The sequence below is a fragment of the Aristolochia californica genome, unplaced genomic scaffold (genome assembly GCF_029961685.1).
Source record: "Aristolochia californica isolate CCGP_79_NKW_82.1479 unplaced genomic scaffold, dmAriCali1.0.hap1 SCAF_9, whole genome shotgun sequence".
In the NCBI taxonomy this organism is placed as follows: Eukaryota; Viridiplantae; Streptophyta; class Magnoliopsida; order Piperales; family Aristolochiaceae; genus Aristolochia; species Aristolochia californica.
The window spans coordinates 29,159,534-29,229,564 of record NW_027182290.1 but is presented as its reverse complement, the minus strand read 5'-3'; the positions used below and the strand labels follow the sequence as shown (position 1 = coordinate 29,229,564).

Here is a 70,031-nt window from a genome sequence, read left to right as displayed (position 1 = left end):
TGCTTTCATCTTCTCTGTTCGTGAACTCTCTCTCGATTATCAAACCGTCTGGCTCCCGACTGCTCCTTTCATGGCATCCTCTTCGTAATTGAATTCGGGTTAAGTGTTTATTCTTGATCCATTTGCTTTAACCTGTAAATTAACTGTCATATAGGAGTAACAGAGCTCTCTTCTCCACCTTTACTTAAATTAATTCTCTTCTGTTACTTCATTAAATATAGCAATAACATTGAAAAAACTGGAGATTCGTAGAAGATTCGAAGGAACAGCAAATACAACGAGCCAATCACTTTACGTCATTAATTTCCAAGAAAGCCAGAGTCGTGCCGTCATTAATTTCCAAGAAAGCCAGAGTCGTGCCGTCTTGTAAATTTTTTATATTCTGGGTAAGTAACTTCTTGTTTCTAGTTTAGTAACTCTTGGAAGTGGAAAGACCGGTTGAAAGAGTATCACATATGGACAAACAGGGAAAGGAAAAGGAAAGAGAAGGTTGACCCTTCTTGTTCTTGTTCTTGTCCCCGCAGAGACGCCATTGAATAATTCAATAATTGAACAGTAGGCTGCTTTGCGTGGCCGGCTTATCTCACAAAGGTGACTCGAACGGGACGAACGGTAAAGTCCATTAACCCGCCGACGCGTAAACTTTTCAACGTTGGCGGCGAGGGTCTTAGAGACATCGCGTTCTCTATTTACAGAAGGAGATCCCAGATTTAGATAATCAGCCCAAGGAAAAGGGTTTGAAGGTATTTCATGCCATTTACCAGACGATACTTATCTGATTTTGAGGTGGGTGATTGCCGGATCTTGGATTACAGGACATGCGGAAACCAGTTATTACATAGCGTAAGAGAAATTTAGTTTAATTTCGTGTATTTGTAGTTTGGTCGTATTTTGACGAGTTGGGTGACTTTAGACTCGACGTCGAGATTGGACCACCGAAAAGAAAACAGGAAACCCGCAATTTCGATGGTGCCTCGTGCTACAAGCAAAGAAGAAAGCAAACATGTGAGAGACAACTGGTATACGAAGAATTTGACAGGTTAGCTGAACGATGAAGCGTTCAGGGAAGAGAATAAAAGCTCTCTTTAAACCTTGCTTTCAAACTTGAGGTGTTAGAATCCTAAAGGATCTATCGTGTTTTTATATAGCCATTTAATAACCATACTCCCGATCTCCCTCGACTGCATTTATAATTCCTAGCTTTCCCTCTTCTACCTTCCTTCCCTCCCATGTCGTAAACACTTCTTCGCAGGAGCTCCCTTCTGTCTGTTTCAACCCACAGTACAAAGATGAAGAATCAGCAACAAACCGAAGAAAAATCCCCCTCCATTGCCCAGCTCTTGCATTCTCAGCTGCAACTCCAAAACCTTCTCTCCCATCTCCTTATTTTTGGCATCGGTTTGTTTTTCGGCGTTCTGGTAAGCTTCAATCTCAAAGATTTTTCGTCTAGTATTCTTCCAGCCCGCGGTTTTTCTCTCTTCTCATCCCTAGCGCCACCGTCAATAGCGTTACCACCGCCACCAGTAGGTTCATATCTCGGTGCTGATCGGAGCAGCATGGATTCTGGCAGAGCAAACGCGCATGGATTGTGGCGTGATCAAATGCACGACATGGACGATGAAGAGTTACTGTGGAAAGCATCGATGGTCCCGCATCGACGGTCACCCTTTCAGTGGAAACCCAAGGTTGCATTCATGTTCTTGACGCGCGGTCCATTGGCTTTTGCTCCTCTATGGGATAAGTTCTTCGCGGGGCACGAAGGCCTCTACTCAATCTACATCCATTTTCACCCTTCTTTCAATGAATCTATGCCTGAAGATTCCGTCTTCCATGGGCGAAGGATCCCTAGCAAGGTTAGCTTTTCTGTTTTCTTCTTTTTTTTTCCCCCAGAATTTTTTTGTCTGCTTGAATAGTTTTTGTCTTCCCTTTTCGTTGACATGTTTTCCGTTTCTGAAATTTATTTATTCATCACCTCCATGGTTACTGCTTTACAACGAACAATTTAAAATCCTTTTCTCACACAGTATTATAAAGAAGCTCGATTTCTTAAGTAATAAAAAACAAGTTGTTGAAAGTTTAAGCAATCTTTGAGTAATGTTCGATATTTGAGTCGTTCTTGCTTTCTCGTTTTCACGCCACATTATGGAATGCCTAGACTAAAGCGAGCTAATCAGGTCAAACTCCAATTCCAAGTCTCCAGTTCATGGGTTGCAAGTGTAGAGTTTTCGATAGAATAGCACAATCAAATGCAGATGATCAGGAGTTCGAGATTAGCTAAGTTTAGTCAAATTTGTGGGAGATTAGATAAGGATCGGTCCAGTGAAGACTACCACACGTCAATGGCCCCTCTGAATACCTAAAATGTAGCTTTCATTCCATTACCAATTGTACGAGTAAGTCAGAGCCACAAGACGATGCATGGCCCTACGCGTGAACGTGGGTTTCACTTCATCCATTTCATTCATTTCCTTCTTTAAAGCTTGATTTTGAGGTAAAATCTTGACTACCCATCTTTGTTTCAAACTCCTAGTCTTAAACCAGGAAACGGAAAAAAAGGAAAACAGGGAATTGAAGGCACTGGCCCTTTACTTAGATTCCACTCAGCCAAAAAGGTCCTCAATATCTTGCTTTCACCCCTCCAAAATTCCTTACTTTGACACCATTTTGGTGATCATTCTCTTTTACTTTTGTACAGAAGAAGAACACCCTTTGTAGTCTGTAAAGAGACCTTTATCTTTCTTAACGAATAATGCAAAATTTACTTGAATTTTCAACTAGTCACCGCAAGCATATGGAAAAGACATTTAGGGATTCTTTATTTTGGAGTTGATAAATATCTTTTCTGGCATCGATAGAATACCAACGTTGAGTTTTCTTATGTGACTGACGCAGGAGGTGCAATGGGGGAGTTTTACCATGATCGAGGCCGAGAGGCGTCTCTTAGCCAACGCATTGCTCGACTTCTCCAACCAACGGTTCGTTCTCCTCTCGGAGTCCTGCATTCCTCTGTTCAACTTCCCCACAATTTATTCCTACCTTATCAACTCCGATGAGACGTTCGTCGAAGCTTTTGACGAGCCGGGGCCGGTTGGCCGTGGCCGGTACAACTTCCACATGAAGCCGCAGATCATGCCCAACCAATGGAGAAAAGGGTCTCAGTGGTTTGAGGTTGATCGGCAGCTAGCAGTCGAGATTGTCTCAGACCGTAAGTACTTCCCCATCTATGGCAAGTATTGCAAGCGAGCATGCTATGCAGACGAGCACTACTTACCAACTCTGGTTCATATCAAATTTGGAAGAACGAACGCAAACAGAACTCTGACTTGGGTGGACTGGGCGAGGGGAGGGCCTCATCCGACTAGGTTTTGGAGGGGACAAGTGACAGTCGAGCTTTTGCAGAAGCTGAGGAACGGAAGTGAGTGCATGTACAATGGAAGGAGCACAAGGGTTTGTTACTTGTTTGCCAGGAAGTTCTTGCCCAATGCTTTAACAAGGTTAATGAGGTTTGCTTCCACTGTGATGAAGTTTTAAGTAATGGAAACTCAGGACTTTATTTTCCAGTAATGGAGATAGGTGCTATAATATTCGAGCGTCTGGGTGCGAATCAGAAGTTCAAAATGCTTCCTGTGGATCATTAAATCGGAGCTTTACTATTTCAAGATGACCCATAAGAAGGCCGTGCGCATCATTCAGATGGTTTCCTCCTTACAATCAAGAGCATTCTTAATTCTTTTTACTGTCCATTACACCTTGTAATCTGAGGGCATACAATTGGTGCTTTCTTGATCCATTCGTCTACTTATCTTCTTAATTTTCTTCAAATAACCTGTGTACAGCTGTTGTAATTACAAATTTCTGAGCCTCAATAATATTTCTGAGTTTAAGATTATGTGTTATGTTTTAATTATTGTTGATTTTCATGACTCTATAGATTTAGCTCATGGATAAAAAGAGATACGACATTTTGGGAGAAAACAGGAGGCAGAAAGAGGTTATGGACTTATGTCTGGGCCTCTGAACCTTACAATATTATAGATGAATTATCTCAATTTCTAGATGAATAATATTATAATATTATAATAATACCCCTCAAACTTAAACTAATTACATTAATGTCATCTTTATGAAATAACTTTTTTTTACCATCATGCCATCATTGTGTAGGCATATGGGCTTTCTCTTTGGTTTGTGGGCTTGAGCCCATCTTCCACCTCTCTTGGATATGTAGTACTTCCTTGGTCTTGTGGGCTTAAACTCATCTTCCACACACTTGGACGTGTGAGGCTTCTTTGGTCTTGTGGGCTTAAGCCTATCTTCCAACACTCCCCCTCAAGATGGAGGTGAGAGAATATCATGAACACCCAACTTGCTACAAATGGTATATAAAATCTTTCCATATAAAATGGTAGTCCATCATATCTTCCAATACTTTCCCTCAAGCTAGTGGCGTCTTTGTTCTTGACAAAAGACCTAGCTGGCATAATATAAGACAGAGTAAAATCATTCCTAGTTGTAAGACATCGCTCCATACTCTAGTCAAATGATCATAGTAAAAAACCCTTTTCGCTCAATTTCACAAGTGGAAAAGTAGTCCTACTGTGGGGCACAAAGTCTACCCACTTTCTTTGGGTAACTCAAAAAGACACCTTTTAGGTAAATAATAGAGTTTGACTCACGTTGGATATTGGCTACACTCATATCTTCTTTAGATATTGTGTGTATATGCATTGCTCAGAAGCGTAGTATTAAACTTCTCCATCACGGTGCCCGAACACAGGGCACCAACTCTGAAATGGTAGGAGTAAAAATGCCAAATAAGGGGGTAAAGCGTAATCATCAGAATACAATATTCTGGGGCCACCATGTGTTTTATTCTTCATAAGAATAAGCAATATTGACAACAATCAGCAACTAAGAAGTCCATCTTCAATAACAATGTTTAAAGCCGAGAGACACAATAGCAGCAACTGAAATGGGCGTGGGCCCAAATAACACATTCAAAATAATGAAAATCCTTAAAACGCTGACTGAGTAATAATAATCTGAGTCAATAAATAAGTCACACCTATTCAGGAGACTAGGATGAGATGGCCGAGTCAAACTGATCCAGACTAAGTTGACTTGGTCCGAGTTGAGGTGAAACCAGCTCGAGTTGACCCGACCCACTAGGCTAACTTGAGAGGAACAAAGTCAGTTTGGTAGCCAGCTCATTGGGTTAACTCGGGCGGAACAAAACAGACTCGTTGGTTTAGGTCGCTTAGTGGATTATATGCGCTAGCTCGCTGGATTAAAATCAACAACACCTAAGTTGGCGGGATTAAATCCAGAAAAATTCCTTTGTCTTCCTCCCTGTGACACTCACTTCCGAATAGTGCAGGACAATAGGTCCAACAGAGTGACTTCAGACGACAATCACGACAAGAGATCTCAGATGAATTTTAGTTAGCATATAATGGGCTGAATGACTACCAAACAACATCGACAATGTTGGAAAATAATCTAGAGTAGCCGAGCCTTTGGACTCCAGAAACAGAAACTAAGCTAACAATGAAGATGAATCAAAAGAGTTTCCAACAAAAACAACTTCTGTCAATGTTTGAGGTTGTCACCAACTGCGATATGGTGAAGCTATCATAATAATCAACAACTTTCTGGTTTAAGATAGCCAACCATCATTGAGCAATAAACTAGAATACGATTTGGAGATAATCAAGCCAGCCAAGTAGTATTTTGATATAGAGACCTTCCGAAGAAACTTCCGCTTAGGATATTCGACGGATCGGGATGAAAATGCAGCAACAATGAATGAAGACGAGATTGACTCCAAGCAACGACATCAAGCAAAGGGCGGCAAACTCTGATTAGAAGCAAATGACAGACGAATGTGATCCTGAAGTTGTGCTTATTGATGTAGTTCTCCTCCTTGTTGGTCACGGTTAAGACCTCACTCTCATCTATGTAGTCAATGCCGATGGCTTCCAAGCTCTAGGCCTCAACGAAGTGGCCGATGTGAGCCTTGGCCATTTTGTTCAGAATGTTTCTTCCAGAACTGCAACTGTATAGTCCTTTGCTCAAACATCTTTTCAAACTCCTCGATGGGTAATCCCTTTGTTTCAGGGATGAAGATACGAAGTTGAAGCCAATCAAGGCCACAATGTTGAAAATCATGAAAGTCCAAGCAGTACCAATTCCTTTAGTAAGAGAGAGGAAAGTTTGAGATACTATGAGGTTGGAGACCCAGCAAGCAGTAGCAGCAATTCTACAAAAGATTCCTTTAAACTTCAAGGGGTATATCTTTATGAGATGACTCTTTATTTACCATCATGCCATCACTGTGTGGGCCTATGAGCCTTCTACTTGGTATGTGGGCTTGGACCCATATTCCAACTCTCTTGTATGTGTGGGCCTTCCTTGGTCTTGTGGACTTAAGCCCATCTTCCACACACTTAGACGTGTGGGCCTTCCTTGGTTGTGTGGGCTTGAACCCATCTTTCAACAATTGTTAACTTGGATTGTGGTGTTAGATCTTAAGGTTTAATGCTTAAGAGTTTAAGGTTGAAGGGATGAAAAAGGAAAGAAAAAGAAGAAGAAGACAAAAAGTTGTTAAGCAGAAAGGTGAAACGTGTAGAAGAAAAAAGAGATCTAAGGTACTAGGAGAGGAGCTCGAATTGTGTATTGAGCTTGCACCAATTCTTCTTATTTATATAGATAAGTTTGGTATACAAGTGATTAAAATTCCCTTATACATGATAATGCATGAGGAGCTCTAAAACACTTATTAATTGCAAGTTATGCCACCTTATAAACTTTTTCTTAACACTCCCTCTCAAGCTAGGCAAATACATCAAATATTTCAAGCTTGAAGCAAGTGATAGCAAGAGGATGAACCACTAGCTTTTGTCAAAATATTTGCTAGCTAACATTGCAAAAAAAAATTGACTTTTGCTAGTGAATTTTTTTGTTGGCACAAATTTAAAATTTGCCGGCAAAACTTCTACCAATGAAAAATTCATTGGCAAGTTCATTGGCTAGCTTCCATTGGTAAAGACTTCTACCAGCGAAATTCATAATTTGATGGAAGAGATCTCTACCAACGAATTACTAATTTCTTTGATAGAGATTGTTGAAACTTACGATTTCATGATGTATAATCACAATAGAAGAGGATTAAGAGGGTGAGAACAAAAAACAAGAGTTGTGGAGAGAAGGTTTTAGGAGGAGAAGAGGAATGGTGACGAATTTGGAGAAAAGAGGAGGAAGATTAGGGTAATGGACTTATCCAAATCCTCTCCCTTAAGTTGTATTTATAGATATTAAAAGTACTAATATTACAAGAATACCCTTCACCCTAGTAAGAGTGATTAAGAGACATGAATCATAAACTAATTACATCAGTGCCATTTTTATGAGATGACTCTTTATTTACCATCATGCCACCACTGTGTGGGCATTCTCCTTGGTCTGGTGGTCTCTTTGATTTTTTCCAAGAAACCCAACTGGCATAATATAAGAGAGTAAAATCACTTATAATTGTAAGACATCGCTCCATACAAATGGTCATAGTCAAAAGTACTTTTAGCTCAATTTCACAGGCAGAAAAGTAGCTCTACTATCGGGCACGAAGTCTCCCCACTTTCTCAAGGTAGCTAAAAAACACTTCTTGGGTGAATAATAGACTTGACTCAAGCTGGATGTTGTATACACTCCTATCTTCTGTAGATAGTGGGTCCATAGGCATTGCTCAAAAGCGTAGTAATAAACTCCTCCATCACGGTGTCCCTCTATAGAGCACTGACTCTCAAATGGTAGAAGTAAATATGCCAAATAAGGGGGAAAGGGTAATCATCGAAAGATAATATTTTGGGGCCACCATGTGCTTTCTTCTTCATCAGAATAACCAATGCTGAAAAAAATCAATAACCGAGAAGTCCTCTTTTAATAGTAATGTCTAAATCAAAGAGACACAATAGTAGCAGTTGAAATGTGCCTGGGCCCATAAAACATGTACCAAATAGGTAATTATATTGTTGCGGATAATTATTAGGTTGTAAAACTCCTTAAAAGCAATAAGGACACATAAGATAATCTGCAACAAGTCCATCCTTGAATAAGGAAGCTATGCACCAAGTAATAATCTGATGATAATCCAAGGTAATAATCCAGGGTAATAATCAATCCTGAGTCAAGCAAATAGTAGATAGCAGATAGCATATAGAAGATAGTAGATAGTAGCTTTGGCAGTGAGTCAAGCCGAATAATAAACTGCTAATAATAAGTTGAGCCAAAAGTTGTTTGATAATCAATAAATCAAACAATCTCCAATATGTTCATCTTTCATACTTCTCATTCTATTATCTCCTTCATGCTGGGATATAAAGTCAATGATCCCAACTTAGAGTCAACAAACATTTTGCAAGCTCAAGTGTTAATCCACTTCTTGTATAATCAAGTAAAAGAAGGCAAATATCAACAGCTTCACTAGCTCAAATATTGTAAACCAAGTAACTCTAGTCAAGCCAAATATTTCAATTTTTTTTTTTGCCATAATATTTTAGGCAAGGATACCAAATCAAATTCATTGTAATGTTTCAAAATACCAACAAAATCTCACAGTATTTGTAGCTAAAAAAATCTTCTAAATAAGGTAATTTCTTCCTTCAATTGGTGCCAATTTAGCAATCAAATAAAACTCATTATCATAAGCCCACAGAGTTCATGTATGAGGGGCAAAGTTTAGTTTTAGAGAAAATCTCTACAAGTAATAATGCACTAACATGATGACTAATCTAGCGTCAACTAGTAAAATTAAGCATTGCTAGGACGATTAATATTCAGTCATGTTAGTGAGAAGGCCTTAGGGAAGGAGTGAGAAATGGAGAGAGGAGTCTTGTGGAGGACAAGATACAAGGCAAGGTGGAAAATATTGCACTAGTGGGGGCAAGATGTCTTGCATCCAATCTCCACCACTGAAGTGGAATTTGCATTTGAATGAGAAAAAAGAGAGATCTAGGTTTTTTAAAAAGAGAGATCTAGGTTTTTTTTATCTTCTTTCTCTTATCTATCTTGACTCCCTCAAGTGGAAGAATGTTGTCACTGCCCAGAGGAGGGTTTGCCAAGATATACCACCTGTAGGAAAAAAAACCAATGCAAGGGAAACCTGGAAATGAAGGTTTGAGGAAGAGAGGGGAAAAAGATAATGAAGAAGAGAAAGAGGAATTAGGGGGATTTGTTGAATTATTTCATACAAAGTTTCTTTTGTAAGCTAATGCTTAACTCTTCCCATTAGTGTTTATATTGATTTCTATAATATATTGAAATTGTTCTCCTGCTCTCCTTGTGGAAGTAGACATGACTCTTCGAACCATGTAAATTATATATTTTTTTGTTATTGTGTGTTTTGCTTTACTTTAGATATTGCCTTGTTAATTTCTCATATTATGCATTACAATTATTTAATTGTGGTCATGTATGATTATTGAAGTGGTGAAATACCCCAACAAAGATGATTACATTTGTTGTAATAAGTAGCTAAATTATGAAATTTTACATGACACAAGTTTTAATGGTGAAAAATTGGTTGTAATATGTAACCAAATTACAATATATATATAGAGCTGATCCGATACGAAAAGTCATCTAGTGTGAAACATATGAAACACTATGTCAGTCGTCCGATCATAATCAATGGCCATCTCAGTCGTTCGATCAATGACTATTTTAACCGTCTGATCATGATCGAATGTGTGAGATAACCGTTTTACATGTTTTGCACCAAATGATTTTTCATATTGGATCAACCCTCTGTATATATATGGTTCATTGCTAAAACCTTTTTTATGGACACAATTGCAATCCATCTTATGAGCTTTAAAGGATGAAGTTAAATGAGGAACTATTTCATTGTTTAACCAAAGTATAGTTTTAAACAACAAAAGTTTTTGTCATTCAATAAAAAAAGCTAATTTTTGCATGGATTAAAAAGCAAAAGTGTGTGCGTTGTATGCAAACGGACGCGATGACAGCAAGCTGCCTTTCTGTCCTGAATTCTTTATGGAGAAACCCATGTCAACGTGATCCAACAGCAACACCGGAAATGGAGTAGAACTCCTGCAACCGCTTCTTCTGATCTCTTCCGACAGCTAACATGCATCATCCAAGACAGAGTAGCAGCAAATATCTAATGGAATAAGCATATATGTGAGATTAAGATGGTCAGATTTCTCATGGATCCTTCTCTGCCTTGTCAACGACCTGGGCTGTAGAGTTCCCAAACTCCCATGCCGGAAAATGCCAAGCTTGTCACTCTTAAAGACTACGAGACAAGATTGATAGACAAGATTGATGGACCAGAAGTAACTGGTTTAGCTGTATATAGACCACATGACAATCATCTTCTCAAATCTTGATTCTAGACTCGGAACTCTTAAAAGGAAGAAGATGCGTTTCAATTTTCCAAGTTCAAGTTTCCACCATGGAATGCGAGATTGATTGAGTGATCAAAACCAATATAGTGGCATTTATTGTCTCATCAAAGTTCAAAGTTCAAAGTTCGAACAGATTCCTAGACAAAGAGCTTTTCTCTGAACGTATTAACACCAAATCCATCTAAAAAACAAAAATGTAAACAGAAGAAAGGACTATTTTACATTTTCACCTCATATAAGAAATGGAACATGGAAACAACAGCACAAGACAAAACGAAAGCAGGCCTCAGTAGCCACTCCTTTTGCTTCATTATTAATTTACTACTGGCCAACTCCTCCGGCATCTTCTGACATGGAAGCCGACTCCGAAACTGAATCAAAAGACTCTTGCGAGGGGGAGACTTCCCCTCCGCGTATGTGTTCGATCATCTTCACCACCTGACTGATCTTCGGACGTTGATCCGGCGCAGCAGAAGTGCAAGCCATGGCAACTTGTAACATCCCAACCATCTCCTCCTCGATGTCTTTATACCTCATAAGCTCCAGATCAAACACTTCGGCCGTCCACTCCTCCCTCACAACAGACTGAACCCACATTGGAAGATCCATCTCGCCGCACCTGTTCTCTGCCATTGACGAGCACTTGCCAGTCAACATCTCCAGCAGCACGACCCCAAAGGCATACACGTCTGCCTTGTCGGAGTATCCCCGTCCATCTGATAGTTCAGGAGCGCGGTAGCCATTGGACCTTGGGGCGGCAGCAGGGGAGGCAAATACTGAGAGCCCAAAATCTGAGACACGAGCGGTCCCGGTTCTATCAATGAGGATGTTAGTGGATTTTATGTTGCCATGGCAGAGTTTTGGAGAGCGGCAAGCGTGATGGATGAAAGCGATGCCTAGTGCTGCCCCTTCAGCTATTTTCATCCTTGTGGTCCAGTCAAGAGGTGTTCGACCTGGGCCTCTGTTGCCTGCATGAATTGAACAAGGTGAGTGGGGAAATAACCAAATCAAAAACGGTTCCATCAAGGAAGACAGTTCCGTGTTTCTGAATCCTGAACCCAGAAGGAGACATGGCAGCATTTAATATCAAGTGCGGTTGTCTGTCAGTGAGGCACCCCAGATTGGTTCCTATCCTACCCAAAAACAAAGTAACGGACGCCTCAAATGGAGTCTCCAAGGCTCCTCCCAAGAGGCATTTGCGATGGGCGACACTTTGTGTCCACTCTCCCACGGCCATTAGCAAAGTATCTCATCTCCTGCTCTCCAATTATTGCCGTGGAACCCATTCCGCTCCATTATAAAAGGAGGTGGATTAGGTGTAATATACAATCTACATAGAAGCATCCTTTACAGGTAGATAAGAAATTTAAAATGCAAAAGGAGCAGGGAGCAAGAGAGGCTTTCGCTGTCGTGAGCCATTTCCTATAGAAAACTAGATATATTATTATTAAGTGAGAGCTGATGAAGAGAGCACTGGCGAACATGCTGAAATAGTTAAACCAGAGTCAAAGTTCAAACTTGCGGGAAATAGTTCAAAGCCTGTGTGTGTGAGTTTATGGCTTCTCTGGGCATCTACGAGGGGGTTCTGCAAATTAGTAGTAAGTGGGAGACCCAACTAAAATCAATATCTAAGCCCTATGTGGTGAACCAGAGTCGCCGAGATCGTCCATGCTCGAGGAATTCCCAAAACGCAGAACAGAACAGTGGGGTGATCGAGCCAAACGCCTTTTCTCCCTAATCAAGGAAGACGATGACTGTCTGGTTCGTTGAAAGTCACCCGTCATTCAATCGCGGCTGACAACGAAAAATTGCTTTGGTTCACAAAAAGATTTAAGACAGTATTGAAAAGCTTACGTACCATGAAGCAGCGAGAATAGACTTCCGTTCTGCATGTACTCGTACACTAACAGCTTTTCGTCCCTTGCATAATAATACGCCTTCAATGTCACAACGTTCGGATGTCGTAACCGCCCCAGAATTTCCATATGCTGTTCGAATTCCCTCTTACCACCAACCTGTATGTCTTTTAATCGTTTAACGGCGACGACATTTCCGCCCTCCAAAACCGCCCTGTACGCCGTACCGAAACCGCCTTTCCCCAGCATTTCTGCCGACGCCCTCAGCAGATCCTCCAGCTCAAACCGTGTCCCCTCGAAGAAAACCATCTTCCCTCTTTCGAAACCGCCCTGCTGAGGGTACGGACTCGAAGAGTAGACGATCTTCTCCCCTTCCATGAGTTGGGAGCGTTTCCCGTCTTTGGACTTGAAGCTTTTCCAGAAATAACAGAAAAGAAGGCCAGAGACGAGCGTGAGAATGGCAACGTCGCCAATGACGATTAGAATCACGGCTAGACGATTCACCTTTCCCCTGTGATGGTGGTTCGAGGACAGGGTTGAGCCGTTGTTCTCCGGCTTTGAGCTGGGAGAGGATGCCACGACGGACGGATTAGCATTCACCGGCGAGGTAACAGCTGTAGCGGCGTCTGACCCCGGCCTGGTCGGTTCGCTCTCGATGTTTGCGCAGCTCGGTAAGGGAGACCCGCAGAGAACCAGATTACGGGCAAATGCGGTTCTCGGAAAAGCTGAAAGGCTTTTGGGAACGGCGCCCGTGAGAAGGTTGCCCGAGATGTTGAAGTCCTGAAGATTAGGGAGGTTTATAGAAGAAATAGAACCAGTGAATCGGTTATCCTCCAGACGGAGAGTCAGAAGGTGTGCCAATTGGTTCACCGACGCCGGAATCGAACCGGAGAAGTTGTTGTGAGAAAGGTCAAGTCGGTAGAGCCGAAAAAGAGAAGGTATAGAAGCCGGGAAGCCACCGGAAAAGAAGTTGCGAGAAAGAAAAAGCAACTTCAAGGTGGTGAGATTCGAGAGATCGGGAATTGGACCGGAGAGGAGGTTGTTTTTGAGGCTAAGGACTCGAAGCTGTGAGAGCAAGGTGAGACTCTGAATGGTTCCCGTGAGACTCACTCCTTCGAGAACCAGACGTGAGACACGGCTCTGGATGCACGAGACACCGTACCAACTGCACAGATCCGAAGAGTTGTTCCAGGAGGAGAGCTTGTTGGAAGTATCGGATGCAGCTTTGAATGCCAACAGTGCGTCCAAGTCGGTATTGGAGGAAGCTTTTCCATGAGACAATTGCAGAAGCAAGAAGAGAAGAAAATGCAGAAGAAAGAGACGAGGAAAAAGACCCATCTTGCGGAAGTAGCTTCTTCCCCGTACTGGTCCAGGGAGAAGGAAGAAGAAAAGAGGATCACAAGGGAGGAAATACTTTCATTTTGAAGCGCTGTTCTTCTACAGTCAATACTCTCGAATGGCGACCTTTTTTACCTCTCTAGTCGTCTTTCTTTAACCTGCTTCAGCTGGAGCCCTCTTCAAAGTACGCCAGTTGCCCGCGCCTCTCTTTAATGCAGCAGAACTACTACCGAAAACTAGAAAGCCACAGAATCTTTTAAAGCAATTTCAGGGGAGAATGGAAATCAAAGAATTGCAACCAAATTGGATGTTGGTTGGCGAGGCCGACATCAAAATGGCCCGGCCCTTTCATTCGGGGTTCCAAGTTTCGGAAACCCATCAGTACCCAGTAGCATCGTGAACAAGCGGAGCGTTTAATGGTGACAGACAGCAGCGATAAAGGATTTCAGTTTTGTATAACCCACGAAATTCGAGAAAGTAAAGGTTTTTAATGGTGTAGCAACCTGTTACAGTGGATTGACTGGAAACGAAGTCAGCCAAAATTAATGGCATCGTGGTGCTGGTCTCCCCTTCTGCGAAAGATGCCAGGTTTAGTTTTACGTATTTAGAACTCAATTTCTCAAGTTTTCACTCGTGAGATATGGATTAGACGATCACATGCAGTGGTATTTGCACTTTTCCGAGGCAGGATTTCTTGTCTTGTTCCGTAAGGTATGGTGTACTTTTAAACTTTCTGACACGCGTGCGCCAAGACAGCGCGCCAGAGTTGCTGACTCATGGAAATTACAAATTAGACTACGAGTCTCTTGGGCTACTAATAATGACAAGGGGACAGAGATACGTAAGAAAAGTCTAATATTGATCTTTAAAAATAGGAAACATGTTCAAGGAAAGTTAAAGAACGGGAAGAACAACTGTACATGTAGCTACTAGGAAGAGCGGTGATATTGGCAGCGCTTGGGAATAACACAGTGGTACCGGTAGCAATTGAGAAGAGTAATAATATTGGTAGCGACCGAAAAGAACAGTGACACTAGTAATGGATATGAAGAGCAGCGACATTGGTAGTAGCTATGAAGAGTAGCGGTATTGTTAATGGCTGAGAAGAGTATTGACACTGGTAGTAGATAGGGGGTACAAAATCGCATCGTCCGATGAAGAAACATGAAAGAGCAACAATACTGGTATGGACAAAATCACATCATCTAGATAAAAGATGAGGAAGAACAATGGTACTGGTAGCGGTTGGGGCAAACAAAATTGCATCTTCCAGAGAAGATATGTGGAAAAGCAGTGACACTGATAGTGGTTGGGATTGATGAAATCGCATCGTCCGATGAAGAGAAAAATTAGTGATACTGGTCATGGTTTGAGGCAGACAGAATCGCATAATCCGGAGAAGAGATGAGGTAGAACAACAGTACTGGTAGCGGTTAGGGCGAATAAAATTGTATCGTTTGGAGAAGACCTGTGAAAAGCAATGACATTGGTAGTGACTGGAGCAAACGGAATTGTATTGTCTGATGAAGAGAAAGATCAGCGGCACTAAAAATGGCTAGGGCTGTTCAGATTTTCATTGATGAGTAAACAGGTATTTATAGAATCATACCAATGGCCCATATAAATTAGAGTTTGAGTATATTTGGTACTTATATTTTGACCTAATCCTTATCTCTGTCATAATTAACTCCCATTTCGTTTGTTAAGAGGAGAGCATCTACTGTTAATCTGACACCAAATCAGTGGGAGAAGTGCAAAAGCTCTTCGAAACAGACAAATAACTATTCATCAGTCTCCGTGGTGCTAGTCGTAAAGTGATTTATCGAAGAGCTTTCAGCCATGTGTTCACTTTCTTCTGTCTCAATGGGCCAGCTTCTCTTTCGCCTTTAGTAGTTTTCGACCTTCATCTATTTATTATAGCTGTGCCGAGATAATCCAAATTTCAGTTATTCGGGCGCAGAGGTATTTCCAGAAAAACAAGCCTAGCAGCTCGAAACTTGTAGGTTCATTAAAGTAAATGCATCTTCTCTAAACAGATTCCTTTTTTAACATTGCTGCTGTGCTTGAGGTCTCCCGGACCAAACAAAGGCTTCTTTGTCTGCTCTTCACTTCTCCGGATGATTTAGAGCTTCTCCTCTCGCTTCTTCGGTGCTCAATTTGGTGCAAACTCTCCTACTTCAGTTATTAGGAGTGGTAGAGAAGAAATGTCATTACTTGTAAGTCGTAACCTACTCCTGGTTTGCAACGCTCGTTGCTTGAATCACTTTATCGTTCTTCGAGATGCCCACTCGAACTCGTCTTCCAATGCAGAGAAAAAAAGGAAGAAAAGCTTGAAAGAATACAGAAAGTAGCAGGAGAGGACCATGCCTACCATCGCTTTGGAGTCCCCAAGGATTCCTTTGCTATAATAATGCTTGGGCAATGATAGAGAAATTCTAAGCTTGTTGGGTTTGGCGGGGTCGCCCGAGTATCTCAGAGCCCAATCTCTCAAATCACGGTTCCAACTGGGGGCATCAAGCCGAGCCGAGCCCGCCAATATTCGAGCCGAGTTTGAGGTCGAACTCAGACCAACTTCAAGCTTAAAATTGTTATAAAATTGTTATCCAACATTTAAAATTTTTTAAAAAATATATATCAAATAAATTATATATAAAATTATACATACATTCTACATAAAATTGGGCATGAATTCTATATAAAATTGGGTATAACTTATGTATATAATACCTGTATAAGATTGGGCATAACCTCTACTTAAAATTGGGCATACCCAATTAGTACTCCCGTGCCCTCTTTTTCGGGGCCAAGAATTTGCACACTACTCCTTTCATACTCATGAACAAGAACCTTAAATTTCAGATGATTGATGATATAATCATCACTACTTTGGGATGAGGGGGTAAAACCAATAGGAACCAATCCACTGGTATATTAATTCCTTTTTGTTTGCATATCGCATGGCGGGTAAATTGTCCAAAATCAGGTTTATCTTATAGAGATCATAGGTTCTGCTTCACCTCAAGTTCAGTTAAAGGATTTGTAGTGTAGGAATAAATTGATTCATCTTTTAACATGTGGAAAAGGTAAGGAAGACCGTAATAATCGAAGGGAAGTTCTGTTTCAATTGAGGTCAACGAATTCACTTTAACTGAAATCTCTTCACGTTTTGAATATGTGATGTTACTCCGAAGATAGAAACCGCCACAAATATAAAAAAAAAGAGCCATAAGGAAACAAATAGAATAAAACTTTGAGACTATCCAAACAGCCATTCGGGCAATTCCCACAATTATCCACTTGATCTCAGAGATTACAAAACTTGTAACTGGATCACGATCTCTCGCGAGTAAAGATTGAAAGGCACTTGGTTTCGGCCTTACTACTAATTGTACTTTGTGACTCTGTATCTCAAGATAGAAAATTCTGTTTCTCAAGAAAGAAAATTTTTGTGACTCTGCACAATCAACTGGTGATAATCGGTGATAATCACTTCAGAAACGCAACTCCCATCGCAAGATCCAAAAAGACCAAAATCCCGTGTCGTTCCCAGTACCGTTTCAGAACTACCAAACCTCTAAGATACGACAGTCGTAAATAAAGTCACTACGACAAATCCATACATGTTAATAACTAAACACTTACAAAGTTTGATCTTCCGGCCGACAAAAAGCAGAACTTGCAAATTGTAAAACCACTGAAAATCAGTTTCGATGAGATGCGAAAGACACTCCCACCACCGTTTCTAAAAATGAACCGAAAAGTACACTCAATATGGGAAAGAATGGAGACACCTTCGGATGAAGAAATCGAAGAGGAAGTAGATAAAAGAGGAAGAAATGGCAGAGGAAGAAATCGTAGACGAAGAAATCGGAGAGTCTGAGACAGAGAGTGAGGAATCGTAGGGAAAATGAGGGATCTGAAGACCAAAATCCCCAATTTTTTAATAATTGCTGGTGACGGACAATGATTTTGATATTTAATCCATGATTTAAGCGAAAAAATTGTGCTGAGCCGGCATGAAAATGGCAGAAACGGAATGGAAATGAGTCCCGCTCTTCTCGGTCTCTTGTTAAATTAACGAGCCAACTCGCGAGCCGTCTAGCGGAATCTGTATTCGGTCGAGCTTAGCTCGTTAATTTAAACAAGCCTATCCCGGATCTCGAGCTCGATGGATACCGAATTGAATTGAGCCAACACCGATCTGAGCTCAAGCCGCTCGCGAGCTGGATCAGTTCTAAGCCACCCCTAGTTCCAACCCTGCATCTATTTGGGATGCTCTGGGGTTGTTGCATCTGTGCTATTCTAGGAGACTGCTTGAAGCTTATAAAATTATATCGTTACTTTTGAAAAAAATTAAATAAATCTACGTTCATCTAAGGTATGTATATTTAATTTTTATTACAAAGTTAATTGAACCTGAGTTTAACTTCCTTTCTCTATACCATATTTCCTATTTGGTAAATATTAAAAAAAGACACTAAAACTCTCTTATTGCCCTGGTTGAAATTTTATATTCCAAAAAAAGTTATTTTTTTTCCTAGGATACATATTTTCAAGAAACATTTAGATAAAATTCTATTAGTGTTTTTACTAAGAAATTGATAATCAATCTCATAGATTACTATACTTATCTGATAATTTTTAGTAAAATAAAATATCAAATATATATATTTTTAAATTCTAAAAACAAATTGGTCATGTTTAATCAACTATTGTACTCTATATAATTATCCCACATTTGAGTTGCTACCAGAGGAATCAGATTATTAATCTAGCTATTTATTTTTATGTTTTAATAGTAATTAATAGAAGTAAATTTTTACAATAGAAAAGTAAGTCCAAAGGGGCAAGAAATGTGAAATAAAATGTTAAGAAATCAACTAAACTGCAGTGTTGTCAAAATCGGATCGGACCGAATGACCCCACCCAATTGAATTGGAACCAAGCCCCTTTTACTTCTCACATAAGAAAAATGGTTTTTGGTTTAAAACATGAATACTTAGCTTGGTCTGAATTAGAACTGAAACAGTTAATTTTGTCCTATAACAATGAAATGGTGAAAGTAGCTACATAAGAAATATAGTATTAACCAACCAAAAAACGATTCATGTTCAATTTCAATAAAATAATATAAAAAAAATAAGAAATTGAACCGATTGGACCTGTTCTAACCAATGGTTGAATTCGGTCTAAATGGATCGGACCAAAACCAGTCATTGTCCCAGTTTGATGGCTAGTTGTAATAATGAAGCCTGAAGCGTATTTTTCACATTTCATTTGAGTTGATTTTCGATCACTGTCTTCAGTAGCACAAAAGATTCTGCGACACAGTGGAAGGAATCCTAAGTCCTTCAATTTTTTTTATTTTTCTGTCAGATTTTTCAGTACTATTTACGAGATTCACATGCGCGACTCACGAGTCACGCTGGCTCGTCTTCTTCCCACGTCCAGAACGCGATTGAATACGATAGCATGGGTCAGAGAAGAGTCGAAGGGCTTCTTTTCCGACGTTAACAAAAGTTAGGAAGGGTGTCGAAAATGCAGGTAGGATGTCGGAAACAGGAAACATAGGACCCATTTTTTTTATTTTTTTTTGCAGGTAATCACATAAATAAAAGAAAGCATAAAAACATGAAAGAGAAAGCATTCAATGGGAACATTCAATAGGAGGAGATGTTACTGAATCAATCAATATACATATATGTCTTTTGTGAGCAGGAAGACCGGATATTTGAGCGAAATAGGAAAACTGAGAGCTAGCAAAAGCGGAAATCATTATCAGTCAAAACTAAAACTCTAAGCCAAACAGAAATTCTAAAATTGAATTGATGCAGCGAAACAAACTCACCTGGTACAATGGAAACATAAACACTATGGAAGAGGAAGAGTAGGCATTATGTTTTTATCCAAGAAAAACAAAGGAGAATAACGTGGAGTGAGTTTGTGGGAGTAGTATGGCTTAAGCCAATAATAAAAGAGACAACCAAAATTTATGAGTTTAGTTAAGAAGAGTGCCCAAAATTTTGGTATATGGTGAAAGAAAGATTAAATATGGGAGTAGGTAGACGGTTGATGAGATAGACAATAGTGGAGAAGGTATATTGACCAGTAAGATAGAGATATGAAGGCATGAGAAATAAGAGACAAACATGTTTCGACAATATGTCGATGTCGTCGTTCGGAAAATCTATTGTGTTCGGGTATATCTGGAGGGAACATGAGATGAGAGATACCATTGGTCGCCAAAAAAGAGGACATTGTTTTATATTCCTCACATGATCAGAATATAATGTCTTAATCCGTTGACCAAAGAAGTTTTCAACAAAATATTTAAACCAGATAAATGTATCAAATACATTTGATTTTCGCTTGATATAGTAAAGCGAGATATACTTCGTAAAATGATCCACAAAGTAACATAATATTAAAAATAATCGATAGAATAAATAGGAGAGGTCCAAATTTCTGAGAATATAATGTCAAGAGCGGAGGAAGAGACAAGGGGGGAGTGGGAGAAAAGTAATTTGTGACTTTTATTGCATTGACAAGAATTACAACTAAAATTAAAATTCAAAGGGTACGATAAATCTACATGAAAGGTGGATACAAAGTGCCTGAGAATTATAGATGACGAATGACCTAAATGATGAGGCCACGCAGATGGAGTGGTCTGGACATTAGAAAAAGCGATTATTGGCTTAGTGTATAGATAATTTTATGTAGGGTTAATATATAGATGTTATGTCCAATTTTAAGTAGAGGTTATACCCAATTTTATGTAAAATGTATGCATAATTTTCTATACTATTTATTTGGCTTCTATTTTATGCAAAGTTTTAAATGTAGGTTGGAGCTTGAACTCGGCTCGAGCTCGAACTCAATTAAAATTATTGGGCTCGAGTTCGATTAGGCTTGAGGCTAGGCTTGGTTCAAGCTCGAGTTCAAAATATTAAATCAAACTCGGCTCGAACATAAGCTCTATTCGATGCCACCCCTAGCTAGGAGCGGTTGCATTTGAAGAATGACAGGACACTGTGGAACTGTGTGTCCTTTTCCAATTACCATTGGCAACTTCTGAGGTAGGGTTGAGGCTGAGATTGACCATCCAAAGTGACGGTGTTGGAGATACATGAGGCATGAGTTGGCTGTGGGTAGTAGGAAGACACCCCATGTTGTTGGTGATTACGATTACTTGTCTTGGCGGAATTGGAGCGAGAACTGGCGGGATTTGCAGAAGCTGGAAGTGGAGAGGAGTGAACTTGAGGGACAAACAATGAGAGTTCCTTGTTGATGAGTTTTTCATGTAGTTCATCAAAGAAAATTGGCGTGTCTCGACCATTGATAATATCAACAAGTGGTTTGTAATCATCATCTAGTCCATCCAAAATTTTCTCGGTGAGATTCTCTGCATCTATAGGTTTTCCTAGGGCCGCAAGTTCATCAACTCAAGTTTTAATAAACTGCATATACTCAAAAATTGTTTGAGATCCCTTAGTGGGATGTTTGAGTTGTTCCTTGATCTGCTTGGTGTGACCGTGCGAAGGCTAGACATAAGTGTTGGCCAGAGTATTCCAGACTTCATGAGAGGTCTTTGATTGAATGATAAACAAAACGAGGGATGGTATGAGAGAGCCGACAAGAGCACCAAAAATCAGCTTGTCTTGACGAAGTCATGTATGATATTCAGGATTGGGAGTAGTGGGATTATTGACTGTCTTCGTGGCTGAGGGTGCATGATAAGAACCATCAACAAGCTTGTAGAGATTATAACCAATAAGAATAACCTCCATTTGAAGTTTCTAGCAAAGATAATTGGTGGATGTGAGTTTGACAGAACTGTGGGTATTGAGTACCGTAAGAGGCTTGGTTGGGTCATGGGCATTATTAGGAATGGTGGTTTGAGTCTCTTTAGGAGCTATGAGGAAAAGTCAGAAGTTTTTTTTTTTTTTTGCATGTGCCCTAAGGAACTGTGTCGGGGGAAATAATTCGTCCCCTAGACTTAGATCACTCTTGGGGTTCTGTTGAGATGACGCAGGGGGAAGGGATCTAGGTGGCGTCGGCTAGAATGCTGGGTGCGGTTGGCGCTGTTGTAGTGGGAGAGAACAGCGACGACATGTAGCGGTTGCGTGACAATTGTGCAGAAAAAAAAATCCGTAGGGATTTAGCGAGATAGAGAGAAGTTAGAGAAAAATACCAGGTACTGGTGGCGGCAACAATAGCGGCGACAACGACCCTCGATGGCGCAACTCTGGCAATGACAGAGAGGAGGAGGTGATATAGTTCATCAGAAGACGATGGAAGCACTGTCAGAGGACAGAGAGTTGCGACTTTAGTCCTTCAACGACGGTCATTGTTGACAGCAGTGAGTCACTTTTGACGGTGGTGATCCAGCGACAAGAAGGAGAGAAAAAGAAGGAAAATCAAGAGTTGATGAGAGGGAAGGACAAGGAGCTTTGTTTCTTCAGCGACAGGAAGGAGGATTGGGGAGGTTTGATACCTTATTAGATTGGAAGGTAAATTAATTCTGCAATACTTTTATTGACCAGGTATGTATTATTTATAGAGTTACAATACAAATTGTAGATTTTATAACTCTTTATAATTTACAATTTGAGTTTGACTTTGCTTCAATCTGATTGTATATGTATCTATATGAGAGTAGGCCTTAGTGTTTTTATCCAGCGTTTCCATTAATTACTGGCATTTAAAAAAAGAAGTTTCTATCTAGATTTCTCTGTCTCTCGTTTCTGTCAAACGGAAATCAATTAACAGCTGTTCATTCATTCTTTATTTGGGAGACAGTAAGAAGTGGAGATTAGAGAGAATCTTTGCATAGAATTGGGCTGAGGTGAACATGTGATTGAAAGATTGTTTATCTTTGGTTCAAAGCTGAGTTGGAGAGAGGATAGATTTTTGATAGATCTTCCATAGTGAGCGGTAATAAGGTAAAAGTCAGAAAAAAACCAAAGCGTTACGTGCCTCGTTTTCTCCAACCACATGAGTGGACAGTAAAGTGACAGCAGAAAATTCTCTTGGCTTTGTACCTGAAACAAACTCGCGGCGAAAGATTCCATGTCTGCACAAGCACTCCAGCTCAGTCATCCGACAAGCGACAAATACCTTCATCTGTTGCTTCGCTCAATTAAAATTCTAAAAAATAAAAAAATTTGAGTGTTTTTTGGCCGTAATTTCGTCACGCCATCAGTGCGAAACGGAACGTGAGGATGCCGCGGACTTTTCAGTGGTATTTATGGCAACGGGAGTTCAGATTTCGGAGGTCAAAGAGTGTCTCAACGCACGTTGTTGTCCCCTCCCTCTCAGAGTCTCCGCTTCCTATAAACTATTCGACTTCCTCACTACACTTTTACACTCTCGATCTCATTTTCTTCCTGTGCTATTCCGTCCAGTCTCTCATTTCCGGTAGATCTCTTTCTGCCGGAATATACCTAAGTCGATATGGGAGACTATCGGCAGGGCTTCCTGGACGAAACACACTGGTATAATAGCATTGTGCTCGGAAATCTGTTGCCGGAATATCTCTGGAAACCTCTTCCGTACATCGCCCAGGCATGGCTCCGGAATTATATTGGAGGACTTCTTCTGTATTTCATCTCGGGATTTCTCTGGTGTTTCTACATTTATTATTGGAAAAGAAACGTCTATGTTTCGCGAGGTAGTGATGGACGGAATCTTTATTTCCTGTTTCAGCCTTTTTTATGTCTTTTTTTTTGCATTTGGTTTATTGTTTCGGATCTATTTCGTTAAAGGTAAACTCAATGTGTTTTTTTTTTAGCTTAACAATTTTTATACTTATTGCTTTGTCTGATAATTGCTTTGCTTAACAATTTTAATCGTTATTGCTTTGTCCGATAATTCGATAATACTGAATTTTCTGGTTAGTTTCAATTCGTTATATGCAGTTGAACTTTTTTGTTTTTTTTTTATGGACAAATATTTTCTTTTGTTCATAGTTAAATATGACTTCGTTCAAGTTCCAAGTTTTTTTTTTTTTTTTTGTGGTTTTGTTCTCCTTGTTTTTGTAAGAAAGGTTTTCAATACCTCGTGTCTTCGCAAGTTAGTCTGACATTGCCAAGAAAGATGGGGAAGGCAAGAATTAAAATCCGATTATATGTTCTTTTGAGAGGATTTTTCAGAGAATTAACTTGACACTTGTAAGAAAAGCCAAGGGGCAGAGGGAAGAAATAGAATAAAGAAATGAAGAACCACGGGATAAATGTGGACGAAAAAGAAAATACAAAATATTTTTGAATAGTTAAAACTTCCATGCATGTTATGTGAGAAAGAAGCTTACATAGTTGTAAGGAAAAGCTTATGTAGAAATAAAAGGCATGTTAGGATTTGTGTGAAGTGATTGTTACTTAAAACTTGCAGAGTGCTAGCTGCATCCAGAAGTTCTCGCTGATGACTGGGATTGCAGAACTTCGGATTTGTGCAGGATATACCTGTCTATTAATCAATTTATATCTCAATCTTGAATTGGGACCTCTTGATCTGATATATCCTTGATTTGAAATTATCATCTATGCAATATTTGAAGTATCTCCTTCAGGATTTGACATCAATAATGATATGAGAAAATTGTTTCTGGAGACCACTTTCAGTATGCCTGATATGAGAAAATTGTGCCTGGGACGGCTTTCAGTTTGCTTAGTTTGTAAGTATAGAAAACCATGTGTATAGATCAAAAGTTAGACAAGGATGTTACTTCTAAAGTTTCTTTATAAGGTGATAGAATTCCTAATACTGTGATTCCACTTGTTCTGCAAGCCTTGGCTGAAAATAATGTTAATTTTGAGATCAATGAACTGCGTTTTTTTATTATCTGTGTATACATTTTTAAAAACATGTTTGAATGCAAAATATGTCCTACAATTCCAAATTTGCATTGTACTTCAAGTTTTGGAAGGAGTAGACTGTTCTCTTACATAGACTGAGTTTTACACTTTTCTCAGTGATTCCTAAAACTCTACTCTTCAATTTTTCTTCATCTTTTGAATGTGTTTCTTCAAGAGTTCTTAATATTCTATGAAACTTGAGGTCTTTGAGAAAGCTTGTATCGATTCAATGTTTTAGACCTTGAAATTTATGTTTCTTGAAGGAAAAGTATTTGAAATATTAGATTTTCAATTGTCAACTTAATTAAGTATTGTTATCATCAAAATCAAGAAGGGAGTCTAAGCTCTATGAACAACTATTATAATGGCATGGGATAATATTGAGCTTTTGTACATTTTTGCTAATCCACAAACAGGTTCTATGTTGACATGTAGAACCATAGATCCATGTTTTGGTTGACTACGAATCATTTAAATTTTTTTACCAATTTGACAAACTTAGTTCCTATTGAAGTTCTTGATTGGTAAATATTTTAGATGGACCTAAGAAAGATGGAGTGGAAAAGATAAGAAAAAAAACCCTGCTATTACTCTTATTAAGGTTTGTTGTTATTATTATTATTATTATTATTTTGAAGATAATGATGTGATACTTGAGAATGATTGAGTGTGAAATCACTAATCAATTATTAAGAGAGATTCTTGTTACCTAGAAAACCAACCGTGAAGAAGCACCTGCTCTTAAATGGAAATAAATAAAATCATCTCGTGCTGAGCAAGACCATGAGGTTGCAATGAACAATCTGAGTTAAATTGAGCTCTTATTGTGCATGGAGCTCATAATTCTAATTTGAAATTTCATCCATAAAGATCTTAACATTTTGTCTGTCATCTCAGTCTTTGAGCTTGTTGGGGATGGGCTAGATGTTCATAAAGTCAAGAAATGGTGTCTAAAAAATGTTGCTCCATTAGTACTTCTTCAAGGATGTGCTTGATCTGTGTTGTGTTCCTCCATTCTTCTGAAATTTATTTTAACTTTTTCCTTCTTGTGCCATAATGAGTCAGTAGGGAAGTGTTTATCCATACAGCCATCTTTTTCATACTTGTAAGGAACAAGTGCTTCATCTGCTTTATCTTGCTTTTGAGAGATGTGAACCTAATATTCTTCACTTTTAATGTCCCACCTCCCTGTGGACACTGAAGGTGCTCATGAGTTTTATGGTTGTGCTAATTTTTCTTTTAGACAGATGCTGTTCCTTCAAATGAGTCAATGCTGTTACAAATATTTGTCTCAATGAAAGCCATGCCCTGGTACTCTGTTCTTCCAACAGTTTCTGAGTACATGATTGAAAGTGGATGGACTAAGTGCTTTTCTAGCATAAGCGAAGTTGGTTGGCCTATGTACTTGGTATATTTGTCTGTTTATCTTGCAATTGTGGAATTTGGTATATATTGGATGCACAGAGAATTACATGACATCAAACCTTTATACAAATATCTTCATGCGACACACCACGTCTACAACAAGCAGAATACACTTTCACCATTTGCTGGTATGTCCTACCACCATTTAGGTAAAGACTTTTTTTGGTTCATGCAGTTGCTCTGTGCATTGGGTGGGTTTGTCAGTCAATTATATATTAGGAATCACATGCACTTCCATTTCTTCAGCACTTCCATCATCTGTGAGCACTTTGATATATACAATGGGCCTCCTTTAATGTTTTAATTTAATTCAGGGGTCAGTAACTTTGGATCTCTCTACATTGCAGCTTTCTATGGAACCAGTGTTTAGCAGTTGAACCTGAGGCAACAATTCATTTTAAATCATCTAGTAAAATGGTTTTTTATCTAAGCATCTGACTGCCCATTAATGTACAATTTGGAAAACACTGATCTGATTACTAGGATCCTCTACAGGCAAGGGCTCTCAGACCATGTTATTTATTGATTGAAATCTTCGAATGTGGGCCATAGCTGATGAAGCATGTGCTTTTTGTTTTTTGTTAGTATATATCTTCTTTATATTTATGTAATGGAATTTTTTCAGAGATTTATAACATTTCAGCTTGCTATACTGAGGTGGTATTATGAGGTCTATGGCTGCTGAAGCATGTGCCTTTTGTTTTTGTTAGTATCAGTAATTCATTTCAATACGGAAACAAAGATTAAAATGATTAAAATGGATAGCCCTCTTTCATTGTGATGATATTTCATTTTAGTTTACATAATGGAATTCATTTTCTCAGACCTTTTTGACATTTCAACATGCTTTGCTCAAGATGGTGGTCTTGAATCTGCTCAAAAGGCATTCCTTTGTTATATTAATTTCTGAAAGCTAATTGAGGTGGCAAATTGTCACATAATGTATGCAGAAACCAAGTGTGCCTAGCGATAAGAGGCAATTTTCTCTAATCAGAATAAGCATTAATCTGATAATTGGTACTTAGAAATAGCAGGTACATATGAAATGGAAAATATTTTTCCTTCTGCTAATAGTAAGTATATCATCTTCATCAAAAAAAAAAAAAAAAAAAAGGAGAAAGAAGGAGAAAAAGATAAAGTGTTGGGGCTTAGTTATTCAGTTCAATAGTGAAAGACATTCATGTTGGTACTTATTCTTGTAGTTTCTGAATGATTTGAAACCAAATTTTTTCATGACATTAGACTAACATCTATTATTGTTTTGCTAGGTCTGGCATTCCATCCACTTGACGGGATTTTACAAGCGATCCCACATGTTATAGCACTCTTCATTGTTCCAATCCATTTTCGGACTCACATGCTTCTTTTCTTTATCGAAGGAGTATGGACTACCAACATTCACGACTGCATTCATGGTAAGGCGTGGCCTATCATGGGTGCTGGCTATCACACTATTCACCATACAACCTACCGGCACAACTATGGGCATTACACAGTGTGGATGGATTGGATGTTTGGTACACTACGTGAACCAGAAACAGACATTCAAAAGGTAGAAACAAACTCCAAAAAGGTTACGTGAGTGCTCAGAAGGGGAGTCATGGATTAATGGGCTCTATTGCCCATTCTTTCGTTCTCATTCTGTAAGTTGGGTTTGATTCGCCCCTGTGTGTGTTACATAGCGTGGAAACCTGTGCACTTTAGTTCTGGGCTCTTGATCGATGCAAGCATTGCAGGTGGAAAGACCTAAGGTGACTTTCTGGGGAAGCAGGTTAATCCTGGCACTGGTATCTAGTAGTATAATTTGCTGACGCAAGTTTTTTATTCAAACAATTTGCCTGGCCTTTCTGCTGTTGCGGTCCTATTAATCGACTCCAGAGTCTCTGTGATAATCATGTTGGCGATCACATATCGTCGTGTTGTATTAGTGAAAACGATGGTCATGTTGGTGATTTCATATCGGTTTCGCACAGAGTAAACAGATTCTGCCAAAGCGGACCAGGCCGCATATATGGCCTGTGTGTCCTGTAATCAGTTTCTCTTTGTGTAGGAAGATTTGAGACAAATGGGGCTTACTGCTGGATAGCAGTCTTGTGAGGAGATAGAAGGATGCCAAAGTTTAATTGGTTCTTTCAGGATGCAATCAAGTAGGTGGGCTTTGCTCCACCCTTTCTCCCTTTTTTTGTGAGGGAAAGGTAGTTGACAGCAAGGGAAGGACGGGGTTTTGATTTCTATTAAATTTATAAAAAAGAGAAGTTATTCACTGACTTGATTATAACTTTATAACTGAGTATAATGAGTTTCTATTTATAATAGAGAAAATAAACAAAATCAGATTACAATTAAACTATTTATGTTTTACTTACACCCAAAGTCAAACACTTAAAAGTTTTAAGCCAAAACTTAAACCTCAAGGATATTTGAAGAACGTTTCTTGAAGAAGTACTCACAAGGAAGAAGACTAGAGTTCAAGTATAATAGACAAATGTTTAAACTCAGAATTGATTCAACTTCAACCCATCCTTGGGTATCACTGTGGACAAGTTCAAGTGTACTCGAAAATATATTCCAATATTAATGCTCCAAAATGAAAAATATGGTATAAACAAAAGAATAAGTAGCTTTTTATAATATACTTAAATAAAACATATACCTTAAAAGATAATTAACCAAAATAAACATGGTTACTACACTTATAAGTGATTTAATATGTAGTATTAAAATATATTAGTAAAATAATTAATAAAAGACTATATTATATTATTTAATGATTACAGTTTATTATAAATTAATATAATAATTATGTGTGACTAGAATAAATTATTAAAAATAAATAAATAAAGTAAAAAATAACAGAAGTGAATATAATAAATAAATAAATAAATAAATAAATAAATTGAATTGAATAAATAAAAAAATTGTTTTATGAATAACAAAAGACAGATTTTCTACGTACTATTAATTAATAATATATTTTTTACAAAATAAAAAATGATTAGTTCAATTAATTATAAAAATGTGATAATTAAACCAAAATAATTGATCAAATGCTCTCTTTAACAATATTTTAATTACAATCTTAAATTTATAATTTAATATAGTAATAAAATTAATGAATATAGTAAATAAATAAATATACTATTTTATTAATAAACTAGGATAAATTATTAATAATATATATATAAAATTAAAACTTAAAAAATTATGCTTGAAAATGAACCGAGTTACTCGTAATAGTCCACAATTTACTGCATAAAAGCAAATGTTTATGCCTTGGAATATAAGAACGAGTTTATGCATTTAATATTAAAATCATCAACTTACTAGTATAGTACATATGAATGACAAAATAATTGCTCAAAAGCAATAAGATACAACCATCAATGATCATACCACATGTTAGTCGCTATGACATCTCGAAATTGTGCGACTCTGGTGGATTCTAATGCACATTGTCTTTGCATGTTTGTTGATAGACTGTTTTCATCCACAAAATCATTGTTATCATATCATCCTCATTTACACCTGCTAATCGAACCTCAACACCTCCTTCACCAAGCTCATCAACCGAATTATCATCTTCCAATTCAAACATATCATTGTAATCTTCTCTATGTGTATAATTATGTAATATGCAACAAGCTATTACAATTTTTATCTGGATCTTATAAGAAAACGGAGGAGCACCTATCAACATTTGAAATCAAGCTTTTAAAGCACCAAAAGTTCGTTCAATAGTATTCCTCAAAGATGAGTGCCTTCGGTCGAATAACTCTTTATCATTTCTAGGAAGGTTGTCTCCAAATTCTTATAGATGATAATGAGTTTCTCGATATGGGGCCAAAAATCCTGGCATATTTGCATAACCAACATCGACTAGATAATATTTACTTATAGTCCAAAATATATTCCACCTAAAATAATTTAAGATAATAATAGATAAAAAGATATTGAATAAAAAATATTATTTACCTTCAGGTACAAAGAGTCTATCTTTGTGAGTCAATGCGTTATTCAGTACATGAGAATCAGCTATTGATCTCTCCCATACAGCAAGTACATAAGTGAATTGCATGTCAAATCTACATGTTGCTATCACATTTTGTGAGAGATAACCCTTTTTGTTCCAGAACCTTTGTTGTTCCTCAAGTGGGATGTTTGATTTGATATGAGTTCTATTAATAGCCCTAATACAATCCTAATTATACCATTTCAATTAATACAAAGTCACTCTGTATATTAATCTAAAATTGTTCATTAGAGGTCAAGTAATGTTACCTTAAAATATGGATAAAACATTGGATTGTTGAAACCTTCGAGTGAGTGCATTCTGAAGGCCGTTTGATATAATCAAATTGAAGTTTGACAATAACATTGAACACCTTATTGAAATACCTACTTATGATCCTTTGATCTATCAAACATCTCTGCTGTGACATTATACAATTATTGTTAACCAATAGTGGGGAGAAAATATGCAAGTTGTTCTTCCACTAAGATGGTCTTTGTGGGTGATAAAAATCCTTTACTATAAAGTATCTCTGCCAATTTATGAAGCACAATTTGATTCATAATGAAAACTTTTCGAAATTTAACAGATGATTTTTCTAATGCCTTTTACAAATAAATCGGACCACCAATCCCATGAGGACGTGGTGCACTTCTATTCTTATGACTGAGATAGTATCTTCCCATGATGTAAAAAATACTTGTGAATGCTAACAAACTTACAATATTTTTTTTTGTCTTTCTTCGTATCCATGGAAACCTGCAAATACAATCACCACAAGCACAATGACAATTGCAAAAATAATTCCTATTTTTTCCTAAAAGTCATAAACACAAACATACATTTATCTTCAATCAATACCTATTTTCAATCACACCTTTACACAACCATATCCAATCACACATCCACAATCTTCATCCACACAATAAGAACTCAACAATCATGAAAACCTAAATCTTAACCATAACGACATTCATAATCTATCAATGATAAGTCTTACAATGTCATAATTAAAAAACATCATTAAAATTCAAAACACTCATCCTAAAGTAGATAGTGTATTTAAAAATCATTACTACATTTGACTATAACATTGCTTAAGCCACTTGAACCGCTTTTTCACTATCAGCTTCATAAACATTTCTTTCTTAGTTTTCGTATCCAATCATTGAGGAGTGTGAAACATCAACTCATTAGGCAGGTCCGAGATTGCAATGAGGGCTTCAAACCAATTCTGTCCGACTTTACCATCTTTAGGTTTGATAGCATCACACAATACCGCGGCAATTTCCTTCATTGTATCAAGGAACATGAAAGTGTCATCAGTGGATATTTCGGGTCTCTATCTACGACGAGTTGAAGTTGACATGTTACCAATTCGAGACTGATAAGGTGTCGACTCATTCTCACGAAAGAATGGTGATGGAGTATCCCTACCTAAATCGACATCCTTGAGCATATCTAAGGGTGAATTTTCTTCCTTGTGCTAGACATCATTGTACATGTCTACGCTAGTTTGACTTACTGTATCCATGGCTATTAAGTTTTCCACTACCAAAGCCAATTTGTCATAAAGGGGGCAACTTTGTTATCTATACTTTTCAGAATCTTTATGCTCCTACAAGAATAAAACATCTTTTAGACGGTTTGTAATAGAGTTCTAGTAATGCGGAAAACATACCAAATATTTTATAATACATCATAATTTACTGACCTTGATGTAGTTTTGCCATACAGAATAACATGCAGTAACTCGTTACGTGGTTGCATCCCAGTTGAACCCACTAGTGTTGAGACAACTCGTTATTGTTCTGTAAGTTTTCTTTCATGATCTTGTTCGATTCTTGAGCTGATCAATAGTTTTTTTATTTACTGCATCTTCATTGAACCTATTGACACAATCCATATACACCTCATGATTCCAAACCCCATTGGGCATCCTATTCCCCATATGGACTAGCTCAACCAAGAGATCGAGCATTTTGTTGTCATCCTCGAAGGTCCAAATGTCATACGGTCAAGGATTTTGTTGTCTTCTTCCAACCATTTATAATCTAAATCCGAGATGGTTGTCATGGTAATTTTTTAAAAGACAACCTTTACCCGTCATAATAACTAAGGACACACGGAAACACAAACAAAAAATAAATAAAAAATACTATGTAGTGGATATTTATAACACCCAAATCTCCTCACCACATGACAAGATCATTCCATAGCACTTCAAAAATATTCGACAACATTCTAAAACATTTCAAAATTAATCAAACTAATTCCATTGCAGATGCACTAAATAATGCAAAAACAAACTCATCAAGTCCAAATTCACCGAACACCCCAGGTAAAACCCCATCTGACTTCCCAGTAACTACAAACCGTACCTCGTCAATGATGGGGATCAGGTTTTGTTGGCTAATGGATGCCCGTGTAGGCGACTCAGCCTTGTTTGAACTGAACAAGACACCCCAAACCCTAAACCCTATTTTTTTTAAAGAAACCATAAACCTTAAACCCTAGACCTTAAAAACCCTAAAACCCCCCCCTAAACCCTAAATCCTATCTCCCAAAAAATCGAGAACCCTAATTTTTTTAAAAAGCCCTAAACCCTAAACCCTTAAATACCTTGAACAATACCCTAAATATACTAAACCCTAACTCTAATCCAGAAATTAAACCCTATATAGACGAAATTGAACCCTAGATACCATAAACCCTAACCCTAAATCCCACAATTATGCAACAATCAATACAAATTATGCACAAAAATTAAAATTAAATAAAATAAAACACTAAATCAATTGAAAAAATAGGGTTTAGGCTTACATTCTGAAGTTTAAGGAAAACCGAAGCTGAATCGAAGAAATCGACATCGCAATGTCAAACATTGAAGAAAATCGAAGGAAATTGAAATCGAAATAGGTTAAATTGAAGGAAATTCGGGGAGTGGGGGAGGGTGAGAGGGAGAAGGGAGAAGGGGGCTGAGAGTGAGAAAAGAGGGAGGTCGAGAGGGAGAAGAGAGAGGGAGAAGGGAGAAAGAGGCCTAGAGAGACAGGGAGAGGAGATGCGAGGTCGATGAAGGGAGAAGAGATGTGAAGACGATGAGAATGGAGAAGAAGCTAAAGGGAGTGTGAAGACGAGAGGAAGAAGAGAGCGAAGACGAGTGCGGGCGAAAAAAATCGTTGGGAGAGAAAGGCCAAGAGAGAGGGAGAACAGAGCGAAATGAGGGAAAAATTTTCGTCTGGGGAGGGAACAACGTGTTCTACACGACGCTTCATGTGAATGATTTGAAAAATAGGCCTGAAACACGATTCCCCAAATTTTGCCTCAATAAGTTAGAACATGTTAGAGCACTTAGAGAAAAAAACATTCTCATACTTTAAAAGTCTACACTTTTGAATTGGCATTGAAATGATCGATCAATCACTTGTAATGATCAATCATCCAAAATTATACAGGCAAAAATATAAAGCATGATCGATCAACCATAGTCGATTGATCGATCATCCAAGACATAGCCATTTCGTACCCACTTTCATATATCAATCAATATTGTCTAGGTAAGTAAATTTCACAAGGAATGATCTATCATCCCACATGATTGATTGATCAGACGTAACCTTGCTAGAAAGGGACATAAAACATGATTGATCATAGGAAAATAAATTGATTGATCATACTTGTGTTGCACAACCAGAGGGAATCTCGATTGATCGATCATGCACTAGTAATGATCAATCAACTCAACTTTTTTGGACCAACGATAGCATATCGCTCAATTAGTCCATCGATCAATAAGTCATTGTTTGACAAAAAAATATCCGTTATGATTGATTGATCAATCAATCACTTTATAGTAAAGTGATTGATCAATTAAAGTAGTAATTTTTACAAACAAGCAAATAATAACTAATTTGAGTTGAGGAAACTATAAATACCCTACCAAACCATGTGTAGAAAAGTGAAAGAGCATTAATTGGCAAATCTTTATGTCATTACTCTCTATCTTGCAAATATCCCTTAAAGTGATTTAGAGTAAAAGAGAGAGCATCATAATTTGAAAAATCCCTTTTCTCTTTCAATCAAACCTTGCATTCATATAGTCCAAGCTCCTTGATCATTTCACATCATGCTAAAAATGAGGAAGCTTAAATCTCTTATGAGAAGCATCTCTCTAAGTAAGATTGTAATTTTTACCTTTCTTTTATTTGTATTTGTGAAAAATTCATCTAGAACCTGTTTAATCTAGATAGAAAGGCTTAGCTAGAGCTACAATCTAGCAGTAATCTCTTAGGGAGATTGGAAATGTACAAATAGTGTAATGAGCTACACATGGCTAAAAAAAGCCGAAATCTCTTTCTATATTTTCAACTATTAAAGCATATAGTGGAAGTTTTCCAAGCAAGGGTTATTAGGCGGTAACTACCTCAAGGGAAACATCGATAAAAAAATTCTATTTTTCCCTGTGGTGTGTGCATGTTATACTTTATATTGAATTGTTTGTATACATAAAATTTGAGTTACACATACAACTTATTTTTAATTTGAATATCTCAATTCAACCCCCTCTTGAAAAGCCATTGGGGCCAATAAAATCGAGTCAAAGCGGAGTGACAAAATTTTGAAGAAGAAGACGAAATAGGTATAGTTCAATAATTACAATATTGGTGCAAGATGAGAGACAATAACACAAAACACACTTGCAAAATTGACACCTACTTGCAAAGTTTTATTGCAACTAAGGCACATAATAATTGGCAATTAACGAGCATAAGAACCAGGGAAGAAATTTAGGCAAGAAATTAGAACTAAGGAACCTTCAAGAGACCCATGCATGACATCCAAGCCAACAAAAAAAATATTCATAGAAGAATATCCGACGAAGACTTGAACAAGGATTGAAAATTAAGAAAGAGTAATCATTTAGAAAAAAATAAACAAGAGCAAACATTAACTACACTAAAACCTGATTGGGAGAGAGAAACATATCATATATGTAAATTGACATGCTATTATTTTACAAACCTAGTTTTGATACCATGTTAAATTTCTAGAGAAGAAAATAATTCATTGATCTTATTATAATTGAGTACAATGAGTCTTTATTTATAATAGAGGAAAAAAAGTAGAATCAAATTATAACTAAACTACTTATGTCCCAATTACACCCAAAGTCATACACTCAAAGATAAGTCCTAGAATAATTAAACAACTAAATAAGAATAGAGACTAACATAACTAAAACATCTTTTAACTGACCACTTCCGTGAGACTTCTTCCATGAGACTCCTGCTAGATTCCACCATATTAATTTTGACTCTTGTTAGACTTTTTGTCGCCAAAGTCATGTACGACTCTTCTATACCTGTTCTTCAATAGCCTCCCTCGTTTTCTGAAGCCAAGGAGTGCTTTGGTCTACAACTTTTCCTTTTTTTTCGACAAACCATCCCTCACTAGCTAAAAGGGGTAAGGAGCACGACCAAGCCCCCTTCTCTGTTCTATCTTTATCGGTTGTTCAACTTGATGACAGGGCCATGTCAATTAGTTCACTAGTTAAACTAGCTCACCTGGATTGGTAGCTGGGTATTGATCCCAAATCAAGGTTTGTCGTACCCAACTTGGATTAGGTGTCATGTCTAGTTGAATCCGATTCAATTTTCTTAACTAGTTTGGATTTTAAAAGACTGTGTAGAACACCGTTCTTTTTAATAGCCATTAGAGATTTGTACAAAAGTTTCCTAACATAAAAGGTGAATAAGTTATGTGAAAGACTAAAAGAAAAAGAAAACATTAAAGCAAAAACTTTAACCTTCAATTCTAATATCATGCAAAAATAATAAAAAGCATAAAAAATCTGAAAAGTTAGGCTTCACAAGCCTACTAACATCCAAAAAGGTGAAAATTTTAATTGAAGTGGTTCATTTTTACATCAATTTGAAGCTTAAGTATAAGATGTGGAATAGAGAATTTGGATACTTAATTTAAGATATGAGTAAGCTTGACAATCAATTTGACCATGGTATTGATTTGCCTAATTCATGATCAAATTAATTACATGTTAATCAAGTCATTTTTCCTTATTTCTAGTAATCAATACCAATCAATCACTCCAATTGGCATTGATTTTAGCCATCAATGCCAATTTTTTTAATAAAAAAATGATTATTTTTTGTTTGAACTTTGGATCATCTTCCGCAATTAGACCAACAAGTGCTTCCAGAGCTCTAGCGATTTCTCTCATTTGTCGTTCCATTCCAACGCTTCCTGAGTAACAGAACAACCTTCGTCTTCATACAGCACCAAAACTAAGCAACCACTACACCTGCAAATTCGCTGGTCGTCGTATTTGGATTTCAACGCATGGATCACTTGGATTGATGGTCGGTTCAGTCACTGGAAACAAAGCAACCGCGTGGTACTGTTCCTTCTAAAGCTACGTTTGTGCGGAATGAGATTTTCGACGCACGAGCTTTTTCCTGTTGGAAAAAACTCTCGGCCGTCTTTCAGATTTGATTTTCTTAAATAAGAAGAGTTCGTTAAAGTAGTGATGTGGAGATTGTTGACGTTGGTTTGGTGGGGGACGGAGCTTCCATGAAAGTGCTGAACGCGGCTGCACACACGTTTACGACCGTTTGAAAGAGATTGCAAAGAGACACTATTTACGGAGGAAGTCAACTTGTAAGCGATTTTGTTCACAAAAAAACGAGAATTCTCTTTCGTTTTAAAAAATAATTTGGCAAAAATAAAAGTTACGAGCGTAAAATGTAAAGCAAATCAAATCATAACAAGGCGTGTGAACGCGGAGAGAGCCAGAGAGATGTCATTTCACTCGGACCTCAAACCGCGTTCTTTCCTCCAACCTTCCATGAAGCTTCTCTTATGTTTTTTTCTTTCTTAATGGTCTCCAATGCCTCGTTCGGATCCATTAAACTGAGAATATAAGGAGGGTAATCAGCCCTTTTAAAACCCCTCTTTCCTCCTCTCAATTAGCTTACTAGAGCTCTCCCCACTTCTGCTCCAAAATGGCTGCCAAGAGGTTTCTCGATGAGCCTGGCTCCGACCGCGACAAACGCGAGGAGAAACGGATGAGAACTACACCCTCTTTCTCGACGTTCGTATCTTTCTGAACTCTCTTTAGGGACTCACTTTCTTCTGTTTTTCTTCGCATGTGCTGATCAGATGGAAACTATATTTCTGATCTTCTGGTGTTTCTTTTAAGTTTTTGTCACCTGCACCAGTATCTTCAGTGAAAACAATTACTTTCTTTAGGGAAAGAATCGAAAAAAAGAGGAGAAAGCACTTAGATTGCCCGCGAATTGATCATCTTTTTATTGTTTTTTTTTTCTTCCCAATTTTCCTTTGTTATAAACTGTCGGTTTTCATATATCCACAGCTTCAGAACTTCTTCCTCATGTTATAGAATCTCTATACCCAGCTCTTTTGTCATTTTTTCTTCTGCTGTGCTTGAGCATGAGAAGATCATATACGAAATACTGATATAATTCTTGTTTCGCTATTTTTGACAGTGTGGTTAGAGAAGCAATAATGCTGAAATCTTTTGAAAGCTTGTGCCGCTCGGCCTTGGAACCGCTGCTTCGGAAAGTGGTATGTTGAATCTCGATCCATAATAAGCTATGATCTTATCATGAAAACAAATGCATGCTTCTCACATAAAAAACCAGAGCTAATCTTCCTTAACTCGCACTCTCATACCCTATTTTTTCCATATATTTCAATGAAAATAACTTACACCTCCATGAGATATGAAAACTTCGTGGCTGATTGATTTGGAATTTTCTAATTTTGTTGTCATTCCCAACTTTATTGCATCGCTTCGCGTCAATCAAAATGGAAAGATGACAAAGCCTTAATTACCTTTCTTATGATCTCTACTCGTCAATGAATATAGGCCATTGAACTTATCTTAGTTGAGTCAGTACTGATCTTTTTGTTTTTCTGAACTTCTTAATGAAATAAGATACTCTTCTACCTACTCATACTGCATCACTGTGGACTCGGTAAACAATGATCAAAGATGCTTGGACATTATATGTGAGCTCTATCTTCTTCTGAGGAGACGCATGACAAGAAGCTTATATTAGACTTTTGAGATTTACAGTCTTTCTTGTTTAATTTTCTCTTTTGTTGACTGAACATAGTTTTTTTGTCTAACTATAGATGGAAGAGGAGCTGGAGCGTGGTATAAATCGTGTGGCACGGACGTTTTATAGGTAGGGTAACACTGTCTGCCTGAAACTTCAACCCAATTTAGCCACGATATTCTTCCGTGGAAATGAGTATTTAAGAAAGCTTTATACTTGTAAAAAGATTTAATGGGGTTAATTTGGTGATTCTAGATCTCCTTCATTCAAGCTGCAAGCCGTGAAATCATCCAACTTGCAACTCATCTTCACTAAAAAGCTCTCACTCCCGATCTTCACCAGCAGCAAGATTGAAGATGAGGACAACAACCGACTACAGATTCAGCTAATTGATACCAGTGACGGTGGGCGGAACCTAGTCACTCTCCCCTCTCCCGTGAAAATCGAGCTCGTTGTGCTCGACGGGGACTTCCCCAGGGTTGACCGCGAAGACTGGACATGTGAAGAATTCAACAACGACATCGTTAAAGAACGAGAGGGGAAACGACCTTTACTCACCGGAGAAGTGAATTTGACCGTCCGAGATGGTACCTGTTCCGTTGGAGACATCGAGTTCACTGACAACTCGAGTTGGACCCGAAGCCGAACCTTTAGAATTGGCGCTAGAGTTGCTCCAGGGACTTCCCAGGGAGTGAGAATCAAAGAAGCAAAGACGGAATCGTTTCAGGTTAAAGATCATCGTGGAGAATGTGAGTTGCTTCTATCATCCCTCTTCTCTCTTCTTAATCCATTGATGAAGGGTTTAAGGGTTTCATGGCACGAATTAGTAGAGCCTCAGGAAGACGTTTGAGAACAAATAGGTTCATTAGAAGAAGAAAAGCCGATCAGCCATGTAAGAGTAGAGGAGCTATACCAGAGACACCAGCCTTTCCAGATATCCCTTATCACCTTTCTGTGTGTAATGGAGATACACTAGAATCCAGTCAAGGAAGACAAGTTTATTCCAATTTACCCATACCTTTGTATTTTATTCCATGAGAAGTTGAGTGAGCATGGACTTGATAGCAACTGAGAAAGACCTTCCAAGCCAAGTGGCTGAATAAAGATCGGGGACTTGAATGTAGTCGTCGGTCAGGCACCCACTTCTCCACGATTCTTCCTTTCAGTTTTTTTTACCAGAAAGGAAAAAATATATACACACCAACACCTGTATTATAACTAAGCCTCGAAGACCAAGAACTGTCCTGGTCCACTCTAACCACCATTTGCGTGGCTCTGCTGCAAATTGACCTTGCTTTCTGAAGGTTTCATTGGTCTGATAAGATAAGAATTAGGTTTTGTTAATTATTTCTTGGGTTACCAGGCATGAATTTGAAGGCTAAGACTGACCTGAGCTTTGACATGTCGCAGTGTACAGGAAGCATTACCCACCGTCTCTAAACGATTACGTCTGGAGGTTGGAGAGGATCGGCAAACATGGCGCTTTCCATAAGAAGCTTGCAGCCAAAGGCATTCACACCGTACAACAGTTCTTGAAGGCCTCGATGGTGGACACATTCAATCTCAGGAAGGTAAGTTCAGTCATAAATCTCTACCTTTTTTTCTTTCTCCAATTAAGTTAATCAAAATTGCTGTTGTTAGTGACAAGTTATTTCTATTTTACAGATTCTGGGTGCGGGGATGTCTGATAGGATGTGGGAAGGAACGATAAAACACGCAGTCACCTGTGATTTGGGGAACAAGCTCTACTTGTACAGACAAGGCCATTACAAACTCTTGTTGACTCCAATCTGCGAAGTCTTAGGCGCCATGTTCGACGACCAAATTTACCCAGTGGCTGCTCTCAATGCGATGCAAAAAGTATGATTTCTAATTTCCCTTTCTCCCGTCTCATCTTCTTAAGTTTCAGTGATATATATGAAACTAACATGGAAATCTTCAGACCTACGTAGATCGGATGGTTTTAGATGCATACAAGCAGTGGGAGATGCTGGAGGAAGTAGACAAAGTTCTGGGTCTCGGTGCTTTATCTCAAGGTGGGTAGTAAATCTTCTGACTAACAAATCGAATTGCTTTTGAGTTCGATTTTTAAAGAATCAATTAGATAGCTGGCCTGACGCAACGGAGACCTGATCAGATGAATTGATGGCAGTAGGGGCGGTTGGCGAATCTCATCTTGAGATTGAACATATGAATCAACAATTCGGTCAGGGTGACGCCGGAATCGTTGAGCTGCCATCCTTTCCGAACAGCAATTTGCATTTGGAATATAACGAATGGAATCAAAATTTGATGAGTACTCCTCCTGCAACGATTAAAGAAGGCGGTCACGTATTCATGGCTGATTCGGGCTCTGACGACGATTCAATCACAAACCCTCATCCCCGTTACCTTTTCTTCTCTGGAAGTTAAAAGGTGCTTTTCGAGAGGAAGCGGGCGCCCTCAGTGCTTCTGCATGAGAAGAGGCGGCTACCGAAGGACTTAAAAAAAACAGCTGAGATAGCTTCTGTCTGCAACACCTAATCTTGCCTCCCTGTAATTAATTTCTCCTTTTGTTGATGATCTTCATAAGAATAGGATCCAAACCGAGAAGGGTCACTTGCCCATTCCGCCATGTACAGTTTCTAGTTTCTGTCTTCTATGCCTTAAAAAACAAGTAATTTGAGAACAAAAGCAGGTATCTTTGAAAGTAGAACCAGATGTTATTCACCTGTAGGCTGTAATCTGCATTACTAATTGCCTTTGTTTGTCGCGACCAGTCCCCGTGTCCATTAGCCCGACTCTGTTAGTTTTGGTTTCTTAATGTAACGACTGCAATAAGTCTCAAAAAACCCCTCCCACCCCTTTGATTGAAAGAGTGAAACAGCAAGGAGAGAAGAACCATTCCCATGCTAATGCTTACTACCCTCATAGTTCCCTTTCTTTATTTTGGGGAAGAAGTTGTATGAAGCCCCTTAATTGCTTCTTCATATTTTCTGAGCAAAGACCGAAGCCAGACGGAAAAATAGAAAGAACGGCAAAACCCATCTTCCCATTTTTCCTACTTAGGGCGTCTGCTGCTCTGCGCTCCAAGTGTAGCATCATCGCACTGTTGTGTCAGGTGTCTGGTGCCTGATTATAACCCGATTATAAAATAAGTAAATAAATAGGTATATAAAATATTTGAAATGTTTTATGCTTACATTATAGTATAAAAATCTTATAAAATATAAAAAAATGATTAATATGTATTAAAATGCAACCAAATTATTTTTAAGTAAATATTTTAATAAGTTATTCTCTTTTAGAATAAAAAGAAAGACCCTCCTCTACTTATGCATGTAGTCTTAAAACTTACAAAAATTACCCCTCACTTAATCGAAGTATCAAGTAACCGTATAATAAGATACAAAATAACATTTACTCATATTTATTTGACTTAATAATTTATATTTAAATAATCGAGTAAATACTTATTTGGGCAAAAGATTTTATACAAAGTGTATAGATAATTTTATGCATGGTTAATGTACATAAGTTATGCCCAATTTTAGGTAGAGGTCATGCCCAATTTTAGGTAAAATGTATGCATAATTTTATATACAGTTTATTTGACACATATTTTATATAAAGTTTTAAATGTAGGTTGGAGCTCAAACTCGGCTCGAGCTCGAACTTGGTTAAAATTACTAGGTTCGAGCTCGATTAAAATTTTAGGCTCGAGGTTGGGCCCGGCTCGAGCTTGAGTTCGAAATATTTAAATCAAACCCAACTAGAGCATAGGTAGGTTCGGGCTCGACTCGATTCGATTCGATGCCACCCCTATGAATTTGTATGTACGCATGCATGCTCGTGTGTGCAAGCGGATTGTGGGGCCTAAAAGTATTGATCTTTATAAAATGACTGGAATGATCCGACCCTTGAGATGGATGAAGATCATAGCCTTTGGATGAAAACAATTACAAATCCGAACCATTTGATGGACGGTTATAGATTTAGTGCAGTTATAAATCTGAATTGTCGGATCATATGATTACAAATCTAAACTATTAGATCATGTAGCTAAAGATTTGAATGATTAGATATAGTGGTTACATATCTAAGCTATCAGATTGTATAGTTACAAATCTGAACAATCAGATTAGGTGTTATAGATTTGACTCATCAAATTTAGTTACATATCTGAGCTATTAGATTAGTCTAGAGATCAAGAGGTAGATTTTCCTTGACAAGAAATCTTGTGTTCCCGAAGTGTTCTAAAATAAAGAGAAAATATTTTTGTGTTCTTAAGAAAGTTCAATGTATTCTTGAAAGAAAAGGAAGAAAAGTCCTCAATTTGATTTGGTTGGAGTAGTTACAAAAGTCATGTAGAGTTCATGAGCTCATTTTAATACTGTACACGTCTAAGAGGGAAAAAAGTCAGTTGTGTTTTGGGAGAAATCACCAGCATCCAATGCACTGTATGAGGTGAATCTCTTTGGAAGACAATGAATAAGCGTTAGTGGCCTATTTGAGATATTGATATATTTGTTTGTTATTAATGTGATTTGTAAAGTGGTTCGACAAAAGGTATGTGTTAGCACTGTTGTTTATATTTGGGTTTCTCAAATGTTACTTACATTTTGTGAGTTATATATATTTTTCAACAATTTTGAAAGAGGCTCCACTCCTAAAATATTTGAATGGGAAAATTTGAGAACTCGGTGAATAAAACACTAAAACCTTTCTTTTGATGGAAAAAACTTTTCTAGATGCAAAATATATTGGTTAACAACCATAGAATTCTTTTATGTGATTGTGGATGACCCTCTTATAAGTAACTCCAAAGACTATGAACGAGAGAGTACATGTGCTAAACACAAGAATGAAAATGACGATTATGTGTCATAGGCTGATCCTTAGTGCTCTCAGCAACAATTATGTGATTTATACTCTAATGCTAAAATTATGAGAGGTTCATGAAAAACATTAGAGACAAAGTACGGAAACTAAGTTAGAATATAAGTTTTTTCATAGGAGAATATTTCACCCTACATGACGATAAATGAAAAATTGGTGGCCACTTAAGCACATGAGATTCAAAATAATGTTGCTAAGATCATCGTCAAAGGTGTTCTTATAGGTGACAAAATTCAAGTATTTTCTTTCATAAAAAAACTTTATCATAGTCAAACTTCAAACTCTAGATGAACCATAAAAGAGAACGTTCCTCGTTAGACGAAGTGTTGGTTTCAATCGACATTGAAGAGAAACATAGAAACAACACAGAAAAACTTCGGTAATGATTTTGAAGTTTATGAAAAAGTAAATTTGATAGAATTAAAGAAGAATAACTTTACAAAGAAGAAAACCAATAAAAACTTTGGTAATCCTAAATAAAAGATTCAGAAGGAACAAAATAACCTATTATGTTTGTAGTTAAACAGATCACTTTACTAAACAATGTGGACACAAAAAAGGTAAAGACAAAGGGCAAGGTGATAATGCGATTCCTCAGGTGAACATGATAATTGAAACTAGCTCGGCTAGAATCGATGATAGGTTAGTTACAACTAATTTAAAAATGATTCTGTTATTTAATCCAATCGATTAGCGGATTGACACAGGAGCAACTGTGTGTATTTGTTTTGTTAATTCCTGTTTTTCTTCCTACTAGAACATCAAAGGGAGAACTTTGACAAAAGGCAATTTTGGTGTTGCTCAAGTGATCAGGGAAGGAGACGTAGAGTTGAAGTTTATATGTTTACTCTCCACAATGTGTAGTACGCATCAAATGTATGAAAAATCTTGTTAGCGTGAGTCAACTAGGCTACAAATTAGTGTTTGAGTCAAATAAGGTTGTACTTACCAAGGGTGTGTCTTTTGTAAGGAATAATTTTTTTTTATAGATTATTTAAATTAAACATAATTTTTCCAAGAGTATTATTGTCAATAAAATGTCAATAATGATTTATGTCATGTTAGTTGATTCTTTTGACTTATGGTACAATAGATTTGGACATGTAAATATGAATTCTCTAAACAAAATGATGAACTTAGATTTAATACAAAAAAATAACATAAATTTAAAAATAAATGTGAAATATGTGTCCAACAAAAATAACCTAGAAAATCATTTAAGTCAACATATAGAGTCACTGCTTACTAGTGCTTATACACATTGACATCTGTGAGATGAGTGATATTTTGACCAGAGGAGGAAAAATGTATTTTATTACCTTTATAGATGATATGTAAAAATACTGCTATGTGTATTTAATTAAGGATAAAAATGAAACACTAGAAAAAAATAAAAATTTATAAATCAGAAGTTGAAAATCAAACCCAGAAAACAATAAAAAGACTTAGGTTAGATAGAGGAGGAGAATATAGTTCTAAAAATTTGAAAAATTCTGTGAGGAACATGATATTATACACAAGACCATGGTTCCTTATTCTCCCGAGTCCAATACATAATAGTTTTAGACATGATTAAGTCCATGTTACCTGGTTATGATCTTCTCAATATTTGTGGGGAGAAACTTTACTTTCAATATGTAAAATACTTAATCTTATGTCATACAAAGATAATTAGAAAACACCATATGAGTTATGGTGTGGTAAAAGAAAACCTAATCTTAAGTATTTTGAAATCTGGGCTGCCTTACTCTAATTTATATTAAATTTAACAAAATGACAAAGTTGAGTCTTAAAACTAATGATGCAACTTTCATAGGATATGCAGAAAACATTAATGCATATTAGTTCTTAGTCATACACTAAGAGTTACCTAAAATTTTCATAAATACTATTAAAGAATCGCGTATGATGTTGTGTTTTTTATGAAAGAAAATAGAAAATTTGAAGTAGGAGAAACTTCTTGATACCATAATGAGCATACCGAAATAGTGCCACAAATTGAACTTAGGTGGAGTTAGAGACCTAAGAGATGATTTTTACACATTCCTCGTACCTTTGACTTATATCGAAGCAATAAAATCTAGTGATGGATCCTTATGGGAGGAAACAATTAAAAGTGAAATGGATTCAATTCTTTCATCCCATACATAAGTATTGACAGACTTACCTCTACGGTTTAGACCAATTGGATGTAAATGAATTTCAAAATGAAACGTAATCTTGATGGATCCATTTAAAAATACAAAACTAGATTAGTTGCTAAAGATTTTAGTCAAAGAAAGAATTGACTTTTTTTTTTTCATTTATTTGTCGGTCACTAGGATAACTATAGTTTGAGTGCTTATTGCACTAGCTGCATCATATAACCTCAAAATCCACCAAATGAACGTTAAAACTGCTTTTCTTAATGGCGAATTAAAGGAAGAAATTTATATAGAGCAAGTAGAGGATTCATAGTTATTGGTCAAGAGAATAAAGTGTGTAAGTTAATCAAAGCCTTATATGGTCTAAAACAAGTTCCTAGGTAGTGGCATGAAAAAATTGATGGGGTAATCCTTTCTTAAGATTTCGTATATGTGATTTTGATAATTGCTTGTATTGAAAAACATATGATAACTCATTCATTATTTTATGTCTTTATGTAGATAACATTTTATTTTTTAGCAATAAAAATATTAAAATTCTGGAGGTAAAAAATAACCTAATGAAAATTTTGATATGAAAGACTTGGGTTAGCAAATGTAATTGTAGGAATTAGAATAGCCAAAAAATGGAAATGAGATTGTTTTGACTCAATCTAATTATGTGAAAAAAGTTTAGAAATAGTTAGGTTATGAGAATTTTAAATTAGTTAGCACACCATTTGATTCTAGTATAAAATTAGTGGAGTGGTGGGGATAATGTTTCTTAAATGAGATACTCTCAAATTATTGGAAATTTAATATACTTATCAAATTTTACTAGACCAAATATTTCCTATGCAGTTGGAAGACTCAGTAGGCATACAAGTAACCCCAATAAAACTCATTGGGATGCTAGTGAAAGATTTCTTAGATATTTGAAAGGTACTATTAAGTACAGAATACCCTAATCTTTATTTCCTATTGTACTAAAAGGGTATAGTAATGTTAATTGGATTTTTGGTTCTGATACCACAAAAGCCATTAGTGAATTTGTATTTATACTATATGGTGGTGTTGTCGCTTGGAAATCATCCAAGCAGACCTTACTTACAATCCAATATGGAGGCTGAAATGGTATCCTTAGAGTTAGCTAGTGGTGAAGCAAAATCACTTAGGGGTAAATTATCAAACGTTACCATGATAGATAAGCCAATTCCAACTATCTTAATTGATTATGTTTAATTAATGGACTATAATGAAAGTAAAAAGTAAAAATTATAATTCAAAGTCATCTAGGCATATTGAGCTTCAATATAAAATTTTGAAGAAGTTCACATCCACTAAAGTTATAACCTTGAATAGTATTAAATTATTCGAAAACCTGGTGCAAATCATCTAACTACAGGCTAGTTGAGAGGACAAATACAATATATTTCAAGGGGGATGGGATTAGAGCCTACTTGAGTCATCGTCATTGGCAACAAACCTATGTGACAAAAACCCCTGAGACGAAGGTTCAATGGCACAAAGTAGTTAAATGAGTGACTATTAGGAGCACCAAATTAAAGTGAATTCAATTCATGTCCTATCTTTATAATGTATGTGCTCAATTGCACTGAATGTGAGATTGGTGTAATACGTTAATGATAACAAGGTTATTATAGTAGGGTATAAAGTTGTAGTATACCATTGGAGATATCATCGATGTGAGTGTGGTTGAAAGGGCATAGTTTAACAAAAAATTAACGCTTTTTTTTTTTGTAAAAGACACTCATAAAAATGATATTTAAGCATGGTCATAAGGTGCTACTTCATTGGAACTCATATGCATGATTAACACTTGGTTGTCAGCATTCTCAAAGTCTATATATAAGATCCAAGTTCAAAATTGTTCTCTTAGGATTGGTGCGGGTGGTGAAATACCAACTAGATGAAGGTTAAAGTCCGAAAGACCAATCATCAAAAGCTATAATAAATTGAATGCTTGTGTGTTTGAAATTATTTTATCTTATCAAATCATGTGTGAATTTTTAAATCTTAAAAAAAGTGGAAAATATTTTGTTTTTTTAAAATAAAAATTCACACGTGTGCAAGAAAGCCAGGGGTGTGCATTTGAGATGTGCTTTAGTCACATATTGTTTTTTACAATGGAGACTTTGAAGGTCATAAGCCTCAACCCTTCCTCGGCCCAGGAACGGTGAGCCAACTCAACTCGTCCGAGTCGACTCGATGTTTATTTTTTTTTTTTTTTCGAGTCAACCTGACCTAAGTCGCGGTTGCCGAGTTGGAACGGCGAGTCGAAGAAAACTCGTCCCGAGCCAACTCGTCCTGTATTTACAGAAATACCTTATGATTTTAATTAACATGATTTTGCGCGTTGGAGGTCGTCTTCAACCTCCAGCCGCGCGCAGAAAAATGTTCGCTCAGCGTTCCGCCGGCGTTCTTTCAAGTCGTTGATGCCGGAAAACAGGTCAGAATTGTCTCCGGCGTCGGCGCTGCGTCTCCCACACTCTCAGGCATCACGAGACAGCCGCCGCAGTGAGCTCACAGAGAGCGTACTGCGACAGCCTCCGTCAGCGTTTTGTAAATCGTCAGCGCCAGCAACTATGCGGAATGGTCGCCGGCGCTGGCGTCATGCTCAACGCTGGCTGTCACCAATGCCAGAGCCCCGGCGCCCGCAAGCAGTGAGCGCAGAATTTGTTTTAAAAAACAAAAACAGAGACTCTAACTGAAAAAGAGACCGAAAACAAAACAGAGTCTCTCGGAATCGAAATGCTGGATCAGAGGTCTGCTCTGATACTAACTGTAAGTCTTAAACATGAATTTCTAATATCAAAATGAAATTCATTATAAATTAAACGGAAGATAAATCGTACCTCCTTCCATACGTTTCAAATTCCTTCTCTCTTTTTTCTCGGTGCTTTCGATCTCTGAGCACTCACGACGATGGCTCAACTGAAGGGGAATGAGAGTGATGAGACAGGGGACCGAAAAACATATCTTTACCGAAGCCAACCTCCCATCAAGGTTATTCATGGCTTCGTGTTACCGAGGGAGTTGCAACTGCCAGAAGTTTGAGACCACGTTAATGAGAAAACCGTTTCTCATAAAAACAGTTTACAGAAAACTTTATAAATAGACCTACAGAACGTGAGAAAGACACAGAGAAAAAATTATGTACTCTCAAAGTGTTATTAAAGAAAAAATTCTTCGTTGTCTTGAGAAAGCTCAAAGTGTTATTGAGAGAAAAGGAGAAAAAGTCTTCTATTTGATCTGGTTTGAGCAGTCAGAAAAATTCCAATGAAGTTTGTTGGCCTATCTTAGTATTATGCACGTCAAAGTGGGAAAATATTTCATTTTATATTAGAGAGAGATTGCCAACATCCGATGTAATATAGATTGTGAATCTCATTTTTTTTTTCTAAAATGAAGATTAAGCGTCTGATGTCCCTATTATTAGGGGCAAGACCGCAATTATAGAACGGCTGATAGCAGAAGGGACTTGGTATCTTCAAGCTGGAGTCTGGAAACAGAACAAACGGCTGTATTCTTCTCTGAAGAAAGCAGCAGTGCTGTCTCTTTACTCTCCAATGACTGCTGCTCTCTTTTTCTCCTCACTCTCCCCTTCTAAGCAGTTGCATTCCTCTTTTCTTTCCTCCTCCAGTAGCCCTATCTCAAACCCTCCCAAGCCCGGACAACAGAACTATGCTTTCTCTTCCTGCTCTTCAAGGGCTTTCCAGCTAGTGCCCCGTTGCTCTTCCGATGATCTTCAAAAACAAGGATTTAATGTTTCATTTACTGGCAACCCCTCGTTGCTTAAAATGCCGACGGCACCTTGGATGGGAGCGCCACTTGTTCTCACCGCAAAGGAAGTTTTGGACCTTTCCAGAAGTCGAAAAGAGAAGACTAAACAGGAAGACGATTTCGATTCATCTCTCACGGAAAGAGTTAAGGGGGGGAGAGGAAGGCAAGCCATGAAGAAAATCGTCCGCCGTATCTCAAACCTTCAAAAACTTCATCCAAAAGATATGAGCATTAGTATGAGAACCGATGAATCTCAAATTGGGGAATTTGGCGTTTTAATGAATAAAATTGGAGAGGAAGGTGGGAAGAAATTGAAAACGAAAGTCCCGTGGGCTCGAGCAGAGAAGATAGTGCTTCCAAGAACGAAGAAGGAAAAGGTAATCACGGCAGCAGAATTGACTATAGGCAAGGACGAATTGGAGAGATTGAGAAGCGAAGCTGTGAAAATAAGGAAATGGGTTACGGTTAAAAAGGCAGGAGTGACGGAAGTTGTGGTAAAGGAGATATGGAGGAGATGGAGGGACTGTGAACTTGCAATGGTGAAGTTTGATGTGCCTTTGTGCAGAAACATGGAGCGAGCTCACGAGATCCTCGAGGTCTGTTCAAAATTTTGAGTTGTTTCAACTATTATTTGAATTTGAGAAGTTCATTTTTGTCACGAAAATGTTCCCAGTAAACTAGTTGATGGGTAATCACCATGTCAGACCAACTCTCTTTGGATATCCAGTATCGCTGGAGAAAGAAACACATTGTGTCTCCCCATAGTATTAACTTGATAAATGAATTCTTGCTTGAACCTTTAGAAGGTGGTTGTACAATCTTGGAAAGTAATTTCAATCTAGAACTTAAGGTGAAATCCCCTGAAGCCTCGTGCTGTTTCATCAGAGAATTAATTTTCAGCCATTATCCTTGTCTTTCATCTGCTGTTAAATCAGCTGAATCGGGTGGACCTGGGTTGTTACAAAACCATGGAAGGTAAAAAGCTGTGCAATTGCGTGTGGAACCACCAACTTTACTGGTATAAATATCGGGAACATCCCTAATAAACTCAATTATAATTGCTTCATTTTACCAATATCTTGGTTGTAGTTTACCCGACTTCCTTCTTCTTTTTTCTTTCTTTCTTTCTTTCCTCCTCCTACTTCTTCTCTTCTCCAAACTTTTACTGACCTTCACCAAAATGCATTATCTTATGTTAACAGTCCTGTTGACATTACTATACTTTAAATAATTCTGCAATTTCTGTTGCAGCTCATTTTACTCAAACTTGAAATGAGAGGAGTTGGAACATGAGTGTGGCCCTCCTTAAGCATCCCAATCAATTTCTAGGTGAATGTGTAAATTATTTTTTCAATAAAACTCACATTCCCATGACTGATTCATTTATTGCATTTGTTCTTTTGTCAAGCAGACCAAGACAAGAGGTTTGGTTGTCTGGAGAAAGAAAGAGACCCTTGTTGTGTACAGAGGACATGACTTTCGGTCCCCTATGGGAGCTTTTCCTAGATTGCTCTCAAGTGTTAATGGCAATGAGAACTTCTCAATGAGTAGGGATGAAAAGGTTGGTACAGGAGATGGCTTGGTGGTAGGAAAAGATGATTGTATCTTGTCAATTAATGGTACACTATATGAGAGAGAAGGTAACAGGATACTGCATGGGTTGGGACCTCGTTATATTGATTGGTGGGGCCCAAAACCTCTACCTGTTGATGCGGATTTACTTGCAGAGATTGTTCCTGACTTTAGGCCTCCATTTAGGCTCTGCCCACCCCATACAAGACCACAGCTGACAGATGATGAGCTGACCTACTTACGGAGGATTGCGCGTTCATTACCAACACACTTTGTCCTTGGTATTTTTTGCCTGTTTCAAACTTTTGTATTGAATTCTTAACATAGTATGGATGTGCCATTAGATTTTAAGGATTTTATTTTTTTGGACTAAGATCTTTTTTTTTTCTTTGGTTAAGGTAGAAACTCGAAACTTCAAGGCTTAGCTAGTGCCATTTTAAAGCTGTGGGAGAGAAGTCATATAGTAAAGATTGCAGTGAAATATGGTAGTCCAAACACTGACAATGAGAAAATGGCATGGGAGCTTAAGGTAAGTTTAGTTATCATTAGTTTTGTCTTCTTAGTTTTTCTTAATATTTAGTGATCACTCTCCATATATGCAAATATTTGGAGACTCTCTCTCTCTCTCTCTCTCTCTCTCTCCCTCTATTTCAACCACTCCCACTGAACAGACACAACCACACACCCAATTACTGTCTCTCACCCAGACACACACAACACATTTGCACTTCATGACTCTGTCTCAGGCTTTTCTAGCTTTGTGTGGTAACTTTTGAATCCTGTTAATGCAGCTTCTCACAGGGGGAGTCCTTGTATTGCGGAACAAATTCTACATTATAATCTACAGAGGCAAAGATTTTGTCCCAGGCAAAGTAGCAAGCATGATATTTGATAGAGAGACAGAGCTCAAAATCCAACAACATCAAGAAGAAAGAGCCCGACTAATGGCAGTTGAATCATTTCATGATATTCCGTATAACTTGGCTAACTCCAGCTATAGTGGATCGTTCTCAGAATTCCAAGAAGTTCAAAAGAAAGTTGATTCTCCAAAAGATGAAAATTGGCTGATGAGAGTTCAAATTGAAGCTCAAAAAGAGAATTTAGAGAAAGAACTGAGAAACCAAGAGCGGAAACTTTTTATAGTAAGAATAAATGAAATTTTCATGTTGAAGTCAGGAATGAGTGACATTATAATTAGATTTGTTTTTACATATCATATTGTTTGCAGGAAATATGTGCAAGCCAGTTAAGCCTTCCAATTGAAGGTTTCCGGTATCTTAACCATCTGATGATTCTGATTGATTCACATGTTTAAACTTATTCACATGGAAGTTGGCATTTTATCAAATTTCTCTCAATTATATTGGTGCCCTATGTGTGTTTTTTGTACTTTCTCCCATTTTGTGTGGGATGCATATTGATGCAAAGCAGAAATTCTAAATTCTTAGAAGTCAGCAGTTCTTATTTGATATTAGATTAGAAAAGCATTCCTCATGCAATTGAGTGTAATTAAAAGCTACTCTTCAGTCATGCAATTGTGAAATTAAGAGCCTTATATTCCCATGTTCTGATTTTTTAGCTTGAGAAGAAGATTGAAAAATCAGAGAAAGTGGTAGCAAAGCTTGAATGGATACCTTCCGAGCAGTCTGCAGACCAGGAAATACTGACAGAAGAGGAGAAACAAGTGTTTCGAAGGATAGGTCTAAAAATGAATGCTGTCTTGGTGCTTGGTAAGCATTTCCGAATTGTCTCAGAGATACTTCTTGGTCAAGTGTAGTGTTTGATGACTAACAGGGTTTCTCACTTAGGCATAGTTGGATAATATTCCCAAATTCCAATTGGTTAGTTGGAGTTGCTTAAATGTGTGTGACATGTAGAGAACTCAAATAGACTTTGAAGTCTCTAGCACTGTAGTCATGGCACACAACTGTCTATCAGAGGCATAAAATTCTATTCCTAACAATAAGCAAAAAGCAAGGATGACCATCCATAGGCAATTGAAGGATGATATTGTTTATAGTGGGCTCATCACTTAACACGTAAGCTAAGGCTCACATGTGTAATTAGGCAAGCACTTTGTCTTTTCATACATTAATGCAAATGATTTGGCAGTCTGAAAATGACATAACCATGTTCATGTTTAGCTGTTTTCGCATCGTCATTCTCACGTATTGAACTTTCAGGGCGTCGTGGGATCTATGATGGAGTAATTGGGAGCATACATCAGCACTGGAAGCACAGAGAAATAGTGAAAGTAATTACTATGCAGACAAAAGTTTTGCAGATCTCAAATACCGCAAGGCTACTTGAAATCGAGAGTGGAGGAGTGCTGGTCTCAGTGGAAAAGCTGAAGAGGGGGCATGCAATAATTATCTACCGTGGCAAGAATTACCAGCGGCCCCTCAAGCTACTGCCTGATGGTCTACTTAAAAAAAGAGGAGCATTACAGAGATCCATCGAATTGCAGAGAAGAGGGGTACTGTCTTTTCTTCTCGCTCTACCTTATTTTTCATAATTATTATTGTTTAAAATCTCTCTATCTGAAAAATGTTTTTCTTCTGCTTTCTTCAGTCCCTGAAATTTTTCGCCTATCAGAGACGGATGAAGATCAGGGAGTTAAAACGCAAACTGGTAAGAATTTCTGTTCGTGCTTTTTAATGAACTCTTAGTTTATATCTGGTCATGCTATTATGGGTTGGCATCATCTTCTTTCCTTAACAGAACCATAAGGAAAAATCTTTGTTAAACTGTTCAAACCTATCCCATTCCTCCTGCTTGTCCTTTCAGCGCAAGTCCCAAAGTCAACTGATTTTGAATATTCACTGGAGAAGCTTACAGCTGAATTTGTAGCTTGGAAATACAACATAAAAATTGTGAACGTGTTAAACTGTCTTATCTTGTTCTGTTATAAGCTTTTGACTGTATGATCTGAACTCCCTTTCACAGTACCTAAGTGACATCTCAAACAACTTCTTGAACTTGCAGGGAGAAATAGAGAGAAAGCTGAGTAGAGAATGCGAGCCCACAAGAACAGTAAAAATGACGAAGTTAAGTGGTGCCATGAGACTGGTTAGCAGTGAAGGGGCATAAGGTAAAAGCAACAGTTCAGCATCAAATGGCCTGAGCATAACACTCGAGGCAGTTTAAAATTCTCATCCTTTGCATCTGTCTTCTTATTTTGTAGATAAAATGTACAAAAGCTAGTTGAGAAGTTCTCAATCAAAGATTTCAGTTGCAGCCTCAGTTTTCACCATTAGATAATACTAAGAAAGTACGAAATAAGGCTAATTTGATGTGGATCATTTTATTAAATACAAATGAGCCAAAAGAAGGGGGAGATGTAAGTTTGTACTGTTATGTGAATATAAAGGTCAGTTTTGCCGAAAATCTTAAACCGTCCATAGGCTCCTTTTGTCTCCACTTGAGTGAGGCTCTTACTTAAATCTATTTTAAGCTAGAAATCAAGAAAAAAAAGGAAGGTACCGCCCAAACTCTCCGGTCCCCTGTATTTCTGGCAGGGAAGAGGTGAAGAGGAATTGAGTAATTCATTTGATTCAATTATTGAATCGATAATTTAGATGGTTTTCTCCTGATTTTTTTGAATAATATATCTAAAGGAGGAACTTTCTTTAATGAATAATATCACCCGCAGTCTCCGTCAGATACTGTAGATTAGTTTTCCTGGCCTTTGATGAATTCCACAAGGATGTTTTCGACTCGCCAGAATCCACCAAGGTCTCCTTTGATTTGTCCTGGCCTTACCTCTATTGCCACCGACACCTTCTCCACTGACGACGCACTCCTCCCCCCCCACGTGTCCTCCGAATTAAGTTCTCCGCCACTGTGGACGGCGGAGAGCACTCTTCATTTTATCAATCGATTCCAATTCCCAGCCTGAATTCTCTTGCCTTCCCACTTCTCAACCGTTTACCTTCTCTTTCCTCGCGATGAACGCTCCGGAAGTTCTCCACAAGCCACGAGGCACCTCCTTTTGAGCATCCGTCGGAGGTGGCTCTGGAGGAGTATCGCCTCCTCTCCTCCATTCCCGTCTTCTTCTTTCTGACCGAATTAATCTCCTTTTAGCTTAGAGTGGCTCGCAAATTGTAGTCCAAAGAAGAAAAGCAAAATGGCTATCACCCACGCAGATCTTGAAATCCGACGGTGTAGTAGGGATTTGGGAAGCAAGGCTGGGACTGCCGTTATCGTCCTTTGCGTCCTCTGCGGGCTCTTAGGCTTCGTCTTCTGTGTTCTTGCAGAGTCTTCCCGATCCGAGGTATGAAAGCGATTGAACTTAATGATCGTTTTTTTATTGTGTTTTCTTCTGCACTGTTCATATAATCTTGATTTCCGTAAGAGTCGCTCCTATGTATCACCGTGTTGTTAGAATTAACCGAGCCAATCATTTTGAGCAATTAGATTACTACGGCTGTTCTCCTTCCTTTCCATTAAACTGCCGTCGATCGACTGAACAAGGAGATATGATCTCTTTTTTTGGGAAGGGAAAATTAGGTGTTAAGATACTATCCATCTGTTCGTTACAATTTTGGTGAGCGAGGGTAAATTTACGCAATATAGACAGAGGGAAGCCGCCGGAAACCCAGCTTGGTTTTTCGATGGTAATTCAGTTTTACCTTATCTTCTCTTGTACCGGAACTTCATAGTTTCTGCAGTTCCTACTATGGATGGTCACGGAATACAATCTGCAGCTTCCAAATGGCTAAATTTCTTCAGCAACAGTCTTCTTCGACGGTTTTTAAAGTTGCAATGGACGTTTCATCGAAACATTTTCATGACGGCTAAACGAAAGACTTCAACCACAGCGTCAAATGCAGAAACGATCGAATTTCTAATATGTCTATAACTTAATGACGCAAAGCCGAAAGTCAAAATTATTTCAATTTCTTACAGGCAACTTGGGAGTTGGTATCGACGGAAAACAGAAGAACGGCAGTCAAGTGCGTATACAGTGGAAGCGGCGAGGTTGCCCTTCTGTATGGGGCCGGGGGCTTCGTGACGCTCGCAGTAGCTATTCTGGTTCAACATACTTACATTTGGTTGGCCGTTGACAAGAAGAAAACACAGAGCACACCCACCTCGGGAGGGACTTTCAGCTCTTCTCAGTCCTTCTTCAGCCTATTCTCAAAGGGAGCTTCCATTGCTTTTCTTCTTGCCTGGTGAGTACTATAACTGACGTTCCTTCTAAGACATCAGTAACCTCCTGCAATTATCGATAGAAACTGCTACTCGACAATATAAAATGAGTGATCATGATAAACATTAAGAAGCGTTGCACTTGCAGGGTTTGCTTCGCAGCGGCGGAGGTGTTGCTGCTGATAGGCATTGCGGTTGAATCTATCCATTCGAAAAGATGGCGAGAGCCTCGAGACGGCTGTGTCGTTGTTCGGCGGTGGACATTTCTAGCGGCTGGTCTGTTTGATCTGACAACGGTCATTTTTGCAACAAGTTTTTATTTGTTGATCCTGAAAACGAAGCGGCAGAGAGAGGAAGAACTTGCCATTGGCAATGAGGTGGCTGAAGCAGATCGTTTCTCTGCTAATGCAGCCGCTCTTCGACTACCGACCACTGCTTCTTCCTCCGTTTCTGAACCAAACCCTAACGTACGTGAAGGCGAGGGTCTATCTCCAAAGACGGTACTTGATCCAAGGTGATGGCCGTTTCAACCTTTTACGCGCGTGCTCGGGGGAGACGAAAGAAATCACCTCTAAATGATGATGATGGTACATAGAATACAGTAAAAAGAACATCACCGCAGCCTTACCCCATGGGGCTCGATGATAAAGATGCTGGACTCGGCAAGCAATCAGCTTGAGCAAAATGTACTCACCTAATGAAGCCAAACTTTGTGGCTTCTAAGAGTTCCGAATGTACGAAAATGGATGGATAGAACTGAAAATATTGGACAAATTACAAGTTTAGTATATGCTCTGCAGGGGATACGGGTCTAACGTCAACTTTCACAGCAGTGAAGATTAACAACATCCTAAGAGAATTGCGCTGCTCTCTCTGACACACCAAAAAATAAAAAAATCGCTCTAAACTTGTGGCACATTATTTTTTTATTTTTTGCGGATATTACATACAATGGGATTAAACAACATTCAGGGAGTAAAACAATTGCACAGCCCGAAAAAATGGGGGCATTAAGGAAAATGAATGGAGTAAGAATGGGCGTGCTACACCACTTTAACACCACTAGGCCGTTTTCCTTCCATGGCATCCTTTTTGTTGCGGCATCCGGCACAAAGAAACGGTCCTTGCCAGGGCTTTGAGCTCGTAGAGAAGATGGAGCCTGCGTGAACTGATATTCCTTCACTTGGGGCAAGGTCCACTTGACAGACAGCACAAGTGAACAGCCCAGACGTGGACACCCCTGCTGATGAGTCACTCCCAAGCCTTACACCATTAAAAAAAAAAAAGAAAAAAAAAGGACCTTTTAGTTCCAAACACACCTCGCCAGGCAGAGAAAGTTATGCATGAATTTACGGAAGCAGCCGTTCAAGAAGAAACTTGGAAAGCACATTAGGCATATGAGCAAACTATTCATAATTTGACCTAGCTTGTGATAACAAACAATATACAAGGATAATGAGAAACATGTCAAATATAAGAAAGCGTATGTGCCCCCCTTGAGAAAGCTTCCTCAAAATATAACAACATCAAAAAGACCCAATCTGCACAATTGCTGAAAATAATGCTCCTCAGTGCATATTTTTGGAACATAAGACCTAAATAAACAGAGGCAGATGACAAACCTTTCGGCTAGCATTGCAGATCCCTCCTCAAACAGTTCTTCCACAATACCAACGGCAGAAAGCTTCTTAGCTAGTTTACTCGCTGAATCGCGTGACTTCTTCCTGAAGATAAGAGATTTCAGCTTACTCATCTTTTTGGGTGAGGATGGCCGCAATGTGGCTGACTGATCTGGTGGAATAATGTCAACTACTATGCAGGTGGTGTCATCTTTTAACCCCCTTGACCTCAGTGCTTCCTAAATCATGAGCACCCCAAATCATTTACTTCATTCATTTGTATACTGACTCATTGGGTTTCAACTTGAAATACTTTTAGGAGAATTTGGCATCAGAATACAAATAATACATTTCAACATCGAAGAGTGACCATTTCTGCAATAATGGACATACCACTCCATATATTAAACGCAAAAAATTTCATCAACTACAGAGTATGATTGTGTTCTATTTGCGCCATGATCCATCTCTGCAAGTCCAACTTGGGACTCAGGTGAGTGAACTCGCCTTGTGAGGCAGCCAAGTTGGGTCGGGGTGGAATTATCCCTTCTATTTTGGGTAATTCCCCCAAATCAGATCTATTACTGCCTCAGGTGATCCGACCTGACCCAACTTGGACTGATCCAACTCGAATTTCTGAGTGACCAAGTCAGCTCCCAAGTTCGAGTAAAAAAACCATGATTTGCACATGCCAGTTGACTTTCCAGCCAATGGTATGGATTAAAAATCTGCCATTTAATTCCCCGGATGATTCCTCCTCCACTAGTACATTATGAGATAGAAAAAGGTGATGGGATAATTCACCTTTACAACTTGCCGAGCAGCCAGTTCTGCTGGCAATCCTCGGCAAGACTTCGCAGCCGTCTCAGAAGACAATGCATCCCAGATTCCATCAGAAGCAATAATTAGCCTTCCTCCGGCATGTGATAGCTGGTGTACCAAATGAAGAATGTTAGGATTCCTGAAAGATACGTATGGTGCAATATAGAGCCAAGACAATATCAAATCACATGTTTAGATATTATGAGCTACAGCTGATAAAAAAAGAGATAATGACGTAATGAGATCAAGCTAAAGGTATCAACCAAACAAAACACAAGTACCTTCACTTGTTTCACATATGGTATGGGAACTATAAATTCGCCAACATCCATGTCGCCGATTGATCTTGATAGGCATAAGCCTCCAGGCCAACAACGAAGGGGACCAACCTGCAGAGAATTCAAGAATATTATCAATAAGCACATTTATACTGCAAAGATATGAACAAATGTAGTACTAAAGGAAAATACCAACTACACACGTACTTTCACAAGTTAAACATTATACATTGTGTAACATATCAAATACTAATACCAAACAAATGAAATTTACAAAGCCAAAGCAATGCTTACCTCGACTCCACCAACAATGCTGAGCCTTCCAACTTCACCTCCACTTGCAGTGACACGTTCCCTCCTGCACTTTTCAGGCCAAGAGAATCAGTGGCTAGTATGCCGAATAAATTTGCCTGAAAGCCAGGGAAAAGAGAAAGGGAAAATAGCACAAGATCAAATGCATACTCTTCAGCATTTTCTTCTAATCGATGGTCAACGGTCAATAATGAAATAACACCGCCTTGAGCATCCAAGATGCATCGTGAATCTCCAACAGATGCTACTGTGACAGTCCATCCATCAATTATTACAAAAGTAACTGTGGTTCCAGACGTTTCTCCTGAAGAAATTAAAACATTATGTCAACTAAAACATTTAAAGTAGAAAAAGATTTAGCTAAATCCAGACAGAACCTAATATGTAAGATATAAGCCTTGCCTCTGCTTTGGAATTCCTTGTCCGTCTTCACAAATCCTGCAACTAACGCACGAGGCAGGGCTTGAAGCCACTCATCGCGGCCGAGTCCACGAGGAATTGCACTTAACACATGGGTTAACAAATTCTCCTTGGTGAACACTGCAGCTGCATTTCCATTATGGCCATCAAATATCTGTAATCGGTCATCGCACACAAAAGGAACCACTGATCAGTACAGAGAACCACAAAAACTACAGAGAAGGAAGACAACATTAATGAGAAAAGCAATTTCTTCAAACTAGTCTTATATAATGAATCATGAAGGGAACTAGAGATGTGGACTCTAGAAGTTTATACAATTGATAAAAATATCATAGAAAACCTTGATTATGGTTTCGATAGTCTCATGAAGGTGAAAGTCGAACCGACACTAAATACAGAGGTAAAAGTGAGAAAAGCCAAAAATTAAACATAAACCAGTGGTTTAAAATCAAGACAAATTGTGCAATTGTAACCTCATGCCAACAAATCAAAAGCTTAAAAACTTAAACAAACAAGCCGCAAAACAAACAGATTTATATAGATGGAATAAACAACCTTATACAACCAACATTCATTTTCTAAAGCAGGAAAGGTGAGACCAGGCACAGAAATCAGAAAGCACACAAAACCGAAAACATTTTCCTCTGTCGAATTTTAAATCATGAAGAAATGTGAAAACGCACAAGAAAATGAATTCCCTAATTTGAGGAAGTAAGTCATAGCATCAACAAGAGTACAAGAAAAGAAGAACAGAAAAGGTTTTCCTCGAGAAGCAGCGTACAGCGAAAACCGAAAAGGTGGACGATGGATTTCCAGGAACCCTCTGGCAATCTGTCTTCGTTAAAAAATAATCCTCTCCCTTCCTCGACTGCGCGGCGCAACCGTACCGAACAGAGGGATTCTCCATTTTCTCGTTCCTGAGTTCTCGACTGATTAAAGCGGCAAGGGGCACTAAACTTTGGTGTCGCCGCCCCTCTGCAGACGCCATTTCCGCCTCCAATTCAGATCAGAGCTGCTAGACCATCTGATTCCTCGATCTAGGTTCAGCAGGCAGAGATCGAGCTCAAACCCAAACCCCGTGGCTTAGCTTAGATCTGAAGAAAAATGAGAAGGAAGAAGGAACAGAGGAAGAAGAAATCAACAGGAACAAAAACGCGGAAATGATCGGACATGAACTGTAAACCTAATAATCAAAGCACAGGCCGAAATAAAGAAAGGATAAACAATAGCAAAAGCCCTCGGAGAAATTTCTCCTCACTTTGTATAAAAAAATTGGGTTTGAACTTTGGAAGGGATCGTAGTCGGTTAGTGGAAACACAGAAATAAGAAAAGAGAAAGCAACAGTGAACGCCGAATCCTCAATTTTTTTTTTTTTCTTTTTTCTTTCCAGTTACCGCTTTGTAAGAAAAGGTTATTCGTCTTTCTCTAGCGGCTTTTCCAGATACGAAGCAAATACCAAGAAAGAGAAATTAAGAAACAGAAAACAGAAGACGAAGGGAACCGGAGTTTCGTTTGCAGTAAGACGACCGACAAAATTGCTGGCAGCTCGCACGACGGCGAGAGTCAGTGACGGCCGAAGCTTTTACCGGGCCGAAAGTAAACTGCAAAAGCAGGTTTTTAAAGGAAAAGTGGTTGAAGCTGTTTATTAGTTGATTAGAGGGCCGTTTGGGTGGATGATTTAAGGTGCATCTCCCGGGAAAAATGCGTAATGACTAACGAGGAATTCCTGTTTCTCTTTTTATTCGGAATTCTTACGGTTTTCTTTGTCAGTAGCTTTTTCGAGATTCCATTTTTCAGCAAATGTGCGGTACACTGGCTTGCGTTTCTGGCGCTCGCTACGAAAATATGTAAAAAAGCCGCCGCAGCGCGGCTTGCTTTTTATGTATTTACGTAACTACCCCTGCCCAGGTGGATAGAATAGGGAAAAAAGCTGCCTACAAAAACCGCATGTGTTCCTGCCGCGGTAATCATGGACACCATCCGCAGATGCGCGGAGTGCGCAATACGCACCCGCGTAAAAGAGAGTTGGAGACCCGTGGAGACTGTGAACGTGAAATGTATGGGAAGACGGAGGAAGTTACGGGAATACCCTCGGTAAATCCGTAGTGTACACTAAAGCCGCGGAGAAAGCAATGATAACTTTTAACGTATAAATCGGTGGGATCCGATCAGACGCGTCTCAGTAAAATAGTAGGCAAGCTGACGTGATTCCAGCTGTTTCGGTCCCTAATTTAAGTGGGCCCCACGTCAATTGACCGTACCATGACTTATTTCTGTTTCCGGTCCCACTGCGTGGAATGGAAGTAACAGAAAACTCCTAAAGGGTTAAAAATTTATCAATGCCTTACTAGAAAACTATATGGAATTTTTTTTAAAATTTTAAGGAAAATTAAATATACCTGTTAGTGCCTTTTCCAAGGAAATAAATAAAATTTAATAATCAATCTCATACATTATCATACTTGTCCGATAAATTTTTAATAAAATAAAGTGTCAAATAAAAAATCTAAACTTTTTTTTAATCTAAAAACAAATTGGTCATGTTAAATCAACTATTGTAATCTACATGATTGTGCTGCATTTGAGCTACTATATTGTTATGAAAATGGTCAAATTGTTCATTTCTCCTTCTTCTTTCTTATCTCGAGACTATAAGTTGGTTAATTAATTCCTCCAAATCATCTTCATCTTCTTCTTGATTTTGTCCAAATGCTACATCATCCCCAATAACTTCTACCGATTCTTCTCCTTCAATCCCTTCATCATTGCGATTGATATCAGTATAAAATTGTGAATGATACAACATGCAATGACAATTTGCACTTGAGTGTTGTATTGGAAAGGAAGTGTCTATCCAAAATTGCAAACCGTTGCTTTCACATACCAAAAGCCCTCTCAAGTGTGTTTCTTAATAATGAACATCGTTGGTTGAATAAGTCTATTGTAGTATGAGGGAGATGATTTTTAACATATTCATTTAAATGATATCTAGTTGAAAGATAAAATGCCAAAAAATCAGGTAAGTTAACATACCCAACATCTACTAAGTAGTACTTTCTTACAATATGAAACAACAATAATGATTAATATGAATAAAAATAACATGTATAAAAATAAATAAATAAGATAAGCATATAGGATGACAAACCTATTTAGTGCATTTAATGCAAGCATCAACTGCTGATCTCTCCCACCCAGCCACTACAAAAGTGAACTCTGTATTAAAATTACAAGTTGCGATCATATTTTGTGATATGTATTGTTTATGATTCCAAAACTTAGCAGGGTTCTTGCCAATAAGACAAGTCTTTATGTAAGTCACATCAATTACTCTAATGTAATTCTAAAATTTGCATATTGAAAGTTAATATAATTATTCTTTTGAATGAATAAATACATAAATAATAGTTATGGTAGTTATTTATCATTACCCGCTATTTTTGGATGAGTATTTCTAGTTGAAGGGGGACGTATATAATCATTTTTCAATTTGAGTATCGCCTTTAGTATTCTATTGAAATATGTACTACTAGTTCAAATTAAGCATCTAAAGCATTCTATTGACATTTGATATCTTTGGCCCTGGCCTATGCTAACCATGAATGTAGCACCTTGTTCTTCAACTTTAATGATCTTGGTATCAACAAGAAGTCTCCTACTTCTTAGCAAATTACAAAGGTTAGTACAAACATATAATCTCATCCTATACACATGTCTAAGACGAATGTTCATTATGCTCCAACATTAAGCGTATATGAGCCCCTCCACCCAATCCATTTTTTTGAGACACATATACATTTTAAAATAATTTGATATGATAACTAGAGAAGTTGCTATTTGTTATTGTCCTGGGTTAAGTACATATGCCTTTTGGTCCTGACAGGCCGGTCTTTTGGGATGTATTGGCTAGGTGCTTAACATATGGTATCAACGCAGGCTCCCACGTAGTGAGTTTGATTCCCGGCAATGGTACAGAGGCTAGATTAAAATTACTGGTAGGGTCAGTAGAAAGCGGGTCGGTCCAGTGTCGTTGCGTCATGCACAAATGCTGGATTAAAGTTACAGGTAGGGTCGGCAGAAACCGGGTCAGGCCTGTGTCGTTGCGCCGCCATGGTTGTCGGCTCTTGAAGGTGGGGTGTGATGTTATGGTCCTGGGTTAAGTACATATGCCTTGCGTTCCTGACATGCCGGTCTTTTGGGATGTATTGGCTAAATCCTAAAGAAACAACAACAATCTCATTGGCAATTGCCATGGTAATCTTTACACTTGAATGATAAAATATCAATATCAAGCTATATAACAAACACATAAAAATTAAGAACTTATTGACACCAACATAAAAATTTATATATAATAAACACATCAAAATTAAAAACTTATTGACACCAACATGAAAATTCATATATAACAAACACATAAAAATTAAGAACTCATTGACACCAACATGAAAATTCATATATAACATTAAAACAGTCATTTTCATTGTCAACAAGATAAAATCAAAACATAAAAGTCAATTAAAAAAATCCATAATATAATGATTATAACACAAAAAAATTAACATGATTTCTTCCTATCACATGCTCCTATTATCCTCCTATTATATCATCCTATCACACCCTCATATTTCTGCTTTCTTCATAGAAAAACTTCAAAAACTCTGTCACTTTTCCAATGTTATATCGAAAAAATGACATTTTATTTTCATTTGTATCCAACAAAGAAGGAGCATGGTAGCAAAGATTTGTGTCCAAATAAGAATTTCTTGAATTGTAATAATCCATTTATTTGCTTCAAAACTATTACCAATTTCTGCTAATTTTTTAATTGCAACAAAAAGTTGTTCAATACAAGCAACCATTGCTTCGTCCCTCTCCCCCATTACTCAAGCTCGATGTTTACGCTTACTCAACAAAAGAGTTTGATGGCCTTGGCGATGGCTACTAGTTAAGCCACCTCCATCACTTGATCCTGGTGTTAATTCAGTTCTTGATCCATTACACCATCATAAATTATTTACACTTCATCTTGGTCATTATGAGTAACTTCTATAGCTTCATTTGTTTCACTTTCACCACCTTCCATAGCAACAAAACTTCCAGTTACTAAATTTTCTCCAACCACAATATAGAGGAGTCCATAGTTGTGACAACTTTGATGTCTAAAGTGTTCAACCACAATATAGAGGGAGTTCAAGATATGGTTAGTGAAGCTTATGATGCTACACCACTATAAATTTGGTTCTATTAGAACCAACTACAACATACAAAGAAGAAGAAAAAAATATTAACAACAAGTAAAACAAGTTTAAAGTCTCAATAAATTTAAAGAAACATGAAGGAATTGGGATACACTTTGCTGCATATCGAAGGCTTAGTGAATGGGACATAATCCCACTTACATGAAGAATCTCGTTAATTAATAGGATTAATCCGGTGAAGCGATTCTAATTAAATTTGGGGATAAAGTCCTGCTCAATAAGAAGATATAAAATAGAATAACACAACATTAGTTAATACAAAGGCTTGAGGGGTTACATTAATTAATGAAATCCAATCACTAGTCAAGAGTAAAGTATACCGACCCACTAAAATAGGATGAGGCCACTTTTTGAATTGTCATAGCAAATATGAAAAGCAGAGGGGAGGAGTTCTGCCCTCTCCTCTCTTGGTTTGCAAGACCCTCTCCCTCTCTCTCTCTCTCTCTCTCTCTCTCTCTCTCTCTCTCTCTCTCTCTCTCTCTCTCTCTCTCTCTCTCTCTCTCTCTCTCTCTCTCTCTCTCTCTCTCTCTCTTTTGCTCTCTCTCTTATGGGTAGGAGTCAAAAGGGGTTTTATAAAAAAATAAAAAAAATAAAAATTTTAATGTAAAAGCCACCTCGTCATCATTGAATGATGACATATCAAATGGCTGAGGGATTTTGGATTTGGGTGAATAGTTTAGAGACCACTTGCTCCATACTATAATGGCGGCATTATTCATGAGGCCCCAGGAAAGTGACTATTTCTATTCTTCTGAACTGCAAACGCAACATTCCATTACGCAACGCGTTTGATTTAATCAAATGAGGAAGATGATCACAAGATCATATCAATGTGGTTTTTAGCAACTTAACAATGTAATTTGTTTCCAGCAACTGCGTCACAGCCTCGTTCTCACATTAAGACAGGAAGCAAGCACCCTCTTAAACCCTCTAATTGTTTTTAGAAGTTAATGAAGAAGTTAATGAAGAAGACGATGTTTCCATCTGGATTTCCCATCTTTCTTTTTCTTCCACAACTTCAGATATTAGTTGATCCTCATTGATCACTGGACGACCCATGTAGCATTCACTAATAAATACATGTTCTTACATACGTACTTGATGATGGTCTGTGCCGGAAAACCACCCGGCATCCATAGCTGTATTTCTGGGTCCTCAAGCTTTACTGCTGAACACTGAACATATTTGCTTCAAGCTTAAGGATATATACGGATCTGCTATGAATCGTATCTTTTCTTTCAGATGGAAAATCGTTCCCACCAAGTGACTGTCCAGGGCTATAATCTAATCTTTTACTAGCATTCACTAATAAATACATGTTCTTACATACGTACTTGATGATGGTCTGTGCCGGAAAACCACCCGGCATCCATAGCTGTATTTCTGGGTCCTCAAGCTTTACTGCTGAACACTGAACATATTTGCTTCAAGCTTAAGGATATATACGGATCTGCAATGAATCGTATATTTTCTTTCAGATGGAAAATCGTTCCCACCAAGTGACTGCCCAGGGCTATAATCTAATCTTTTACTATCATTAAACTGACCCGAATCTGTTCTTCTTTCACCGTAAACCGCCCGGACAACGAAGCTGATATGAATCCAAACTGTTCCAATAAATGAAAGTACATACAGAAGGTTACTCAGTAGGCCAACGACAATATCGAAACGCCGGGAGCGGAAAGCCACAAACTTGGCACAGAGCTTCCGTGTTAGGTGGATAAGGACATTTCAGCGGGTGAACTGCAGTGTGGACCTGGCCTTTGTGTGATGGAGGACAACGACTACAAGGAAGATGTCTGTAGGTCTTTCTTTGTGGTCCTTCAGCCGCGCTAGTCCTCTTCTTATCCTCTCTTTCCTTTCCATCGTTTAAAGTATCTATTTTTTTTTGTGGAAGAAGCAACTCCTGTGAACGAGTTCAAATTAGTTCATCTCTCCATGTAAATAAGACGACACATCCCCCTCCCCCCCCCTTACTGGTTGTTCAGAAGTTTGACTCAAGAACTGTTTGGTTTTGCCCAACACTTAGACTGATATGTAAAACATGACTTGTCTAGTAAACATCGTTTAGGAGTTTGTGTATTGGGTTCACTCAAGTCATCTATTATATATCAAATGTTTTCCTCAAATTTCCCCACTAGACCATGCGGGCTGGTAATGGGTACAAGTGTTGAGGCTGTAAGTACTTGACATTGTGGATCTAATACATGGTAAGGTTGAAATCATGGTAGTCATGGTGAGGGATGCACATGAGTCTCAACCAAACCTAGGTGATCTAGGTCAGTGCCTTTCCTATGTGGTGAGGATAGATGAGGGGAAAAAACAACATGGGTTAAGGAGGGATGGGATTTTCTAACCCTAAGTGACTAAGTGACCTCAACCTATTGAATTTTGCTACAATGTTATCTTTCATGTTTTTGTTGAATTTCTAAAAACGAAAAATATTTCACTGACTTGTTGTAATTTGAGTACAATGAGCCTCTATTTATAATGGAGAAAATAAATAGAATCCAATTACAATTAAACTACCCTTATTCTAGTTACACTCAAAGTTAAACATTAAAAAGATAAGTCCTAAAATAATTGAACAATTAAACTTAAATAGAAGACTAACATAACTAAAACACTTTTAATTGAGACTCTTCTATAAGACCTCCTCCTGTGAGACTCATGTAAGACTCTACCATATTTATTCTGGCTCTATGAGACTTCTTAATGTGAAAGTCATGTAAGACTCTTCCATATACGAAACGAAAAATAATTTGGTGCGAAACATGCAAAACAACTATCTTAGCAGTCCAATCATGATCAACGGCCATCTCAGTCATCCGATCATGATTAGACGGTTGAGATAGTCGTTTACATGTTTCGCACCAAATGACTTTTTGTATTGGATCAGTCATGTATACATAGGGTTGATTCAATACGAAAATCTATTTGGAGCGAAACATGTGAAACAACCATCTCAACCATTTGATCATGATCAATGGTTATATATATACATACATGTTGAAGAACATATATGGAAGAGTCTTACATGACTCTCACAATAAGAAGTCTCACAAAGTTATAATTAATATGGTGGAGTCTTACAAGAGTCTCATAGGAGGAGGTCTCACAGAAGTAGCTAATATTCCTTAAAGCTGCTATAAGTCAAACATCTAGTCACTAGGTAAAATCTTAAGACCCTCTCCTTTCCCTCTTCTAGACTTTAATCTATACATCCTTAGAACCTTCTATTTCAATTGAAATTTAGATTATTATATGTTTGAAATGGCTGCCTATTGCCTTGCATTCAAGGCTTCTATAAGTCTTTGTTTGCTTCATATTCCTGGAGCATCCCTTCTGGTTTTGCAAGTTTAAGGAGTGAATTTCATATTGCATGAAAACAGGACATGGCTGGATTGGTAGCAATATTTATAGATGAACAATTTCGCCCCTGCCCACCATATACCCCTCTTTGTAAGCTTTTAAAGAGTTTCAAAGACATCCAATTGCACTTAGTGAAACACAACCAACTCTTCCTTGGACCATGGACTTTGGCTCACTATCACTGGCAAATATTCCTCATGATAGGAAGAGGTCTTACACAATAACAAGTTTTACACAAGAAGAAGTCTTACAGAGCCACAATTATTATAGAAGGAGGTCTCACAGAAGAGTTTCGATTTAAAGATGTTTTAGTCATGTTAGTTTTCTATTTATATTGGGTTATTTAATTATGCTAGGACTTATCTTCAAGTGTTAGAGTTTGGGTGTAATTGTGACAAAAGTAGTTTAATTATAGTTGGACTCTATTACTTTCCTTAATTATAAATAGAGGTTCGTGTACTCTGATTACTTTAAGTCAATGAAGTATTTCTCTTTTCCATAAATTCAACATGGTATCAGAGCAGGTTCTGTGAGTTGACTCGATCAACCGACAAAGGTAATGTGATATTGTTTTATTTATTATCTCTAGCAATTTATGTTCGTATTTATCTTTTTTTCAGTCCTTATACTCGTTATTTGCTTTATGTTTTTCACCTCTATACTACTATTCTATTTCTGGGAGTTTCTAGTTCATGACCGCCGACTGCGACGTTCCCTCTCTGTCTCTGAAGCTGCACCACACTAATTACTTTGCTACTTGGCATCGCTATCTCCAACATTATTTTTGGAAGGAAGATTGTATTTCTAGTAGCCTTCAATCTCGTCCAGTAAATTGCCTTCAAGTTGGAAGATCGTATTTCTGGATTTTATTCTCGCTCTGTTATTCCTGTACTGGTTTTTATTTCGGAAAGCTCTCCACTGGAATTTTTATTTTTTTGGAAGGTCACTTCTGGATTGAATTATTTTCGGAAAACCTTCTCTGTTCAAAACGTGCATTGTTGTTCCGCTCTATTCAGCTGACAAGGAAAGACGACCCACTGTTTCCGATTTAAATTCTTTCTGGAGACAACGAACTTTGTACCGTTCTCCACTTTGCTTGTTAATTACCAGTATTGAGTTGTCGTCTCTGTTTTTCTGCTGCCGCTGGCGTATCCATACCGAGATACAGATCCCGTGAGCTTCTGAAATTTTTTATCTTTCTCTACTGGATTGATTTTTATTTGGATGAGTTTATTTTAGAAGTTGTATTGCTCTGCTCCGTAAATTACTCTATTTGCTCAGTTGGAGCTTGATTAGCAGATCATGATTGATTTTCCTAGATTTTCATTGTTCGTTGCTATCTCTGCTATTGCTCATCGCTATCTCTGGTTTTGTTTGCCACTGTGGGGAAGAAGCAATGTTACCGAATTAATATTTCTTCCTAAGTATGGAAACTTTGATTAAATAAGGGCCAAGCTAGTTCTGCCCAACCAGGATCGGGCCGAGTTAACCCAACAACCCAAGGCTACTTACTGATTTTGTTCATGTTCGGGTCAACTCGGATCAACCCAACCTGGCCCACTTATATTCTGCCTTGGTATATGGGTCAGGGTCCCAAGTTTTACATATATTTCTGCCCCGACTTGGTTATATTGATCTACTATTTGACTCGGCATGACTCAATACTTTTTTTGGCTGGATTATTATTTTGAGGTAGTCACAACATATTTCTTGCTCAACATATTATTTAGTGTAGATACTCACATCGGATTATTTTATGGGTCCTTTTACAAGGATTTTTATTGTTTTGGTTCATGTTATATGGGTCTAGGCCCATTTCAGCTGCAGCTATTGTGTATCTTTGGATGAGACATTATTATTGAAGAAGTGGTGGCCTCAGCATCCTATCTTCCTATTTACTCATTAACTATCGGTTATTTGACAACCTTACTCCTACCATCCTTTATTTGACTCTCACATATATCTTTGGGCCAACCTTTTGCATGTTGCTTCGGTTGGGAGTTTAAGTCCATCATAGTTGGGTGTTTTAAGCCCATTAAGACTTTTTTATGTACCCGTGGGTCTTTTATCGTTGTCTTGTGAGTGATAGGGTTTACCCACTTATCACGTCTTTTATCGTCGTCTTGTGAATGACATGCATTTTTGACCCATTTCTACTTGTGAGAGTCGGTGCCCGGGTTGGGACACCGTGATGGAGGAGTTTATTACTATATATATGTTATCCCCTTAATTTGCATTTATTACTCCTACCACTTGAGAGTTGTTGTCCTGTGGAGGGACACAGTGATGGAGGAGTTTTATTACACTTCTGAGCATTGCGTATAGACAATGTCATATGGCTTGGAGTGATTTTACTCTCACTTATCTTATGCCAGCTGAGCCTCATGGAAGAGACCACCAACGTGAGGG

General features: G+C 38.0%; 7 protein-coding genes across 9 annotated transcripts; 5 read left to right on the top strand and 2 right to left on the bottom strand.

Moving 5' to 3' along the window:
* The first annotated feature begins 1,289 nt into the window (after positions 1–1,289).
* On the top strand, positions 1,290–3,531 carry LOC137939999 (glycosyltransferase BC10-like). Its single transcript, XM_068784894.1, has 2 exons — positions 1,290–1,853; positions 2,893–3,531. Exons 1-2 carry the CDS (start codon positions 1,290–1,292, stop codon positions 3,529–3,531), a joined length of 1,203 nt encoding a protein of 400 aa, XP_068640995.1.
* A 6,966-nt stretch (positions 3,532–10,497) lies between these two features.
* Positions 10,498–13,712, bottom strand: LOC137940574 (probable leucine-rich repeat receptor-like protein kinase At1g68400). Its single transcript, XM_068785716.1, has 2 exons — positions 12,283–13,712; positions 10,498–11,392 (listed from the first exon to the last, which is right to left on the bottom strand). The coding sequence occupies exons 1-2, from the start codon at positions 13,616–13,618 to the stop codon at positions 10,746–10,748; spliced, it is 1,983 nt and encodes a 660-aa protein (XP_068641817.1). The 5' UTR covers positions 13,619–13,712; the 3' UTR covers positions 10,498–10,745.
* Positions 13,713–22,911: 9,199 nt separating this feature from the next.
* Positions 22,912–28,166, top strand: LOC137940514 (delta(7)-sterol-C5(6)-desaturase-like). 2 transcript variants are annotated; one of them, XM_068785619.1, is made up of 3 exons: positions 22,912–23,291; positions 25,722–26,027; positions 27,168–28,166. In XM_068785619.1, the coding sequence occupies exons 1-3, from the start codon at positions 23,075–23,077 to the stop codon at positions 27,479–27,481; spliced, it is 837 nt and encodes a 278-aa protein (XP_068641720.1). In that variant the 5' UTR covers positions 22,912–23,074; the 3' UTR covers positions 27,482–28,166. The 2 variants fall into 2 exon arrangements, with proteins under 2 accessions (XP_068641720.1, XP_068641721.1); XM_068785620.1 differs by having other exon boundaries at positions 23,200–23,291; positions 25,718–26,027.
* An 8,761-nt stretch (positions 28,167–36,927) lies between these two features.
* LOC137942085 (protein SAR DEFICIENT 1-like) lies at positions 36,928–40,765 on the top strand. 2 transcript variants are annotated; one of them, XM_068787766.1, is made up of 8 exons: positions 36,928–37,016; positions 37,432–37,510; positions 38,084–38,136; positions 38,263–38,756; positions 39,418–39,578; positions 39,673–39,867; positions 39,950–40,043; positions 40,163–40,765. In XM_068787766.1, the coding sequence occupies exons 1-8, from the start codon at positions 36,928–36,930 to the stop codon at positions 40,417–40,419; spliced, it is 1,422 nt and encodes a 473-aa protein (XP_068643867.1). In that variant the 3' UTR covers positions 40,420–40,765. The 2 variants fall into 2 exon arrangements, with proteins under 2 accessions (XP_068643867.1, XP_068643866.1); XM_068787765.1 differs by having other exon boundaries at positions 40,145–40,765.
* Positions 40,766–48,553: 7,788 nt separating this feature from the next.
* On the top strand, positions 48,554–53,701 carry LOC137941514 (chloroplastic group IIA intron splicing facilitator CRS1, chloroplastic). Its single transcript, XM_068786961.1, has 8 exons — positions 48,554–49,408; positions 50,224–50,665; positions 50,783–50,913; positions 51,176–51,526; positions 51,964–52,114; positions 52,568–52,860; positions 52,956–53,015; positions 53,370–53,701. The coding sequence occupies exons 1-8, from the start codon at positions 48,599–48,601 to the stop codon at positions 53,472–53,474; spliced, it is 2,343 nt and encodes a 780-aa protein (XP_068643062.1). The 5' UTR covers positions 48,554–48,598; the 3' UTR covers positions 53,475–53,701.
* A 425-nt stretch (positions 53,702–54,126) lies between these two features.
* LOC137940430 (uncharacterized) lies at positions 54,127–56,323 on the top strand. Its single transcript, XM_068785492.1, has 3 exons — positions 54,127–54,657; positions 55,293–55,558; positions 55,684–56,323. The coding sequence occupies exons 1-3, from the start codon at positions 54,511–54,513 to the stop codon at positions 56,051–56,053; spliced, it is 783 nt and encodes a 260-aa protein (XP_068641593.1). The 5' UTR covers positions 54,127–54,510; the 3' UTR covers positions 56,054–56,323.
* Positions 56,324–56,424: 101 nt separating this feature from the next.
* Positions 56,425–60,563, bottom strand: LOC137940429 (probable protein phosphatase 2C 15). Its single transcript, XM_068785491.1, has 8 exons — positions 59,771–60,563; positions 58,969–59,140; positions 58,717–58,870; positions 58,549–58,612; positions 58,258–58,365; positions 57,959–58,084; positions 57,158–57,393; positions 56,425–56,798 (listed from the first exon to the last, which is right to left on the bottom strand). The coding sequence occupies exons 1-8, from the start codon at positions 59,975–59,977 to the stop codon at positions 56,579–56,581; spliced, it is 1,287 nt and encodes a 428-aa protein (XP_068641592.1). The 5' UTR covers positions 59,978–60,563; the 3' UTR covers positions 56,425–56,578.
* Positions 60,564–70,031: the final 9,468 nt, after the last annotated feature.

What these genes read in the sequence shown, in the direction of transcription:
- LOC137939999 (XM_068784894.1), top strand. Translation starts at nt 1,290, where the DNA reads ATGAAGAATCAGCAACAAACCGAAGAAAAATCCCCCTCCATTGCCCAG. An exon ending in GGCGAAGGATCCCTAGCAAG is followed by an intron (nt 1,854 to 2,892) that starts GTTAGCTTTTCT and finishes TGACTGACGCAG; the next exon opens with GAGGTGCAATGGGGGAGTTT.
- LOC137941514 (XM_068786961.1), top strand. Translation starts at nt 48,599, where the DNA reads ATGACTGCTGCTCTCTTTTTCTCCTCACTCTCCCCTTCTAAGCAGTTG. An exon ending in ACCAACACACTTTGTCCTTG is followed by an intron (nt 50,666 to 50,782) that starts GTATTTTTTGCC and finishes TCTTTGGTTAAG; the next exon opens with GTAGAAACTCGAAACTTCAA. An exon ending in TCGAATTGCAGAGAAGAGGG is followed by an intron (nt 52,861 to 52,955) that starts GTACTGTCTTTT and finishes TGCTTTCTTCAG; the next exon opens with TCCCTGAAATTTTTCGCCTA.
- LOC137942085 (XM_068787765.1), top strand. Translation starts at nt 36,928, where the DNA reads ATGGCTGCCAAGAGGTTTCTCGATGAGCCTGGCTCCGACCGCGACAAA. An exon ending in GTGGCACGGACGTTTTATAG is followed by an intron (nt 38,137 to 38,262) that starts GTAGGGTAACAC and finishes TGGTGATTCTAG; the next exon opens with ATCTCCTTCATTCAAGCTGC. An exon ending in TAAAGATCATCGTGGAGAAT is followed by an intron (nt 38,757 to 39,417) that starts GTGAGTTGCTTC and finishes GACATGTCGCAG; the next exon opens with TGTACAGGAAGCATTACCCA.
- LOC137940574 (XM_068785716.1), bottom strand. Translation starts at nt 13,618, where the DNA reads ATGGGTCTTTTTCCTCGTCTCTTTCTTCTGCATTTTCTTCTCTTCTTG. An exon ending in TCTATTCTCGCTGCTTCATG is followed by an intron (nt 11,393 to 12,282) that starts GTACGTAAGCTT and finishes CAATTCATGCAG; the next exon opens with GCAACAGAGGCCCAGGTCGA.
- LOC137940430 (XM_068785492.1), top strand. Translation starts at nt 54,511, where the DNA reads ATGGCTATCACCCACGCAGATCTTGAAATCCGACGGTGTAGTAGGGAT. An exon ending in CAGAGTCTTCCCGATCCGAG is followed by an intron (nt 54,658 to 55,292) that starts GTATGAAAGCGA and finishes AATTTCTTACAG; the next exon opens with GCAACTTGGGAGTTGGTATC. An exon ending in ATTGCTTTTCTTCTTGCCTG is followed by an intron (nt 55,559 to 55,683) that starts GTGAGTACTATA and finishes TTGCACTTGCAG; the next exon opens with GGTTTGCTTCGCAGCGGCGG.
- LOC137940514 (XM_068785619.1), top strand. Translation starts at nt 23,075, where the DNA reads ATGGGAGACTATCGGCAGGGCTTCCTGGACGAAACACACTGGTATAAT. An exon ending in AAACGTCTATGTTTCGCGAG is followed by an intron (nt 23,292 to 25,721) that starts GTAGTGATGGAC and finishes TCTTTTAGACAG; the next exon opens with ATGCTGTTCCTTCAAATGAG. An exon ending in TACACTTTCACCATTTGCTG is followed by an intron (nt 26,028 to 27,167) that starts GTATGTCCTACC and finishes TTGTTTTGCTAG; the next exon opens with GTCTGGCATTCCATCCACTT.
- LOC137940429 (XM_068785491.1), bottom strand. Translation starts at nt 59,977, where the DNA reads ATGGCGTCTGCAGAGGGGCGGCGACACCAAAGTTTAGTGCCCCTTGCC. An exon ending in CCACCTTTTCGGTTTTCGCT is followed by an intron (nt 59,141 to 59,770) that starts GTACGCTGCTTC and finishes GACCGATTACAG; the next exon opens with ATATTTGATGGCCATAATGG. An exon ending in CATATGTGAAACAAGTGAAG is followed by an intron (nt 58,085 to 58,257) that starts GTACTTGTGTTT and finishes TTGGTACACCAG; the next exon opens with CTATCACATGCCGGAGGAAG.